Below are 72,089 nucleotides of genomic sequence, written 5' to 3' on the forward strand. Positions count from 1 at the left end.
AGAAGGGGGAGAGAGAGGGAGAGGTGCAGTGAGATGGGTGGAGGCTGGTGGAGAGAGGAGGAGGAAGGGGGAATGGAGAGGGGGAGAGGGGAGAGGGAATGGAGAGAGCAGGGAGAGAGAGGAGGGAGAAGGGGAGAGAGTAGGAGAGAGAGGGGAAAGGGGAAGAAGGGGAGAGGGGGAGGGGGAGTTAGATGCAGGCTGTGAAAGGTACTGAGAATAGGAAAGTGAAAGGAGAATCTTGTCAAGAGGTACCCTCTGTGTCACCAGTTAATGGGGTGACAGGTTTCTTGACCTGGTTAAAATACACAAAAAACACCTCCAAACAGTTCCAATTGTTCGATTATTTACTGAAGTTCATCCCAAGAAAAGAGATTTTGTAAATTAAATAATGAACATATGGTTTACACAACAGAACACAAGATAAGACTTCCAGTAAAAATATTGAAAGACTTTTGCAATAAAATTAAATTTAGCTTTTACCCTGAGAGAGAGGGGCTGAGGGACATCGGTCAGTGTACAGATCTCCTCCTGAGAGAGAGGGACTGAGGGACATCGGTCAGTGTACAGATCTCCTCCTGAGAGAGAGGGACTGAGGGATATCAGTCAGTGTACAGATCTCCTCCTGAGAGAGAGGGACTGACGGACATCAGTCAGTGTACAGATCTCCACCTGAGAGAGAGGGACTGAGGGACATCGGTCAGTGTACAGATCTCCCCGAGAGAGAGGGACTGAGAGACACTGATCAGTGTACAGATCTCCCCCTGAGAGAGAGGGACAGATAGACACTGGTCAGTGTACAGATCTCCTCCTGAGAGAGAGGGACTGGGAGACACTGGTCAGTGTACAGATCTCCCCGAGAGAGAGGGACTGAGGGACATCGGTCAGTGTACAGATCTCCCCGAGAGAGAGGGACTGAGAGACAGCGGTCAGTGTACAGCTCTCCCCGAGAGAGAGGGACTGAGAGACAGCGGTCAGTGTACGGACCTGCCCCTGAGGGAGAGGGTCAGAAAGACTCCATTCGGTGTACAGATCTCCGCCTGAGAGAGAGGGACTGGGAGACACCGGTCAGTGTACAGATCTCCCTCAGAGAGGGGGACTGAGAGACACCAGTCAGTGTACAGATCTCCGCCTGAGAGAGAGGGACTGAGAGACACCGATCAGTGTACAGATCTCCCCGAGAGAGAGGGACTGAGAGACACCGGTCAGTGTACAGATCTCCCCTTGAGAGAGAGGGACAGAGAGACACCGGTCAGTGTACAGATCTCCCCCTGAGAGAGAGGGACTGAGAGACAGCGGTCAGTGTACAGATCTCCCCCTGAGAGAGAGGGACTGAGAGACAGCGGTCAGTGTACAGATCTCCCCGAGAGAGAGGGACTGAGAGACAGCGGTCAGTGTACAGATCTCCCCGAGAGAGAGGGACTGAGAGACAGCGGTCAGTGTACGGACCTGCCCCTGAGGGAGAGGGTCAGAAAGACTCCATTCGGTGTACAGATCTCCGCCTGAGGGAGAGGGTCAGTGTAAAAGTGACATGAGGCGCAGCTTTTTCAACCAGAGTTGGTGCTTACAAGCTGCCAGAGGAAATGGTTGAGGCAGTTTGGTACTTGGATGGGTACATGGAGGGGATGGGCTCAGAACAACTCTCTTTCTCTCCTTCACCAAACCCTCCCTCCATAGCGGCCCCACCGCCACTAGGCCTCAGGCTGTCATGTCCTAGACAGTCCCTCTCTCTCCTACCTCCCTCCCTCCCATACTCCCTGGTGCCACACCTGAAACTAGGCCCCAAGTGCTGGCAGTGTATTTGATAAATCCTGTTCTCTCCCTCCTCCCCACTTTCTCCACTCTCTAACTCTCCTCCCTCCCTCTTTTCTTTCCCCCTCCCTCCAACAACTAGGCCTCTGGCTTGGAGGCCTTGCCCCTGTTGCAGAGGCCGAGGGCAGGCCCCGGAAGGGCAATGATGAGGAACGAGGTGCCAGCCAGTGAGGACAGGATGGAGGCAGCGAGGGTACAGCCAAAAGACCAGAGGTAGCTCAGCTCGAGGCCGGTCCGCTGAAGACCAAGCACAGCCTGGTCAAAGGCCAGCAGCGTTGCCACAGCAGCCAGACCTGCAAGAAGAGGGTGAGAGGAAGATGAGTAAATGGGCGATGATGGAGGGAGAGGTCCAGCTCTTCGAAAATGACGTGGGGAGGGAAACCCTCCAAGGACCCCTCCCTAGATAGCCAACCAATTGCTACCTCACAAGGAGGGGGAGAGGGGAAATGGAGGGGTTGAGGGAGGGGTTTGACCAGGAGGACAGGGAGTGCAGGGGTTACAGAGATAGGGAGGGGTTTGAACAGGAGGACGGGGAGTGTAGGGGTTACAGAGATAGGGAGGGGTTTGAACAGGAGGACGGGGAGTGTAGAGGTTATGGAGATAGGGAGGGGTTTGAACAGGAGGATGGAGAGTGTAGGGGTTACAGAGATAGGGAGGGGTTTGACCAGGAGGACAGGGAGTGTAGGGGTTACAGAGATAGGGAGGGGTTTGAACAGGAGGACGGGGAGTGGGGGTTACAGAGATAGGGAGGGGTTTGAACAGAAGGACGGGGAGTGTCAGAGTTACAGAGATAGGGAGGGTCAACGGAGGGATGGAGGGTCAGAGGGAATTCTGCCACTCACCAGCGGAGATGAAGAAGGAAGCAGAGAGTTTGATGAGGAAGTCCGGGTTGTGCCTCAATGACATACTGATGGAGAGGGAGCCGAGTACCATGAGGCAGAGGCACAGGACGGCCAGCACCGCCACCACAATAAACAGAGCTGAGGACAAAATAACACCGGGGAAGGGGGGGGGGGGGGGAGAGAGAGACAGAGAGAGAGAAATGGAGAGGGGGAAGAGAGAGATGGGAGATCTTTCCATTAGAAAGGGATAGTCAATTGTAGACTATGATATAAGAGCAGAGTTAGGCCATTCAACCCATCAAGTCAATTCTATCCTTCCATCATGGCTGATTTACTATCCCTCTCAACCCCACTGTCCTTTCTTCTCCCAGTAACCTTTGACACCCTGACTAACCAAGAACCTCTGTCTTAAATATGGTGTACATGGAGCTCAGAAAAATAGAGGGCTATGGGTAACCCTAGGTAATTTCTAAGGTAAGGACATGTTCGGCACAGCTTTGTGGGCCGAAGGGCCTGTATTGTGCTGTAGGTTTTCTGTGTTTCTATGTTTTATAAATACACTCAATGACTTGGTCTCTACAGTCGCCTGTGGCAACAAATTCCACAGATTCACCACTCTGGCTAAATAAATTCCTCCTCATCTCCGTTCTAAAAGAATGGCCCTCTGTTCTACGGTGCACGGTTCTACGGTCCTTGACTCTCCCACCATAGAAAACATGACATGATGAAGGGTTTCGGCCGGAAGCGTCGACTGTTTGTTCCTGCCCACTGATGCTGCCTGACCAGCTAAATTCCTCCAGCACATTGTCTATTTTACAGTATTCCCCTTTATTCCCACTTTGCCTCCCGCCAATGCTCTATCCTTGCTAGTATCTTTCCTGTAAAACCATGGGCTCTCATTTTGTTAAGCAGCCTCATGTGCAGCACCTTGTCAAAGGCCTTCTGAAAATCCAAGCCACTGATTCTCCTTTGTCTCTCCTGCCTGTTATTTCCTCAAAGAATTCCACTGGGTTTGTCAGACAGGTTTCCCCTTGAGGATACCGTGCTGACTTTGACCAATTTTATCATGTCGTTCCAGGTATCCTGAAATCTCATCTTTAATAATAGATTCCAACATCTTCCCGACAAACAAAGTCAGGCCAGCTGGCCTATAATTTCCTGTCTTTTGCCTCCCTCTTTTCAAGCTTGGAGTGACATCTGCAATTGTTCAGTCCTCTGGAGCCATTCCAGAATCGAGCGATTTTTGAAAGATCTTTATGAGTGCCTCCACAATCAAACAATGATGTCCTCACCTTTATTTGCTTCTCGACCCATTATTTTTGTATTTTCTCCAGTGGTAAAAAATCGAAAATAACTGCAGTTGGAGCCTAAAAGGGTAATGAGACAGTGAAGTTACAACAGAGGCACCATTCTCCTGTGCAAATCACACCCAACCCCCGCTCCCCTCAGCCAGACCCAGGATACGCCCAGAATCAGCACAAAACCCGAAGTCTCACACCTGACTGCTCCAACCTCCACGTTCTGGTACCTGTCTGCAGACAGGGCACACGTTCAACTGCTCTGAAACATCCTACAAACGGATCTGCACAGCCACCGAATGACACAGGCAGGAAATGTTGAGAACGGACAACCTGGTGGCTACCCACACTGGCGTTGCCATTCACCCACATGCTGCCAGAGACCCAGCAAGATGCCAAATTAAAGATGGAGCAGAATGGAGCACAGAGACACGATTGGAGTGCACGTGGACAGATACAGACTGTAATCAGACAACTCTAGAAACAGAGAGACACGATTGGAGTGCACGTGGACAGATACAGACTGTAATCAGGCAACTCTAGACACAGAGAGACACGATTGGAACGCACGTGGATAGATACAGACTGTAATCAGACAACTCTAGACACAGCGAGACACGAATTGAGTGCATGTGGTCACATATGGACAGTAATCAGACACCCCAGGACACAGCGAGACATCAATTGAGTGCATGTGGTCACATATGGACAGTAATCAGACACGCCAGGACACAGCCAGACAGGAATGAAGTGCATGTGGACACATAATCACAGTAATCAGACACCCCAGGACACAGAGAGACAGGAATGGAGCGCATGTGGACACATATGGACAGTAATCAGACACCCCAGGACACAGTGAGACAGGAATGGAGTGCATGTGGACACATATGGACAGTAATCAGACACCCCAGGACACAGTGAGACAGGAATGGAGTGCATGTGGACACATATGGACAGTATTCAGACACCCCAGGACACAGCCAGACAGGAATGGAGTGCATGTGGACACATATGGACAGTAATCAGACACCCCAGGACACAGCGAGACAGGAATGGAGTGTATGTGGACACATATGGACAGTAATCAGACACCCCAGGACACAGCCAGACAGGAATGGAGTGCATGTGGACACATATGGACAGTAATCAGACACCCCAGGACACAGCCAGACAGGAATGGAGTGCATGTGGTCACATATGGACAGTAATCAGACACCCCAGGACACAGAGAGACAGGAATGGAGTGCATGTGGACACATATGGACAGTAATCAGGCTCCCCAGGACACAGCGTGACAGGAATGGAGTGCATGTGGACACATATGGACAGTATTCAGACACCCCAGGACACAGTGAGACAGGAATGGAGTGCATGTGGACACATATGGACAGTAATCAGACACCTCAGGACACAGTGAGACAGGAATGGAGTGCATGTGTACACATATGGACAGTAATCAGACACCCCAGGACACAGTGAGACAGGAATGGAGTGCTTGTGGACACATATGGACAGTAATCAGACACCCCAGGACACAGCGAGACAGGAATGGAGTGCATGTGGACACATATGGACAGTAATCAGACACCCCAGGACACAGTGAGACAGGAATGGAGTGCATGTGGACACATATGGACAGTAACCAGACACCCCAGGACACAGTGAGACAGGAATGGAGTGCATGTGGACACATATGGACAGTAATCAGACACCCCAGGACACAGCGTGACAGGAATGGAGCGCATGTGGACACATATGGACAGTAATCAGACACCCCAGGACACAGCGTGACAGGAATGGAGTGTATGTGGACACATATGGACAGTATTCAGACACCCCAGGACACAGTGAGACAGGAATGGAGTGCATGTGGACACATATGGACAGTAATCAGACACCCCAGGACACAGCGAGACAGGAATGGAGTGCATGTGGACACATATGGACAGTAATCAGACACCCCAGGACACAGCCAGACAGGAATGGAGTGCATGTGGACACATATGGACAGTAATCAGACACCCCAGGACACAGCCAGACAGGAATGGAGTGCATGTGGACACATATGGACAGTAATCAGACACCCCAGGACATAGAGAGACAGGAATGGAGTGCATGTGGACACATATGGACAGTAATCAGACACCCCAGGACACAGCGAGACAGGAATGGAGTGTATGTGGACACATATGGACAGTAATCAAACGCCCCAGGACACAGCCAGACAGGAATGGAGTGCATGTGGCCACATATGGACAGTAATCAGACACCCCAGGACACAGTGAGACAGGAATGGAGTGCATGTGGACACATATGGACAGTAATCAGACACCCCAGGACACAGTGAGACAGGAATGGAGTGCATGTGGACACATATGGACAGTAATCAGACACCCCAGGACACAGCGAGACAGGAATGGAGTGCATGTGGACACATATGGACAGTAATCAGACACCCCAGGACACAGCGAGACAGGAATGGAGTGCATGTGCACACATATGGACAGTAATCAGACACCCCAGGACACAGCCAGACAGGAATGGAGTGCATGTGGACACATATGGACAGTAATCAGACACCCCAGGACACAGCCAGACAGGAATGGAGTGCATGTGGACACATATGGACAGTAATCAGACACCCCAGGACACAGAGAGACAGGAATGGAGTGCATGTGGACACATATGGACAGTAATCAGACACCCCAGGACACAGCGAGACAGGAATTGAGTGTATGTGGACACATATGGACAGTAATCAGACGCCCCAGGACACAGCCAGACAGGAATGGAGTGCATGTGGCCACATATGGACAGTAATCAGACACCCCAGGACACAGTGAGACAGGAATGGAGTGCATGTGGACACATATGGACAGTAATCAGACACCCCAGGACACAGTGAGACAGGAATGGAGTGCATGTGGACACATATGGACAGTAATCAGACACCCCAGGACACAGAGAGACAGGAATTGAGCGCATGTGGACACATATGGACAGTAATCAGGCTCCCCAGGACACAGCGTGACAGGAATGGAGTGCATGTGGACACATATGGACAGTATTCAGACACCCCAGGACACAGTGAGACAGGAATGGAGTGCATGTGGACACATATGGACAGTAATCAGACACCCCAGGACACAGTGAGACAGGAATGGAGTGCATGTGGACACATATGGACAGTAATCAGACACCCCAGGACACAGCGAGACAGGAATGGAGTGTATGTGGACACATATGGACAGTAATCAGACACCCCAGGACACAGCCAGACAGGAATGGAGTGCATGTGGACACATATGGACAGTAATCAGACACCCCAGGACACAGCCAGACAGGAATGGAGTGCATGTGGACACATATGGACAGTAATCAGACACCTCAGGACACAGCGAGACAGGAATGGATTGCATGTGTACACATATGGACAGTAATCAGACACCCCAGGACACAGTGAGACAGGAATGGAGTGCATGTGGACACATATGGACAGTAACCAGACACCCCAGGACACAGTGAGACAGGAATGGAGTGCATGTGGACACATATGGACAGTAATCAGACACCCCAGGACACAGAGAGACAGGAATGGAGCGCATGTGGACACATATGGACAGTAATCAGGCTCCCCAGGACACAGCGTGACAGGAATGGCGTGCATGTGGACACATATGGACAGTAATAAGACACCCCAGGACACAGTGAGACAGGAATGGAGTGCATGTGGACACATATGGACAGTATTCAGACACCCCAGGACACAGTGAGACAGGAATGGAGTGCATGTGGACACATATGGACAGTAATCAGACACCCCAGGACACAGCGAGAAAGGAATGGAGTGCATGTGGACACATATGGACAGTAATCAGACACCCCAGGACACAGCCAGACAGGAATGGAGTGCATGTGGACACATATGGACAGTAATCAGACACCGCAGGACACAGCCAGACAGGAATGGAGTGCATGTGGACACATATGGACAGTAATCAGACACCCCAGGACACAGAGAGACAGGAATGGAGTGCATGTGGACACTTATGGACAGTAATCAGACACCCCAGGACACAGAGAGACAGGAATTGAGTGCTTGTGGACACATATGGACAGTAATCAGACACCCCAGGACACAGTGAGACAGGAATGGAGTGCATGTGGACACATATGGACAGTAATCAGACACCCCAGGACACAGAGAGACAGGAATGGAGCGCATGTGGACACATATGGACAGTAATCAGGCTCCCCATGACACAGCGTGACAGGAATGGAGTCCATGTGGACACATATGGACAGTACTCAGACACCCTAGGACACAGAGAGACAGGAATGGAGCGCATGTGGACACATATGGACAGTAATCAGGCTCCCCAGGACACAGCGTGACAGGAATGGCGTGCATGTGGACACATATGGACAGTAATCAGACACCCCAGGACACAGTGAGACAGGAATGGAGTGCATGTGGACACATATGGACAGTATTCAGACACCCCAGGACACAGTGAGACAGGAATGGAGTGCATGTGGACACATATGGACAGTAATCAGACACCCCAGGACACAGCGAGACAGGAATGGAGTGTATGTGGACACATATGGACAGTAATCAGACACCCCAGGACACAGCCAGACAGGAATGGAGTGCATGTGGACACATATGGACAGTAATCAGACACCCCAGGACACAGCCAGACAGGAATGGAGTGCATGTGGACACATATGGACAGTAATCAGACACCCCAGGGCACAGAGAGACAGGAATGGAGTGTATGTGGACACATATGGACAGTAATCAGGCTCCCCAGGGCACAGAGAGACAGGAATGGAGTGCATGTGGACACATATGGACAGTAATCAGGCTCCCCAGGACACAGCGTGACAGGAATGGAGTGCATGTGGACACATATGGACAGTAATCAGACACCCCAGGACACAGAGAGACAGGAATTGAGTGCTTGTGGACACATATGGACAGTAATCAGACACCCCAGGACACAGTGAGACAGGAATGGAGTGCATGTGGACACATATGGACAGTAATCAGACACCCCAGGGCACAGAGAGACAGGAATGGAGTGCATGTGGACACATATGGACAGTAATCAGACACCCCAGGACACAGAGAGACAGGAATTGAGTGCTTGTGGACACATATGGACAGTAATCAGACACCCCAGGACACAGTGAGACAGGAATGGAGTGCATGTGTACACATATGGACAGTAATCAGACACCCCAGGACACAGTGAGACAGGAATGGAGTGCTTGTGGACACATATGGACAGTAATCAGACACCCCAGGACACAGCGAGACAGGAATGGAGTGCATGTGGACACATATGGACAGTAATCAGACACCCCAGGACACAGTGAGACAGGAATGGAGTGCATGTGGACACATATGGACAGTAACCAGACACCCCAGGACACAGTGAGACAGGAATGGAGTGCATGTGGACACATATGGACAGTAATCAGACACCCCAGGACACAGCGTGACAGGAATGGAGCGCATGTGGACACATATGGACAGTAATCAGACACCCCAGGACACAGCGTGACAGGAATGGAGTGTATGTGGACACATATGGACAGTATTCAGACACCCCAGGACACAGTGAGACAGGAATGGAGTGCATGTGGACACATATGGACAGTAATCAGACACCCCAGGACACAGCGAGACAGGAATGGAGTGCATGTGGACACATATGGACAGTAATCAGACACCCCAGGACACAGCCAGACAGGAATGGAGTGCATGTGGACACATATGGACAGTAATCAGACACCCCAGGACACAGCCAGACAGGAATGGAGTGCATGTGGACACATATGGACAGTAATCAGACACCCCAGGACATAGAGAGACAGGAATGGAGTGCATGTGGACACATATGGACAGTAATCAGACACCCCAGGACACAGCGAGACAGGAATGGAGTGTATGTGGACACATATGGACAGTAATCAAACGCCCCAGGACACAGCCAGACAGGAATGGAGTGCATGTGGCCACATATGGACAGTAATCAGACACCCCAGGACACAGTGAGACAGGAATGGAGTGCATGTGGACACATATGGACAGTAATCAGACACCCCAGGACACAGTGAGACAGGAATGGAGTGCATGTGGACACATATGGACAGTAATCAGACACCCCAGGACACAGCGAGACAGGAATGGAGTGCATGTGGACACATATGGACAGTAATCAGACACCCCAGGACACAGCCAGACAGGAATGGAGTGCATGTGCACACATATGGACAGTAATCAGACACCCCAGGACACAGCCAGACAGGAATGGAGTGCATGTGGACACATATGGACAGTAATCAGACACCCCAGGACACAGCCAGACAGGAATGGAGTGCATGTGGACACATATGGACAGTAATCAGACACCCCAGGACACAGAGAGACAGGAATGGAGTGCATGTGGACACATATGGACAGTAATCAGACACCCCAGGACACAGCGAGACAGGAATTGAGTGTATGTGGACACATATGGACAGTAATCAGACGCCCCAGGACACAGCCAGACAGGAATGGAGTGCATGTGGCCACATATGGACAGTAATCAGACACCCCAGGACACAGTGAGACAGGAATGGAGTGCATGTGGACACATATGGACAGTAATCAGACACCCCAGGACACAGTGAGACAGGAATGGAGTGCATGTGGACACATATGGACAGTAATCAGACACCCCAGGACACAGCGAGACAGGAATGGAGTGTATGTGGACACATATGGACAGTAATCAGACACCCCAGGACACAGCCAGACAGGAATGGAGTGCATGTGGACACATATGGACAGTAATCAGACACCCCAGGACACAGCCAGACAGGAATGGAGTGCATGTGGACACATATGGACAGTAATCAGACACCTCAGGACAGAGCGAGACAGGAATGGATTGCATGTGTACACATATGGACAGTAATCAGACACCCCAGGACACAGTGAGACAGGAATGGAGTGCATGTGGACACATATGGACAGTAACCAGACACCCCAGGACACAGTGAGACAGGAATGGAGTGCATGTGGACACATATGGACAGTAATCAGACACCCCAGGACACAGAGAGACAGGAATGGAGCGCATGTGGACACATATGGACAGTAATCAGGCTCCCCAGGACACAGCGTGACAGGAATGGCGTGCATGTGGACACATATGGACAGTAATAAGACACCCCAGGACACAGTGAGACAGGAATGGAGTGCATGTGGACACATATGGACAGTATTCAGACACCCCAGGACACAGTGAGACAGGAATGGAGTGCATGTGGACACATATGGACAGTAATCAGACACCCCAGGACACAGCGAGAAAGGAATGGAGTGCATGTGGACACATATGGACAGTAATCAGACACCCCAGGACACAGCCAGACAGGAATGGAGTGCATGTGGACACATATGGACAGTAATCAGACACCGCAGGACACAGCCAGACAGGAATGGAGTGCATGTGGACACATATGGACAGTAATCAGACACCCCAGGACACAGAGAGACAGGAATGGAGTGCATGTGGACACTTATGGACAGTAATCAGACACCCCAGGACACAGCGAGACAGGAATGGAGTGTATGTGGACACATATGGACAGTAATCAAACACCCCAGGACACAGCCAGACAGGAATGGAGTGCATGTGGCCACATATGGACAGTAATCAGACACCCCAGGACACAGTGAGACAGGAATGGAGTGCATGTGGACACATATGGACAGTAATCAGACACCCCAGGACACAGTGAGACAGGAATGGAGTGCATGTGGACACATATGGACAGTAATCAGACACCCCAGGACACAGCGAGACAGGAATGGAGTGCATGTGGACACATATGGACAGTAATCAGACACCCCAGGACACAGCGAGACAGGAATGGAGTGCATGTGCACACATATGGACAGTAATCAGACACCCCAGGACACAGCCAGACAGGAATGGAGTGCATGTGGACACATATGGACAGTAATCAGACACCCCAGGACACAGCCAGACAGGAATGGAGTGCATGTGGACACATATGGACAGTAATCAGACACCCCAGGACACAGCGAGACAGGAATTGAGTGTATGTGGACACATATGGACAGTAATCAGACGCCCCAGGACACAGCCAGACAGGAATGGAGTGCATGTGGCCACATATGGACAGTAATCAGACACCCCAGGACACAGTGAGACAGGAATGGAGTGCATGTGGACACATATGGACAGTAATCAGACACCCCAGGACACAGTGAGACAGGAATGGAGTGCATGTGGACACATATGGACAGTAATCAGACACCCCAGGACACAGAGAGACAGGAATTGAGCGCATGTGGACACATATGGACAGTAATCAGGCTCCCCAGGACACAGCGTGACAGGAATGGAGTGCATGTGGACACATATGGACAGTATTCAGACACCCCAGGACACAGTGAGACAGGAATGGAGTGCATGTGGACACATATGGACAGTAATCAGACACCCCAGGACACAGTGAGACAGGAATGGAGTGCATGTGGACACATATGGACAGTAATCAGACACCCCAGGACACAGCGAGACAGGAATGGAGTGTATGTGGACACATATGGACAGTAATCAGACACCCCAGGACACAGCCAGACAGGAATGGAGTGCATGTGGACACATATGGACAGTAATCAGACACCCCAGGACACAGCCAGACAGAAATGGAGTGCATGTGGACACATATGGACAGTAATCAGACACCTCAGGACACAGCGAGACAGGAATGGATTGCATGTGTACACATATGGACAGTAATCAGACACCCCAGGACACAGTGAGACAGGAATGGAGTGCATGTGGACACATATGGACAGTAACCAGACACCCCAGGACACAGTGAGACAGGAATGGAGTGCATGTGGACACATATGGACAGTAATCAGACACCCCAGGACACAGAGAGACAGGAATGGAGCGCATGTGGACACATATGGACAGTAATCAGGCTCCCCAGGACACAGCGTGACAGGAATGGCGTGCATGTGGACACATATGGACAGTAATAAGACACCCCAGGACACAGTGAGACAGGAATGGAGTGCATGTGGACACATATGGACAGTATTCAGACACCCCAGGACACAGTGAGACAGGAATGGAGTGCATGTGGACACATATGGACAGTAATCAGACACCCCAGGACACAGCGAGAAAGGAATGGAGTGCATGTGGACACATATGGACAGTAATCAGACACCCCAGGACACAGCCAGACAGGAATGGAGTGCATGTGGACACATATGGACAGTAATCAGACACCGCAGGACACAGCCAGACAGGAATGGAGTGCATGTGGACACATATGGACAGTAATCAGACACCCCAGGACACAGAGAGACAGGAATGGAGTGCATGTGGACACTTATGGACAGTAATCAGACACCCCAGGACACAGAGAGACAGGAATTGAGTGCTTGTGGACACATATGGACAGTAATCAGACACCCCAGGACACAGTGAGACAGGAATGGAGTGCATGTGGACACATATGGACAGTAATCAGACACCCCAGGACACAGAGAGACAGGAATGGAGCGCATGTGGACACATATGGACAGTAATCAGGCTCCCCATGACACAGCGTGACAGGAATGGAGTGCATGTGGACACATATGGACAGTACTCAGACACCCTAGGACACAGAGAGACAGGAATGGAGCGCATGTGGACACATATGGACAGTAATCAGGCTCCCCAGGACACAGCGTGACAGGAATGGCGTGCATGTGGACACATATGGACAGTAATCAGACACCCCAGGACACAGTGAGACAGGAATGGAGTGCATGTGGACACATATGGACAGTATTCAGACACCCCAGGACACAGTGAGACAGGAATGGAGTGCATGTGGACACATATGGACAGTAATCAGACACCCCAGGACACAGCGAGACAGGAATGGAGTGTATGTGGACACATATGGACAGTAATCAGACACCCCAGGACACAGCCAGACAGGAATGGAGTGCATGTGGACACATATGGACAGTAATCAGACACCCCAGGACACAGCCAGACAGGAATGGAGTGCATGTGGACACATATGGACAGTAATCAGACACCCCAGGGCACAGAGAGACAGGAATGGAGTGTATGTGGACACATATGGACAGTAATCAGGCTCCCCAGGGCACAGAGAGACAGGAATGGAGTGCATGTGGACACATATGGACAGTAATCAGGCTCCCCAGGACACAGCGTGACAGGAATGGAGTGCATGTGGACACATATGGACAGTATTCAGACACCCCAGGACACAGTGAGACAGGAATGGAGTGCATGTGGACACATATGGACAGTAATCAGACACCCCAGGACACAGCGAGAAAGGAATGGAGTGCATGTGGACACATATGGACAGTAATCAGACACCCCAGGACACAGCCAGACAGGAATGGAGTGCATGTGGACACATATGGACAGTAATCAGACACCGCAGGACACAGCCAGACAGGAATGGAGTGCATGTGGACACATATGGACAGTAATCAGACACCCCAGGACACAGAGAGACAGGAATGGAGTGCATGTGGACACTTATGGACAGTAATCAGACACCCCAGGACACAGCGAGACAGGAATGGAGTGTATGTGGACACATATGGACAGTAATCAAACACCCCAGGACACAGCCAGACAGGAATGGAGTGCATGTGGCCACATATGGACAGTAATCAGACACCCCAGGACACAGTGAGACAGGAATGGAGTGCATGTGGACACATATGGACAGTAATCAGACACCCCAGGACACAGTGAGACAGGAATGGAGTGCATGTGGACACATATGGACAGTAATCAGACACCCCAGGACACAGCGAGACAGGAATGGAGTGCATGTGGACACATATGGACAGTAATCAGACACCCCAGGACACAGCGAGACAGGAATGGAGTGCATGTGCACACATATGGACAGTAATCAGACACCCCAGGACACAGCCAGACAGGAATGGAGTGCATGTGGACACATATGGACAGTAATCAGACACCCCAGGACACAGCCAGACAGGAATGGAGTGCATGTGGACACATATGGACAGTAATCAGACACCCCAGGACACAGAGAGACAGGAATGGAGTGCATGTGGACACATATGGACAGTAATCAGACACCCCAGGACACAGCGAGACAGGAATTGAGTGTATGTGGACACATATGGACAGTAATCAGACGCCCCAGGACACAGCCAGACAGGAATGGAGTGCATGTGGCCACATATGGACAGTAATCAGACACCCCAGGACACAGTGAGACAGGAATGGAGTGCATGTGGACACATATGGACAGTAATCAGACACCCCAGGACACAGTGAGACAGGAATGGAGTGCATGTGGACACATATGGACAGTAATCAGACACCCCAGGACACAGAGAGACAGGAATTGAGCGCATGTGGACACATATGGACAGTAATCAGGCTCCCCAGGACACAGCGTGACAGGAATGGAGTGCATGTGGACACATATGGACAGTATTCAGACACCCCAGGACACAGTGAGACAGGAATGGAGTGCATGTGGACACATATGGACAGTAATCAGACACCCCAGGACACAGTGAGACAGGAATGGAGTGCATGTGGACACATATGGACAGTAATCAGACACCCCAGGACACAGCGAGACAGGAATGGAGTGTATGTGGACACATATGGACAGTAATCAGACACCCCAGGACACAGCCAGACAGGAATGGAGTGCATGTGGACACATATGGACAGTAATCAGACACCCCAGGACACAGCCAGACAGGAATGGAGTGCATGTGGACACATATGGACAGTAATCAGACACCTCAGGACACAGCGAGACAGGAATGGATTGCATGTGTACACATATGGACAGTAATCAGACACCCCAGGACACAGTGAGACAGGAATGGAGTGCATGTGGACACATATGGACAGTAACCAGACACCCCAGGACACAGTGAGACAGGAATGGAGTGCATGTGGACACATATGGACAGTAATCAGACACCCCAGGACACAGAGAGACAGGAATGGAGCGCATGTGGACACATATGGACAGTAATCAGGCTCCCCAGGACACAGCGTGACAGGAATGGCGTGCATGTGGACACATATGGACAGTAATAAGACACCCCAGGACACAGTGAGACAGGAATGGAGTGCATGTGGACACATATGGACAGTATTCAGACACCCCAGGACACAGTGAGACAGGAATGGAGTGCATGTGGACACATATGGACAGTAATCAGACACCCCAGGACACAGCGAGAAAGGAATGGAGTGCATGTGGACACATATGGACAGTAATCAGACACCCCAGGACACAGCCAGACAGGAATGGAGTGCATGTGGACACATATGGACAGTAATCAGACACCGCAGGACACAGCCAGACAGGAATGGAGTGCATGTGGACACATATGGACAGTAATCAGACACCCCAGGACACAGAGAGACAGGAATGGAGTGCATGTGGACACTTATGGACAGTAATCAGACACCCCAGGACACAGAGAGACAGGAATTGAGTGCTTGTGGACACATATGGACAGTAATCAGACACCCCAGGACACAGTGAGACAGGAATGGAGTGCATGTGGACACATATGGACAGTAATCAGACACCCCAGGACACAGAGAGACAGGAATGGAGCGCATGTGGACACATATGGACAGTAATCAGGCTCCCCATGACACAGCGTGACAGGAATGGAGTGCATGTGGACACATATGGACAGTACTCAGACACCCTAGGACACAGAGAGACAGGAATGGAGCGCATGTGGACACATATGGACAGTAATCAGGCTCCCCAGGACACAGCGTGACAGGAATGGCGTGCATGTGGACACATATGGACAGTAATCAGACACCCCAGGACACAGTGAGACAGGAATGGAGTGCATGTGGACACATATGGACAGTATTCAGACACCCCAGGACACAGTGAGACAGGAATGGAGTGCATGTGGACACATATGGACAGTAATCAGACACCCCAGGACACAGCGAGACAGGAATGGAGTGTATGTGGACACATATGGACAGTAATCAGACACCCCAGGACACAGCCAGACAGGAATGGAGTGCATGTGGACACATATGGACAGTAATCAGACACCCCAGGACACAGCCAGACAGGAATGGAGTGCATGTGGACACATATGGACAGTAATCAGACACCCCAGGGCACAGAGAGACAGGAATGGAGTGTATGTGGACACATATGGACAGTAATCAGGCTCCCCAGGGCACAGAGAGACAGGAATGGAGTGCATGTGGACACATATGGACAGTAATCAGGCTCCCCAGGACACAGCGTGACAGGAATGGAGTGCATGTGGACACATATGGACAGTAATCAGACACCCCAGGACACAGAGAGACAGGAATTGAGTGCTTGTGGACACATATGGACAGTAATCAGACACCCCAGGACACAGTGAGACAGGAATGGAGTGCATGTGGACACATATGGACAGTAATCAGACACCCCAGGGCACAGAGAGACAGGAATGGAGTGCATGTGGACACATATGGACAGTAATCAGACACCCCAGGACACAGAGAGACAGGAATTGAGTGCTTGTGGACACATATGGACAGTAATCAGACACCCCAGGACACAGTGAGACAGGAATGGAGTGCATGTGTACACATATGGACAGTAATCAGACACCCCAGGACACAGTGAGACAGGAATGGAGTGCTTGTGGACACATATGGACAGTAATCAGACACCCCAGGACACAGCGAGACAGGAATGGAGTGCATGTGGACACATATGGACAGTAATCAGACACCCCAGGACACAGTGAGACAGGAATGGAGTGCATGTGGACACATATGGACAGTAACCAGACACCCCAGGACACAGTGAGACAGGAATGGAGTGCATGTGGACACATATGGACAGTAATCAGACACCCCAGGACACAGCGTGACAGGAATGGAGCGCATGTGGACACATATGGACAGTAATCAGACACCCCAGGACACAGCGTGACAGGAATGGAGTGTATGTGGACACATATGGACAGTATTCAGACACCCCAGGACACAGTGAGACAGGAATGGAGTGCATGTGGACACATATGGACAGTAATCAGACACCCCAGGACACAGCGAGACAGGAATGGAGTGCATGTGGACACATATGGACAGTAATCAGACACCCCAGGACACAGCCAGACAGGAATGGAGTGCATGTGGACACATATGGACAGTAATCAGACACCCCAGGACACAGCCAGACAGGAATGGAGTGCATGTGGACACATATGGACAGTAATCAGACACCCCAGGACATAGAGAGACAGGAATGGAGTGCATGTGGACACATATGGACAGTAATCAGACACCCCAGGACACAGCGAGACAGGAATGGAGTGTATGTGGACACATATGGACAGTAATCAAACGCCCCAGGACACAGCCAGACAGGAATGGAGTGCATGTGGCCACATATGGACAGTAATCAGACACCCCAGGACACAGTGAGACAGGAATGGAGTGCATGTGGACACATATGGACAGTAATCAGACACCCCAGGACACAGTGAGACAGGAATGGAGTGCATGTGGACACATATGGACAGTAATCAGACACCCCAGGACACAGCGAGACAGGAATGGAGTGCATGTGGACACATATGGACAGTAATCAGACACCCCAGGACACAGCCAGACAGGAATGGAGTGCATGTGCACACATATGGACAGTAATCAGACACCCCAGGACACAGCCAGACAGGAATGGAGTGCATGTGGACACATATGGACAGTAATCAGACACCCCAGGACACAGCCAGACAGGAATGGAGTGCATGTGGACACATATGGACAGTAATCAGACACCCCAGGACACAGAGAGACAGGAATGGAGTGCATGTGGACACATATGGACAGTAATCAGACACCCCAGGACACAGCGAGACAGGAATTGAGTGTATGTGGACACATATGGACAGTAATCAGACGCCCCAGGACACAGCCAGACAGGAATGGAGTGCATGTGGCCACATATGGACAGTAATCAGACACCCCAGGACACAGTGAGACAGGAATGGAGTGCATGTGGACACATATGGACAGTAATCAGACACCCCAGGACACAGTGAGACAGGAATGGAGTGCATGTGGACACATATGGACAGTAATCAGACACCCCAGGACACAGCGAGACAGGAATGGAGTGTATGTGGACACATATGGACAGTAATCAGACACCCCAGGACACAGCCAGACAGGAATGGAGTGCATGTGGACACATATGGACAGTAATCAGACAACCCAGGACACAGCCAGACAGGAATGGAGTGCATGTGGACACATATGGACAGTAATCAGACACCTCAGGACAGAGCGAGACAGGAATGGATTGCATGTGTACACATATGGACAGTAATCAGACACCCCAGGACACAGTGAGACAGGAATGGAGTGCATGTGGACACATATGGACAGTAACCAGACACCCCAGGACACAGTGAGACAGGAATGGAGTGCATGTGGACACATATGGACAGTAATCAGACACCCCAGGACACAGAGAGACAGGAATGGAGCGCATGTGGACACATATGGACAGTAATCAGGCTCCCCAGGACACAGCGTGACAGGAATGGCGTGCATGTGGACACATATGGACAGTAATAAGACACCCCAGGACACAGTGAGACAGGAATGGAGTGCATGTGGACACATATGGACAGTATTCAGACACCCCAGGACACAGTGAGACAGGAATGGAGTGCATGTGGACACATATGGACAGTAATCAGACACCCCAGGACACAGCGAGAAAGGAATGGAGTGCATGTGGACACATATGGACAGTAATCAGACACCCCAGGACACAGCCAGACAGGAATGGAGTGCATGTGGACACATATGGACAGTAATCAGACACCGCAGGACACAGCCAGACAGGAATGGAGTGCATGTGGACACATATGGACAGTAATCAGACACCCCAGGACACAGAGAGACAGGAATGGAGTGCATGTGGACACTTATGGACAGTAATCAGACACCCCAGGACACAGAGAGACAGGAATTGAGTGCTTGTGGACACATATGGACAGTAATCAGACACCCCAGGACACAGTGAGACAGGAATGGAGTGCATGTGGACACATATGGACAGTAATCAGACACCCCAGGACACAGAGAGACAGGAATGGAGCGCATGTGGACACATATGGACAGTAATCAGGCTCCCCATGACACAGCGTGACAGGAATGGAGTGCATGTGGACACATATGGACAGTACTCAGACACCCTAGGACACAGAGAGACAGGAATGGAGCGCATGTGGACACATATGGACAGTAATCAGGCTCCCCAGGACACAGCGTGACAGGAATGGCGTGCATGTGGACACATATGGACAGTAATCAGACACCCCAGGACACAGTGAGACAGGAATGGAGTGCATGTGGACACATATGGACAGTATTCAGACACCCCAGGACACAGTGAGACAGGAATGGAGTGCATGTGGACACATATGGACAGTAATCAGACACCCCAGGACACAGCGAGACAGGAATGGAGTGTATGTGGACACATATGGACAGTAATCAGACACCCCAGGACACAGCCAGACAGGAATGGAGTGCATGTGGACACATATGGACAGTAATCAGACACCCCAGGACACAGCCAGACAGGAATGGAGTGCATGTGGACACATATGGACAGTAATCAGACACCCCAGGGCACAGAGAGACAGGAATGGAGTGTATGTGGACACATATGGACAGTAATCAGGCTCCCCAGGGCACAGAGAGACAGGAATGGAGTGCATGTGGACACATATGGACAGTAATCAGGCTCCCCAGGACACAGCGTGACAGGAATGGAGTGCATGTGGACACATATGGACAGTAATCAGACACCCCAGGACACAGAGAGACAGGAATTGAGTGCTTGTGGACACATATGGACAGTAATCAGACACCCCAGGACACAGTGAGACAGGAATGGAGTGCATGTGGACACATATGGACAGTAATCAGACACCCCAGGGCACAGAGAGACAGGAATGGAGTGCATGTGGACACATATGGACAGTAATCAGGCTCCCCAGGACACAGCGTGACAGGAATGGAGTGCATGTGGACACATATGGACAGTAATCAGACACCCCAGGACACAGAGAGACAGGAATGGAGTGCATGTGGACACATATGGACAGTAATCAGGCTCCCCAGGACACAGCGTGACAGGAATGGAGTGCATGTGGACACATATGGACAGTAATCAGACACCCCAGGACACAGAGAGACAGGAATTGAGTGCTTGTGGACACATATGGACAGTAATCAGACACCCCAGGACACAGTGAGACAGGAATGGAGTGCATGTGGACACATATGGACAGTAATCAGACACCCCAGGGCACAGAGAGACAGGAATGGAGTGCATGTGGACACATATGGACAGTAATCAGGCTCCCCAGGACACAGCGTGACAGGAATGGAGTGCATGTGGACACATATGGACAGTAATCAGACACCCCAGGACACAGAGAGACAGGAATTGAGTGCTTGTGGACACATATGGACAGTAATCAGACACCCCAGGACACAGTGAGACAGGAATGGAGTGCATGTGGACACATATGGACAGTAATCAGACACCCCAGGACACAGAGAGACAGGAATGGAGCGCATGTGGACACATATGGACAGTAATCAGGCTCCCCATGACACAGCGTGACAGGAATGGAGTGCATGTGGACACATATGGACAGTATTCAGACACCCCAGGACACAGTGAGACAGGAATGGAGTGCATGTGGACACATATGGACAGTAATCAGACACCCCAGGACACAGCGAGACAGGAATGGAGTGTATGTGGACACATATGGACAGTAATCAGACACCCCAGGACACAGCCAGACAGGAATGGAGTGTATGTGGACACATATGGACAGTAATCAGACACCCCAGGACACAGCCAGACAGGAATGGAGTGCATGTGGACACATATGGACAGTAATCAGACACCCCAGGACACAGCCAGACAGGAATGGAGTGCATGTGGACACATATGGACAGTAATCAGACACCTCAGGACACAGCGAGACAGCAATGGAGTGCATGTGTACAGATATGGACAGTAATCAGACACCCCAGGACACAGTGAGACAGGAATGGAGTGCATGTGGACACATATGGACAGTAACCAGACACCCCAGGACACAGTGAGACAGGAATGGAGTGCATGTGGACACATATGGACAGTAATCAGACACCCCAGGACACAGAGAGACAGGAATGGAGCGCATGTGGACACATATGGACAGTAATCAGGCTCCCCAGGACACAGCGTGACAGGAATGGCGTGCATGTGGACACATATGGACAGTAATAAGACACCCCAGGACACAGTGAGACAGGAATGGAGTGCATGTGGACACATATGGACAGTATTCAGACACCCCAGGACACAGTGAGACAGGAATGGAGTGCATGTGGACACATATGGACAGTAATCAGACACCCCAGGACACAGCGAGACAGGAATGGAGTGTATGTGGACACATATGGACAGTAATCAGACACCCCAGGACACAGCCAGACAGGAATGGAGTGCATGTGGACACATATGGACAGTAATCAGACACCCCAGGACACAGCCAGACAGGAATGGAGTGCATGTGGACACATATGGACAGTAATCAGACACCCCAGGACACAGCGAGACAGGAATGGAGTGTATGTGGACACATATGGACAGTAATCAGACACCCCAGGACACAGCCAGACAGGAATGGAGTGCATGTGGACACATATGGATAGTAATCAGACACCCCAGGACACAGCCAGACAGGAATGGAGTGCATGTGGACACATATGGACAGTAATCAGACACCCCAGGGCACAGAGAGACAGGAATGGAGTGCATGTGGACACATATGGACAGTAATCAGACACCCCAGGACACAGAGAGACAGGAATTGAGTGCTTGTGGACACATATGGACAGTAATCAGACACCCCAGGACACAGTGAGACAGGAATGGAGTGCATGTGGACACATATGGACAGTAATCAGACACCCCAGGACACAGAGAGACAGGAATGGAGCGCATGTGGACACATATGGACAGTAATCAGGCTCCCCATGACACAGCGTGACAGGAATGGAGTGCATGTGGACACATATGGACAGTATTCAGACACCCCAGGACACAGTGAGACAGGAATGGAGTGCATGTGGACACATATGGACAGTAATCAGACACCCCAGGACACAGCGAGACAGGAATGGAGTGTATGTGGACACATATGGACAGTAATCAGACACCCCAGGACACAGCCAGACAGGAATGGAGTGCATGTGGACACATATGGACAGTAATCAGACACCCCAGGACACAGAGAGACAGGAATGGAGCGCATGTGGACACATATGGACAGTAATCAGGCTCCCCAGGACACAGCGTGACAGGAATGGCGTGCATGTGGACACATATGGACAGTAATCAGACACCCCAGGACACAGTGAGACAGGAATGGAGTGCATGTGGACACATATGGACAGTAATCAGACACCCCAGGACACAGAGAGACAGGAATGGAGCGCATGTGGACACATATGGACAGTAATCAGCCTCCCCATGACACAGCGTGACAGGAATGGAGTGCATGTGGACACATATGGACAGTATTCAGACACCCCAGGACACAGCCAGACAGGAATGGAGTGTATGTGGACACATATGGACAGTAATCAGACACCCCAGGACACAGCCAGACAGGAATGGAGTGCATGTGGACACATATGGGCAGTAATCAGACACCCCAGGACACAGCGAGACAGGAATGGAGTGCATGTGGACACATATGGACAGTAATCAGACACCCCAGGACACAGCGAGACAGGAATGGAGTGTATGTGGACACATATGGACAGTAATCAGACACCCCAGGACACAGCCAGACAGGAATGGAGTGCATGTGGACACATATGGGCAGTTATCAGACACCCCAGGACACAGCCAGACAGGAATGGAGTGCATGTGGACACATATGGACAGTAATCAGACACCCCAGGACACAGCCAGACAGGAATGGAGTGCATGTGGACACATATGGACAGTAATCAGACACCCCAGGACACAGAGAGACAGGAATGGAGTGCATGTGGACACATATGGACAGTAATCAGACACCCCAGGACACAGCGAGACAGGAATGGAGTGTATGTGGACACATATGGACAGTAATCAGACACCCCAGGACACAGCCAGACAGGAATGGAGTGCATGTGGACACATATGGACAGTTATCAGACACCCCAGGACACAGCCAGACAGGAATGGAGTGCATGTGGACACATATGGACAGTAATCAGACACCCCAGGACACAGCCAGACTGGAATGGAGTGCATGTGGACACATATGGACAGTAATCAGACACCCCAGGACACAGAGAGACAGGAATGGAGTGCATGTGGACACATATGGACAGTATTCAGACACCCCAGGACACAGTGAGACAGGAATGGAGTGCATGTGGACACATATGGACAGTAATCAGACACCCCAGGACACAGCGAGACAGGAATGGAGTGTATGTGTACACATATGGACAGTAATCAGACACCCCAGGACACAGCCAGACAGGAATGGAGTGCATGTGGACACATATGGACAGTAATCAGACACCCCAGGACACAGCGAGACAGGAATGGAGTGTATGTGGACACATATGGACAGTAATCAGACACCCCAGGACACAGCCAGACAGGAATGGAGTGCATGTGGACACATATGGACAGTATTCAGACACCCCAGGACACAGAGAGACAGGAATGGAGTGCATGTGGACACATATGGACAGTAATCAGACACCCCAGGACACAGTGAGACAGGAATGGTGTGCATGTTTACACATATGGACAGTAATCAGACACCCCAGGACACAGCCAGACAGGAATGGAATGCATGTGGACACATATGGACAGTAATCAGACACCCCAGGACACAGCCAGACAGGAATGGAGTGCATGTGGACACATATGGACAGTAATCAGACACCCCAGGACACAGTGAGACAGGAATGGAGTGCATGTGTACACATATGGACAGTAATCAGACACCCCAGGACACAGTGAGACAGGAATGGAGTGCATGTGGACACATATGGACAGTAATCAGACACCCCAGGACACAGCCAGACAGGAATGGAGTGCATGTGGTCACATATGGACAGTAATCAGACACCCCAGGACACAGAGAGACAGGAATGGAGTGCATGTGGACACATATGGACAGTAATCAGACACCCCTGGAGACAGACAGAGAGGAATGGAAAGCACGTGACAAATAGACGGTGATCAGACACCCTGGACATAGACACACACGAATGGAGTGCACGTGGACAGATACAGACTGTAATCAGTCAACTCTGGACACAGACAGACACGATTGGCATACCCGTGGTCATTTACAGATTGTAATAGACACCGCTGGGCATGGGCAGACACGAATGGCGTGGACGTGGTCATATCCAACTGTAATGAGACACCCCTGGACACAGACAGACACGAATGGCATACCTGTGGACATTTACAGACTGTAATAGACACAGCTAGGCACAGACAGACACAAATGGATTGCACAAAACAATATACAGACTGTAATCAGACTCCCCTGGCTACAGAGAGACACGAATGGAGAGCACAAGGACGCATACAGACTGTAATCAGACATCCCAGGACAGAGAGAGACTCAAATAGAGTGTACATGGATATATACAGATTTATTCTCTCCCTATTACCCCGTTACAGTGGGGATCTCTACCCCATTACTCATGTTACAGAAAGTCTCTCCCCCATTACCCCTGTTACAGAGGGAGTCTCTCACCCCATTGCCCCTGATTCAGAAAGTCTTTCCCCATCACCCCTATCACAGTCTCTCCCATTACCCCTGTTACAGAGAGAATCTCACCCCCATTCTTCCTGTTACTGAGTTTATATTTCCCATTACTCCCGTTATAGAGGGAGTCTCTCCCCCATTACTCCTGTTACAAGGGGAATCTTTCTTCTCCATTATCCATGTTACACAGGGTGTCTCTACACTATTACATCTGTTATAGAGGGTTTCTCTCCCCATCACCCCTATCACAGAGGGAGTCTCTCTATCAACCCTATTACTCCTGTTACTGAGTTTGTCTTTCCCTTTACCCGTGTTACAGAGGGGTTCTCTCCCTCTCACTTCTGTCAGTGGGTGTCTCTCGCCTTCTTTCGGTTACAAAGGGACTCTCCCCAGTACCCATGTTAGAGAGTGAGTCTTTCCCTTCACCCCTGTTACAGAGGAGGTCCTGACCCTTTACCTTGTTACAGTGGGACTCTCTCCCCATTACTGCTGTTACTGAGGGAGCGTCTCCCCCATTACCCCTGTTACAGAGGAGGTCCCGACCCTTTACCTTGTTACAGTGGGACTCTCTCCCCATTACTGCTGTTACTGAGGGAGCGTCTCCCCCATTACCCCTGTTACAGAGGGAGTCTAACCCCATTACCCTTGTTTCAGTGGAGTCTCTACCCTATTTCACTATTACAGAGGGGGATCTCTACTCCTTTACCTCTGTTACAGAGGGAATCTCACTCCCATTATCCCTGTTACTGAGTTTATATTTCCATCTACCCCTGTTATGGAGGGGTCTCTCCCCATTACCCATGTTACAGTGGGTGTCCCCCATTTCTCCTGTTACAGAGAGTCTCTCCCCCCCCCCATTATCCCTGTTACAGAGGGAGTCTCTCTCCCCATTAATCCTGTTACAGAGGGAGTCTCTCTCCCATTATCCCTGCTACAGAGGGTCTCTCTCCCCATTATCCCTGTTACAGAGGGAGTCTCTCTCCCCATTACCCCTGTTACAGAGGGAGTCTCTCTCCCCCATTATCTCTGTTACAGAGGGAGTCTCTCTCCCCCATTATCCCTGCTACAGAGGGTCTCTCTCCCCATTATCCCTGTTACAGAGGGAGTCTCTCTCCCCCATTATCTTTGTTACAGAGGGAGTCTCTCTCCCATTATCCCTGTTACAGAGGGAGTCTCTCTCCCCCATTATCTCTGTTACAGAGGGAGTCTCTCTCCCATTATCCCTGTTACAGAGGGGGTCTCTCTCCCCATTACCCCTGTTACAGAGGGGGTCTCTCCCCTTCACTCCTGTTAGAGGGAGCCTCTATTGCCTCCCATTACTGAGGGGATATCACCCACTATCCCTGTTACAGAGTGATTCTCTTCCCTAGTACCCTCGATTCTCTACCCCATTACACAGAGAGTCTCTAACCCATTACACCTATTACAGAGTTAGTCTCTCTCTCATTTCTCCTGTTACCACGTGGTGTCTACCCCAGTATCCCTGTTACAGAGTAATTCTCTCCACCATTACCCCGTTAGAGAGTGATTCTCTCCACCATTACCCCTGTTACAGAGTGATTCTCTCCACCATTACCCCTGTTATAGGGGATTCTCTACCCCATTACTCCATTAGAGAGTCTCCAACCCATCACACCTATTACAGAAGGAGCCTCTCTCCCATTCTCCTTGTTACAGATGATCTCTCCCCCAGGATCTCTGTTACAGAGGGTGTACCTACCCCATTATCCCTGTTATACAGGGAGTCTCTACCCCATTATCCCATTACAGAGGTAGTCTCTCTCTCATTTCTCCTGTTACCACGTGGTGTCTACCCCATTACCTCTGTTACATATAACCATATAACAATTACAGCACGGAAACAGGCCATCTCGACCCTTCTAGTCCGTGTTGAACGCTTACTCTCACCGACCTGCACTCAGCCCATAACTCTCCATTGCTTTCCTGTCCATATACCTATCCAATTTTACTTTAAATGACAATACTGAATCTGCCTCCCCCACTTCTACTGGAAGCTCATTCCACACAGCTACCACTCTCTGAGTAAAGAAGTTCCCCCTTGTGTTACCCTTAAACTTTTGCCCCCTAAGTATCAACTCATGTCCTCTTGTTTGAATCTCCCCTACTCTCAATGGAAAAAGCCTATCAAAGTCAACTCTATCTATCCCCCTCATAATTTTAAATACCTCTATCAAGTCCCCCCTCAACCTTCTATGCTCCAAAGAATAAAGACCTAACTTGTTCAACCTTACAAACAAGCTGGATGAACTCAGCAGGTCGGGCAGCATCTGTTGAAACGTTTCGGGCCGAGACCCTTCGTCAGGTCTGGAGGGGGCAGGGGCCCTATAAGGAAGGTGGGGGGAGGGGGAACAGGCCCGAAACTTTGACTGCTCTTTTCAACGGATGCTGCCCGACCTGCTGAGTTCATCCAGCTTGTTTGTAATGTGTTGATTTGACCACAGCATCTGCAGTGTACTTTATGTTTATTGTTCAACCTTTCTCTGTAACTTAGGTGCTGAAACCCAGGTAACATTCTAATAAATCTTTTCTGTACTCTCTCTATTTTGTTGATATCTTTCCTATAATTCAGTGACCAGAACTGTACATAATACTCCAAATTCGGCCTTACCAATGCCTTGTACAATTTTAACATTACATCCCAACTCCTATACTCAATGCTCTGATTTATAAAGGCCAACATACCAAAAGCTTTCTTCACCACCCTATCCACATGAGATTCCACCTTCAGGGAACTATGCACCATTATTCCTAGATCACTCTGTTCTACTGCATTCTTCAATGCCCTACCATTTACCATGTATGTCCTATTTGGATTATTTCTACCAAAATGTAGCACCTCACACTTATCAGCATTAAACTCCATCTGCCATCGTACAGCCCACTCTTCTAACTGGCCTAAATCTCTCTGCAAGCTTTGAAAACCCACTTCATTATCCACAATGCCACCTATCTTAGTATCATCTGCATACTTACTAATCCAATTTACCACCCCATCATCCAGATCATTAACGCAGATGACAAACAACATTGGACCCAGTACAGATCCCTGAGGCACACCACTAGTCACCGGCCTCCAACCTGACAAACAGTTATCCACCACTACTCTCTGGCATCTCCCATCCAGCCACTGTTGAATCCATTTTACTACTTCAATATTAACCTAATGATTGAACCTTCCTAACTAGCCTTCTGTGTGGAACTTTGTCAAAGGCCTTACTGAAGTCCATATAGACAACATCCACTGCTTTACCCTCGTCAACTTTCCTAATAACCTCTTCAAAAAATTCAATAAGATTTGCCAAACATGACCTTGCACGCACAAATCCATGTTGACTGTTCCTAATCAGACCCCGTCTATCCAGATAATTATATATACCATCTCTAAGAATACTTTCCATTAACTTACCAGCACTGTCATCAAACTTACAGGCTATAATTGCTAGGTTTACTCTTAGAACCCTTTTTAAACAATGGAATAACATGAACAATATGCCAATCCTCTGGCACCATCCCCGTTTCTAATGACATTTGAAATATTTCTGTCAGAGCCCCTGCTATTTCTACACTAACTTCCCTCAAGGTCCTAGGGAATATCCTGTCAGGATCCGGAGATTTATCTACTTATATATTCCTTAAAAGCACCAGTACTTCTTCCTTTTTAATCATAGTTTCCATAACTTCCCTACTTGTTTCCCTTACCTTACACAATTCAATATCCTTCACCTTAGTGAATACCAAAGAAAAGAAATTGTTCAAAATCTCCCCCATCTCTTTTGGCCCCACACATAGCTATCCACTCTGATTCTCTAAGGGACCAATTTTATCCCTCACTATCCTTTTGCTATTAATATAACTGTAGAAACCCTTTGGATTTATTTTCACTTTACTTGCCAAAGCAACCTCGTATCTTCTTTTAGCTTTTCTAATTTCTTTCTTAAGATTCTTGTTACATTCTTTATATTCCTCGAGCACCTCATTTACTCCATGCTGCCTATATTTATTGTAGATATCTCTCTTTTGCCTAACCAACTTTCCAATATCCCTTGAAAACCACGGCTCTCTCAAACTTTTAACCTTTCCTTTCAACCTAACAGGAACATAAAGATTCTGTACCCTCAAAATTTCACCTTTAAATGACCTCCATTTCTCTATTACATCCTTCCCAGAAAACAAATTGTCCCAATCCACTCCTTCTAAATCCTTTCGCATCTCCTCAAAGTTAGCCTTTCTCCAATCAAAAATCTCAATCCTGGGTCCAGTCCTATCCTTCTCCATAATTATATTGAAACTAATGGTATTGTGATCACTGGACCCGAAGTGCTCCCCAACACATACCTCCGTCACCTGACCTATCTCATTCCCTAACTGGAGATCCAATACTGCCCCTTCTCGAGTTGGTACCTCTATGTATTGCTGCAAAAAACTATCCTGCACACATTTTACAAACTCCAAACCATCCAGCCCTTTTACAGAATGGGCTTCCCAGTCTTTGTGTGGAAAATTAAAATCTCCCACAATCACAACCCTGTGCTTACTACAAATATCTGCTATCTCCTTACAAGTTTGCTCCTCCAATTCTCACTCCCCATTAGGTGGTCTATAATATGCCCCTATAAGTGTTACTACACCTTTCCCATTCCTCAATTCCACCCAAATAGTCTCCCTAGACGAGCTCTCTAATCTATCCTGCCAGAGCACCGCTGTAACATTTTCTCTGACAAGCAACGCAACACCTTCCCCTCTTGTCCCTCCGATTCTATCACACCTGAAGCAACGAAATCCGAGAATATTTAGTTGCCAATCACACCCTTCCTGCAACCATGTTTCAGTAATAGTTCCAACATCATATTTCCAGGTATCAATCCATGCTCTTAGCTCATCCACCTTTCTTACAATGCTTCTAGCATTAAAATAAATGCATTTAAGAAATTGTCCACTTCTTACTCTCTGTTTATCACTAACAACTTTACTATCTTCTTTTTTTTCCTTCTCCCATACATCTGTTCCTACACTCTGGTTCCCCTCCCCCCTTGTATCTAGTTTAAATCCACTGGAGTCTCTCTAGCAAACCTACCTGCAAGAATATTTGTCCGCCTCCAGTTTAGATGTAAACCATCCCGCCTTCCCTGGAAAACTGCCCCATGATCTATAAATCTGAAGCCCTCCCTCCTGCACCATGTCTTCAGCCACGTATTGATCTGCACTATCTTGCTATTTCTAAACCCACCTGCATGTGGCACTGGTAGCAATCCTGAGATTGCTACCCTGGAGGACCTGTCCTTTAACTTGGTGCCTAACTCCTTAAACTCACCTTTCAGAACCTCCTCACTCTTCCTACCCACGTCAATGGTCCACGACATCCGGCTGCTCACCCTCCCTCTTCAGAATACTGAGAACTTGATCCGAGTTACAGGAGGAGTCTACCCCTATTACCCCTGTTACAGAGTGATTCTCTACTCTATTACAGAGAGTCTCTAACCCATTACACCTGTTAGATAGTCTCTCTCATTTCTCCTGTTACCACGTGGTGTCTACCCCAGTATCCCTGTTACAGAGTGATTCTCTCCCCATTACAGCTGTTACAGAGGGAGTCTCTCTCCCCATTACCCCTGTTACAGAGTGATTCTCTCCACCATTACAGCTGTTACAGAGGGAGTCTCTCTCCCCATTACCCCTGTTACAGTGATTCTCTCCACCATTACAGCTGTTACAGAGTGATTCTCTCCACCATTACAGCTGTTACAGAGGGAGTCTCTCTCCCCATTACCCCTGTTACAGAGTGATTCTCTCCACCATTACAGCTGTTACAGAGGGAGTCTCTTTCCCCATTACCCCTGTTACAGAGGGAGTCTCTCTCCCCGGTATCCCTGTTACAGAGTGATTCTCTCCACCATTACAGCTGTTACAGAGGGAGTCTCTCTCCACCATTACAGCTGTTACAGAGGGAGTCTCTCTCCACCATTACAGCTGTTACAGAGGGAGTCTCTCTCCCGATTACCCCTTTTACAGAGTGATTCTCTCCACCATTACAGCTGTTACAGAGGGAGTCTCTCTCCCCATTACCCCTTTTACAGAGGGAGTCTCTCCACCATTACAGCTGTTACAGAGTGAGTCTCTCCACCATTACAGCTGTTACAGAGGGAGTCTCTCTCCCCATTACCCCTTTTACAGAGGAGTCTCTCCACCATTACAGCTGTTACAGAGTGATTCTCTCCACCATTACAGCTGTTACAGAGGGAGTCTCTCCATCATTACAGCTGTTACAGAGGGAGTCTCTTCACCATTACAGCTGTTACAGAGGGAGTCCCTCTCCCCATTACCTCTGTTACAGAGGGAGTCTCTCCCCCATTATCCCTGTTACAGAGTGATTCTCTCCACCATTACAACTGTTACAGTGATTCTCTCCACCATTACAGCTGTTACAGAGGGAGTCTCTCTCCCCATTACCCCTGTTACAGAGGGAGTCTCTCCCCCATTACCCCTGTTACAGAGGGACTCTCTCACCCATTATCCCTGTTACAGAGGGAGTCTCTCTCCCCATTACCCCTGTTACAGAGGGAGTCTCTCCCCCATTACAAAGATAGTCTCTCTCCCCTTTCTCCTGTTACCATGTGGTCTCTACCCCATTACTTGTCCGATCACCAGCAGGTTGCAAAAGTGGGCTCACTGACCTTAAACCCTCTGACTCTCAATACAGGAGCCCCTCAGGGCTGTGTACTGAGTCCCCTCCTTTACTCCCTGTATACCCATTACTGTATCACCACCCGCAGCTCCAATCTACTAATTAAATTTGCCGACGACACTACATTGATTGGCCTTATCTCAAACAATAACGAGGTGACCCACAGGGAAGACGTCATCTCTCTGACACAGTGGTGTCAAGCAAACAACCTCTCCCTCAATGTTGCAAAAACAAAGTGGCTGGTTGTGGATTACATTAATGGAGACGGGCTAACCCCTATTGACATCAATGGATCTGGGGTTGAGAGGGTAAACAGCTTTAAATTCCTCAGCATAAACATCACCGAGGGCCTCATGTGGTCCGTACACACCAGCTGTGTGACGAAAAAGGCACAACAGCGCCTCTTTCACCTCAGACGGTTGAGGAAGTTTGGTATGGGCCCCCAAATCCTAAGAACCTTCTGCAGGGGCACAATTGAGAGCATCCTGACTGGCAGCATCAATAAAGAGGTCTCAATGCGTTTAAACGAACGCTTAAAACCGATAGAAACGACACCGATTGTGGTCGGAAGTGCTCACGGAGGACACCTCCAGGGAAGCGCGGGTGTAGATTTGCGTTACAAGTGCGTTTAAGAAAACGGGATTTTAAACTCCCTATACCGACTATTTTGCTGGTGAATAAAATCGCTGATCTCAGAGCTAGGATGCTGAAATCAGAGGGATATTAGGACCGCGTGTGTCCTTTATTTCACCGAATCCTGGTTAACCCCTTCCGTATCGGATGCAGCGTGACGATTTTACTATACACCGTCAGGATTGATCCATAGTCTCTCTCAAAAGCAGAGTATGCCTGATGATCAACTCTTCTTGGTGCACAAATATATCAGTCCTGTCCCAATTCTGCTTACCAGACCTGGAATATCTAGCAGTAAAGTGCCGACCTTTTTACCTACTATGGGAGTTCTCTGGGATCATTCTGGTAGCAGTTTACATTCCACCTCAATCAGGCTTTAGATGATCTGAGCAATGAGACAAACATGCACGAAACAGTGCACCCTGAAGCCTTCACCATCGTTTTGGGAGATTTTAACCAGGCCAGTCTGAAAATATCACTAATTACCATCAACAGATCACTTGCCACAGATCACCAGAGGAAACAACACACTGGACCATTGCTACACCACCATTAAAAGTGCCTACCGTGCTATTCCTCACCCTCACTTCGGGCAGTCTGATCTCCCGGCTGTACTTCTACTCCCGGAGTACAGGCAGAGACTGAAGACTGCAGCACCAGCAGTGAGGACCAAGACGGTTTGGACAAGGGAAGCACAGGAACACCTACAGGACTGCTTTGAATCGGTGGACTGGACTGTATTCAGGGATTCATCTTCGAACCTGGATGAGTATGCTGCAGTTGTTACCGACTTCATTAAAACCCGTGTGGATGAGTGTGTGCCTACAAAGACTTACTGTACATTCACAAACCAAAAGCCGTGGATGAACCAGGAGGTACGTTGTCTGCTGAAGGCTAGATCTGTGGCATTTAAGTCCGGCAACCCAGGTCTGTACCAGAAAACCAGGTATGATTTGCAGAGGGCTATTTCAAGGGGAAAGAGACAATGTTGAATGAGGTTGGGGGCGACATCAGATGCACGACAACTCTGGCAGGGTCTGCAATACATTACTTCCTACAAAGCGAAACCCAATAGCATGAATGGCAGTGATGCTTCACTACCAGATGAACTCAACACTTTCCATGCACGCTTTGAAAGGGAGAATACATCTACAGCTGTGAAGATCCCTGCTGCACCTGGTGACTCTGTGATCTCTGTCTCAGAGGCCGATGTTAGGCTGTCTTTAAAGAGAGTGAACCCTCACAAGGCAGAAGATCCCGATAAAGTACCTGGTAAGGCTCTGAAAACCTGTGCCAACCAACTAGCGGGAGTATTCAAGGACATTTTCAACTTCTCACTGAGGCAGGTTCCCACTTGCTTCAAAAAGGCAACAATTATACCAGTGCCTAAGAAGAATAATGTGATCTGCCTTAATGACTATCGCCCGGTAGCACTCACGTCTACAGTGATGAAATGCTTTGAGAGGTTGGTCATAACTAGACTGAACTCCTGCCTCAGCAAGGACCTGGACCCACTGCAATTTGCCTGTCGCCACAATAGGTCAACGGCAGATGCAATCTCAGTGGCTCTCCACACGGCTTTAGATCACCTAGGCAACAGAAGCACCTATGTAAGCCTGATGCTGTTCATCGACTATAGCTCAGCATTTAATACCATCATTCCCACAATCCGAATTGGGAAGTTGCAGAACCTGGGCCTCTGTACCTCCTTCTGCAATTGGATCCTCGACTTCCTAACCGGAAGACCACAGTCTGTGCGGATTGGTGATACCATATCCTCCTTGCTGACGATCAACACTGGCGCACCTCAGGGGTGTGTGCTTAGCCCACTGCTCTACTCTCTATATATATTCACATGACTGTGTGGCTAGGCATAGCTCAAACACCATCCATAAATTTTCTGACAATACAACCACTGTTGGTAGAATCTGAGGTGGTGATGAGGGGGCGTACAGGAGTGAGATATGCCAACTAGTAGAATGGTGCTGCAGCAACAACCTGGCACTCAACGTCAGTAAGACGAAAGAGCTGATTGTGGACTTCAGGAAGGGTAGACGAAGGAACACATACCCATCCTTATAGAGGGATCAGAAGTGGAGAGAGTGAGCAGCTTCAAGTTCCTGGGTGTCAAGATCTCTGAGGATCTAACCTGGTCCCAACATATTGATGTAATTATAAAGAAGGCAAGACAGCAGCTATACTTTATTAGGAGTTTGAAGAGATTTGGCATGTCAGCAATTACACTCAAAAACATCTATATTTGTACCGTGGAGAGCATTCTGACAGACTGCATCACTGTCTGGTATGGAGGGGCTACTGCACAGGACCGAAAGAAACTGCAGAGGGTTGTAAATTTAGTCAGCTGCATCTTGGGTACTAGCCTACAAAGTGCCCAGGACATCTTCAAGGAGCGGTGTCTCAGAAAGACAGCGTCCATTATTAAGGACCTCCAGCACCCAGGGCAGGCCCTTTCATCACTGTTACCATCAGGTAGGAGATACAGAAGCCTGAAGGCACACACTCAGCGATTCAGGAACAGCTTCTTCCTTGCTGCCATCTGATTCCTTTTTTAAAATGTACAATATTTCTGTTTTTGCACATTATGTATTGCATTGAACTGCTGCTGCTAAGTTAACAAATTTCACATCACATGCTGGTGATAATAAACCTGATTCCTGCCTGGTATGGGAACTGTACCTCCCTTAATCGCAATACTCTGCAGAGAGTGGTGCAGACAGCCCAGCGCATTTGTAGTTGTGAACTTCCCACAATTCAGGACATTTACAAGGACAAGTGTGCAAAAAGGGCCAGTGGGATCATTGTGGACCCGAGCCATCCCAACCTCAAACTATTCTAGCTGTTACCATCCGGGAACTGGTACTGCAGCATAAAAGCCAGGCCCAACAGGCTCTGGGACAGCTTCTTCCACCAGGCCGTCGGACTGATGAACTGACACTGACTTGAGTGGACTCTATATTACATTGACTGTACTATTTATTATAAATTATTATAAATGACTATGATTGCACATTCAGATGGAGTCATAATGTAAAGATTTTTACTCCTCATGTATGTAAAGGATGTAAGACATAAAGTCAATTCAACTCGGTTCAATTCCCCCGTTACATTGGGAGTCTCTCCCCCACTATCCCTGTTACAGAGGGAGTCTCTCCCCCACTATCCCTGTTACAGAGTCTCTCCCCCACTACCCCTGTTACAGAGGGAGTCTCCCCCTTAAGCCCTGTTACAGAGTCTCTCTTTCTCCATTACCCCTGTTGCAGTCTCTCCTCTATTAACTCTGTTACAAAGGGGTCTCTACTCCATTATCCCATTACAGATGGAGTCTACCCCATTCCCCTTGTTACAAAGGAGTATCTTCACATTACCCCTATTACATACGAAGTCTCTCCACCATTACTATTACACTTGTTTCAGAGGGGTCTCTAACCCAATACCCCATTACAGGGGAGTCTCTAACCCATTATGCGTGTTTCAGAGGGAGCCTCTCTCCCATTCCCCCTGTTGCAGGAGGTCTCTCCCCCATTATCCCTGTTACAGAGGGAGTCTCTCTCCCATTATCCCTGTTACAGGGGGAGTCTCTCTCCCATTATCCCTGTTACAGGGGGAGTCTCTCCCCCATTTTCCCTGTTACAGGGGGAGTCTCCCCCCCATTTTCCCTGTTACAGGGGGAGTCTCCCCCCCATTTTCCCTGTTACAGGGGGAGTCTCTCTCCCATTACCCCTGTTACAGATGGGTCTCTCCTACATTATCCCTATCACAGAGGGGTCTCTAATCCATTACCCCATTACAGATGGGTCTCTCTCACATTACCCCTATGACAAAGGGGTCTCTAATCCATTACCCGTTACATAAGGTGTCTCCCCCCCTTTCATTAGAAGAGCTTACAAAAGGTTCAAAAAACTAGGCAATGATAAAGATCTAGAAAATTATAAGGCTAGCAGGAAGGAGCTTAAGAATGAAATTAAGAGAGCCAGAAGGGGCCATGAGAAGGCCTTGGTGAGCAAGATTATGGAAAACCCCAAGGCATTCTACAAGTATGTGAAGAGAAAGAGGATAAGATGTAAGAGAATAGGACCACTCAAGTGTGACAGTGGAAAAGTGTGTATACAACAAAGGAGATAGCAGAGGTACTTAATGAATACTTTGCTTCAGTATTCACTATGGAAAAGAATCTTGGCAATTGTAGGGATGACTTGCGGCAGACTGAAAAGCTTGAGCATGTAGATATTAAGGAAGTGTCAGGTCACTGGAGCAGGGATCCAATCACAGACCCAGTACTGTGCACACAGTGGTATTAATTGAGTAACAAATCCCCAGGTGCAAACAAAGTCAGCATCAAAGTTCAGGCAGAGAACAAAACATCCAGAGAAATCCAAAAACCAGAATCGGAAAATAGGCAGAGTCGATATTCAGACGGACAAAGTACAGATACAAATGCTGAAAAGACTCACCGGCACAATCTGGCAACAAACAGGTGAAAACACCGAGCAGTAAACAGAGAGGCAGATGATAGGTGGAGCACAATGAGTCACAAGTGGCAGCAATACAGGTAATAATGAGAAACAGGTGAGAGACGGAGTACTCAGTGATACAGGGGCCGGAGCAGAGCAGGAGCACATGGCAATACAAACACAGACTGACAGCCAGGGAGAAACACACAAAAAGTTCAACTGGAGATACTGACAGGAAGAAGATGCTTTTCAAAAGCATCATGTTGGATAAGTCACCAGGTCTGGACTGGGTGTACCCCAGGCTTCTGGGGGAAGCGAGGGAGGAGATTGCTGAGCCTCTGGCGATGATCTTTGCATCATCAATAAGGATGGGAGAGGTTCCGGAGGATTGGAGGGTTGCGGATGTTGTTCCCTTATTCAAGAAAGGAATTTGAGATAGCCCAGGAAATTATAGACCAATGAGTCTTACTTCAATGGTTGGTAAGTTGATGGAGAAGGTATGAACATTTGGAGAGGCATAATATGATTAGGAATAGTCAGCAGGGCTTTGTCAAAGGCAGGTTGTGCCTTACAAGCCTGACTGAATTTTTTGAGGATGTGACTAAACACGTTGATGAAGGTAGAGCAGTAGATGTAGTATATATGGATTTCAGCAAGGCATTTGATAAGGTACCCCATGCAAGGCTTATTGAGAAAGTAAGGAGGCATGGGATCCAAGGGGACATTGCTTTGTGGATCCAGAACTGGCTTGCCCACAGAAGGCAATGAGTGGTTGAAGATGGGTCATATTCTGCATGGAGGTCAGTGACCAGTGGAGTGGCTCAGGGATCTGTTCTGGGACCCCTACTCTCATGATTTTTATAAATGACCTGGATGAGGAAGTAGAGTGTTGGGTTAGTAAATTTGCTGCTGACACAAAGATTGGAGGTGTTGTGGATAGTGTGGACGGCTGTCAGAGGTTACAGCGGGACATTGATAGGATGGAAAACTGGGCTGAGAAGTGGCGGATGGAGTTCAACCCAGTTAAGTGTGAGGTGGTTCATTTTGGTAGGTCAAATATGATGGCAGAATATAGTATTAATGGTAAGACTCTTGGCAGTGTAGAGAATCAGAGGGATCTTGGGGTCCGAGTCTATAGGACACTCAAAGCGGCTATGCAGGTTGACTCTGTGGTTAAGAATGCAAATGGTGCATTGGCCTTCATCAACCATGGGACTGAGTTTAAGAGCCGAGAGGTAATGTTGCAGCTATATAGGATCCTGGTCAGACTTGGAATACTGTGCTCAATTCTGGTTGCCTCACTACTGGAAGGACGTGGAAACCATAGAAAGAGTGCAGAGGAGATTTACAAGGATGTTGCCTGGATTGGGGAGCATGCCTTATGAGAATAGGTTAAGTGAACTTGGAGTGATGGAGGATGAGTGGTGACCTGATGGAGGTGTACAAGATGATGAGAGACACTGATCGTGTGGATAGCCAGAGGCTTTTTCCTAGGGCTGAAATAACTAGCGCTAGAGGGCACAGGTTTAAGGTGCTTGGAAGAAGGTACAGAGGAGATGTCAGGGGTAAGTTTTTTACGCAGAGAGTGGTGAGTGCATGGAATGGGCTGCCAGCGGCAGTGGTGGAGGTGGAAACAATATGGTCTTTTAAGAGAGTCCTGGGCAGGTACATGTAGCTTAGAAAAATAGAGGGCTATGGGTAAGCCTAGATAGTTCTAAGGTAAGGACATGTTCGGCACAGCTTTGTAGGCCGAAGGGCCTGTATTGTGCTGTAGGTTTTCTATGTTGTTATTCCCCTGTTACAAATTCCCCATTATCCCTTTACAGAGATACCCCTGTTACAGTGGGTGTCTCTACTACATTACACTTGTGATGGAGCAATTTCTACCCCATTACACCATTACAGATAACACACACAAAATGCTGGTGGAACACAGCAGGCCAGGCAGCATCTATAGGAAGAAGCACAGTCAATGTTTCGGGCTGAGACCCTTCGTCAGGACTAACTGAAAGGAAAGATAGTAAGAGATTTGAAAGTAGTGGGGGGAGGGGGAAATGCGAAACGAGAGGAGAAGACCGGAGGGGGTGGGATGAAGCTAAGAGCTGGAAAGGTGATTGGCGAAAGTGATACAGAGCTGGAGAAGGGAAAGGATCATGGGACGGGAGGCCTAGGGAGAAAGAAAGGGGGAGGGGGGGGGAAGCATCAGAGGGAGATGGAGAACAGGCAAACAACTAAATATGTCAGGGATGGGGTAAGAAGGGGAGGAGAGGCATTAACGGAAGTTAGAGAAGTCAATGTTCATGCCATCAGGTTGGAGGCTACCCAGCCGGTATATAAGGTGTTGTTCCTCCAACCTGAGTTTGGATTCATTTTGACAGTAGAGGAGGCCATGGATAGACATATCAGAATGGGAATGGGATGTGGAATTAAAATGTGTGGCCACTGGGAGATCCTGCTTTCTCTGGCAGACCGAGCGTAGGTGTTCAGCGAAACGGTCTCCCAGTCTGCGTCGGGTCTCACCAATATATAAAAGGCCACACCGGGAGCACCGGACGCAGTATACCACACCAGCCGACTCACAGGTGAAGTGTTGCCTCACCTGGAAGGACTGTCTGGGGCCCTGAATGGTGGTGAGGGAGGAAGTGTAAGGGCAGGTGTAGCACTTGTACTGCTTACGAGGATAAATGCCAGGAGGGAGATCGGTGGGAAGGGATGGGGGGAATGAGCAGACAAGGGAGTCGTGTAGGGAGCGATCCCTGCGGAAAGCAGAAAGAGGGGGGGAGGGAAAGATGTGCTTGGTAGTGGGATCCCGTTGGAGGTGGCGGAAGTTACAGAGAATTATATGTTGGACCCAGAGGCTGGTGGGGTGGTAGGTAAGGACAAGGGGATCCCTATCCCGAGTGGGGTGGCGGACGGATGGAGTGAGGGCAGATGTGTGGGAAATGGGAGAGATGCGTTTGAGAACAGAATTGATGGTGGAAGAAGGGAAGCCCCTTTGTTTAAAAAAAGAAGATATCTCCTTCGTCCGGGAATGAAAAGCCTCATCCTGAGAGCAGATGCGGTGGAGACTGAGGAATTGTGAGAAGGGGATAGTATTTTTGCAAGAGACAGGGTGACCCCCACTACTTTCAAATCTCTTACTATCTTTCCTTTCAGTTAGTCCTGACGAAGGGTCTTGGCCCGAAACATCGACAGTGCTTCTCCTTATAGATGCTGCCTGGCCTGCTGTGTTCCACCAGCATTTTGTGTGTGTTTGAATTTCCAGCATCTGCAGATTTCCTCGTGTTTACACCATTACAGATGTAGTCCCTCTCCAATTTCCCCTGTTACAGAAGGTCTCTCCCCCCAGTATCCCTGTTACAGAGGGGCACTCTCCCCCAATGCCCCTGTTACATCGGGACTCTCCCCATTACACCTGTTACAGAGGGAATCTCTACCCCATTACACTTGCTAGAGGGATCTCTACCCCATTACCCCATTACACTCTCCCCCATTTCCCCTGTTACAGAAGGGCTCTTCTTCCATTGCTCTTATTACAGAGGGGCCTAATCCATATCCTATTATTGAGGGAGTCTCTTCCCCATTATCCCTGTTACAGAGAAATCTCTCCCCTAGTATCCCCGTTAAAGAGGGAGCCTCTTCCCCAATATCCCTGTTATAGAGGGATTCTCTACGCCATTACAGAGTGTCTCTAACCCGTTAACCCTGATACAGAGGGTCTCCCTCCCATTCCCTTGGTTACAGAAGCTCTCTCCTCCATTAACCTGTTACAGAGGAAGTCTCTCCCCCATTATCCCTGTCATAGATAGTCTCTACCCCATTACCGCATTACAGACGTAGTCTCTCTCTCATTTCTCCTGTTACCGCATGGTCCCTACCCATGTAGCCCTGTTACAGAGGGAGGCTACCCCCATTACCCCTGTTACAAAGGGAGGCTAGCCCCATTACCCCTGTTACAGAGGGATTATCTCCCTATTACCTCTGTTACAAAGGGAGGCTACCCCCATTACCCCTGTTACAAAGGGAGGCTAGCCCCATTACCCCTGTTACAGAGGGATTATCTCCCTATTACCCCTGTTATAGAGAGTCTCTCCCCCATTATTTCTGTTACAGAGAGCTTATCTCTGCATTAACCCTGTTACTATATAACAATTACAGCATGGAAACAGGCCATCTCGGCCCTTCTAGTCCATGCCAAACGCTTACTCTCACCTAATCCCACCGACCCGCACTCAGCCCATAACCCTCCATTCCTTTCCTGTCCATATACCTATCCAATTTTATTTTAAATGACAATACCGAACCTGCCTCTACCACTTCTACAGGAAGCTCGTTCCACACAGCTACCACTCTCTGAGTAAAGAAATTCCCCTTCGTATTACCCTTAAACTTTTGCCCCCTAAGTATCAACTCATGTCCTCTTGTTTGAATCTCCCCTACTCTCAATGAAAAAAGCCTACCCACGTCAACTCCATCTATCCCCATCATAATTTTAAAAACCTCTATCAAGTCCCCCCTCAACCCTCTACTCTCCAAAGAATAAAGACCTAACTTGCTCAATCTTTCCCTGTAACTTAGGTGCTGAAACCCAGGTAACATTCTAGTAAATCTTCTCTGTACTCTCTCTATTTTGTTGATATCTTTCCTATAATTCGGTGACCAGAACTGTACATAATACTCCAAATTCGGCCTTACCAATGCCTTGTACAATTTTAACATTACATCCCAACTCCTATACTCAATGCTCTGATTTATAAAGGCCAACATACCAAAAGCTTTCTTCACCACCCTATCCACATGAGATTCCACCTTCAGGGAACTATGCACCATTATTCCTAGATCACTCTGTTCTACTGCATTCTTCAATGCCCTACCATTTACCATGTATGTCCTATTTGGATTATTCCTACCAAAATGCAGCACCTCACACTTATCAGCATTAAACTCCATCTGCCATCGTTCAGCCCACTCTTCTAACTGGCCTAGATCTCTCTGCAAACTTTGAAAACCTACTTCATTATCCACAACGCCACCTATCTTAGTATCATCTGCATACTTACTAATCCAATTTACCACCCCATCATCCAGATCATTAATGTATATGACAAACAACATTGGACCCAGTACAGATCCCTGAGGCACACCACTAGTCACCGGCCTCCAACCTGACAAACAGTTATCCACCACTATTCTCTGGCATCTCCCATCCAGCCACTGTTGAATCCATTTTACTGCTTCAATATTAATACCTAACGATTGAACCTTCCTAACTAACCTTCCGTGTGGAACCTTGTCAAAGGCCTTACTGAAGTCCATATAGACAACATCCACTGCTTTACCCTCATCAACTTTCCTCGTAACCTCTTCAAAAAATTCAATAAGATTTGTCAAACATGACCTTCCACACACAAATCCAGTTTGACTGTTCCTAATCAGACCCCGCCTATCCAGATAATTATATATACCATCTCTAAGAATACTTTCCATTAACTTACCCAGCACTGTCATCAAACTTACAGGCTATAATTGCTAGGTTTACTCTTAGAACCCTTTTTAAACAATGGAATAACATGAACAATATGCCAATCCTCTGGCACCATCCCCGTTTCTAATGACATTTGAAATATTTCTGTCAGAGCCCCTGCTATTTCTACACTAACTTCCCTCAAGGTCCTAGGGAATATCCTGTCTGGAGATTTATCCACTTATATATTCCTTAAAAGTGCCAGTACTTCTTCCTCTTTGATCTTCATAGTTTCCATAACTTCCCTACTTGTTTCCCTTACCTTACACAATTCAATATCCTTCTCCTTAGTGAATACCGAAGAAAATAAATTGTTCAAAATCTCCCCCATCTCTTTGGGCTCCACATATAGCTGTCCACTCTGATTCTCTAAGGGACCAATTTTATCCCTCACTATCCTTTTGCTATTAATATAACTGCAGGAATTATTTATTTTCACCTTACTTGCCAAAGCAACCTCGTATCTTCTTTTAGCTTTTCTAATTTCTTTCTTCAGATTCTTCTTACATTCTTTACATTCCTCGAGCACCTCATTTACTCCATGCTGCCTATATTTATTGTAGATATCTCTCTTTTTACTAACCAACTTTCCAATATCCCTTGAAAACCACGGCTCTCTCAAACTTTTAACCTTTCCTTTCAACCTAATAGGAACAGAAAGATTCTGTACCCTCAAAATTTCACCTTCAAATGACCTCCATTTCTCTATTACATCTTTCCCATAAAACAAATTGTCCCAATCCACTCCTTCTAAGTCCCTTCGCATCTCCTCAAAGTTAGCCTTTCTCCAATCAAAAATCTCAACCCTTGGTCCAGTCCTATCCTTCTCCATAATTATTAGATAATAATAATAATAATAATAATAATAATAATAATAATTATTATTATTATTATTATTATTATTGTTATCTAGTTACAGAGTTGACTCTACCCATTTACCTCCTTACTAAGGGACTCTCTCCCCCATTACCCCTGTGGCAGTGAGTCTCTCCCCCTTTACAGAGGGGTCTCTTCTGCTTCACCCCTGTTTTTGTGGGTGTCTCTACCCCATTACACTTGTTATGGAGGGATTTCTACCCTATTACACCATTGCTGATAGAGACTCCCACATTACCCCTGTTACAGAGAGAGGTCTCTACCCATTACCCCATTACAGAGGGATTCTCTCGCCCATTACCCGTTACAGAGGAATTCTCTCACCCATTACTCCATTACAGATGGACTCTCTCACCCATTACCCCGTTACAGAGGGACTCTCTCGCCCATTACCGCATTACAGAGGGACTCTCTCAGCCATTACCCTGTTACAGAGGGACTCTCTCGGCCGTTACCCCATTACAGAGGGACTCTCTCACCCATTACCCCATTACAGAGGGACTCTCTCAGCCATTACCCCATTACAGAGGGACTCTCTCACCCATTACCCCATTACAGCGGGACTCTCTCGCCCATTACCCCATTACAGAGGGACTCTCTCGCCCATTACCCCATTACAGAGGGACTCTCTCACCCATTACCCCATTACAGAGGGACTCTCTCACATATTACCCCATTACAGAGGGACTCTCTCACCCATTACCCCATTACAGAGGGACTCTCTCACACATTACCCCATTACAGAGACTCTCTCACACATTACCCCATTACAGAGAGACTCTCTCACCCATTACCCCATTACAGAGGGACTCTCTCAGCCATTACCCCATTACAGAGGGACTCTCTCGCCCATTACCCCATTACAGAGGGACTCTCTCACCCATTACCCCATTACAGAGGGACTCTCTCACATATTACCCCATTACAGAGGGACTCTCTCACCCATTACCCCATTACAGAGGGACTCTCTCACACATTACCCCATTACAGAGAGACTCTCTCACACATTACCCCATTACAGAGGGACTCTCTCGCCCATTACCCCATTACAGAGAGACTCTCTCACACATTACCCCATTACAGAGGGACTCTCTCGCCCATTACCGCATTACAGAGGGACTCTCTTAGCCATTACCCTGTTACAGAGGGACTCTCTCGGCCGTTACCCCATTACAGAGGGACTCTCTCGCCCATTACCCCATTACAGAGGGACTCTCTCAGCCATTACCCCATTACAGAGGGACTCTCTCACCCATTACCCCATTACAGAGGGACTCTCTCGCCCATTACCCCGTTACAGAGGGACTCTCTCACCCATTACCCCATTACGGATGGACTCTCACACCCATTACCCCATTACAGAGGGACTCTCTCGCCCATTACCCCATTACAGAGGGACTCTCTCACCCATTACCCCATTACGGATGGACTCTCACACCCATTACCCCATTACAGAGGGACTCTCTCGCCCATTACCCCATTACAGAGGGATTCTCTCACCCATTACCCCATTACAGAGGGGCTCTCTCACCCATTACCCCATTACAGAGGGACTCTCTCGCACATTACCCCATTACGGATGGACTCTCACACCCATTACCCCATTACAGAGGGACTCTCGCCCATTACCCCATTACAGAGGGATTCTCTCACCCATTACCCCATTACGGATGGACTCTCACACCCATTACCCCGTTTCAGATGGACTCTCTCGCCCATTACCCCGTTTCAGAGAAGTACAAATTCACTCAACGGACATGGTGAAGATGTGCCCAGTGATGAGACTCACCCGCCGGTGTCTCCGTCTCCGGGCACTGCCTGTCTGCCGTTGCAGCCTGCGAGATGCTGGTTTCTGTCTGACACTGCCTCCATAGCCCCAGCCGGACAGTACTGCAGGTCTGGTTGCTGTCTGGGGCAGAGTACCTCAGTTCAGCCCAGTGATCTGTCCCTGCAGCCGTGGCCATCAGCAGCAAGGCCACCAGACCCATCGCCAGACTCAGACGCAGGGCGCTCTCCCGCCCACGGTTCCCCAAAGACTTCCCACCCCTCCTCCGCCGAGGCAAGCCTCGGCTCTCTGCATCCTCCGTTCCCGCCAGGAAGTTCGACCACATGGCCCTGGAGGTATCTGCGGATATCTCAGAGAGTCTGAGCACAGAGCACCAAGAATTTCCTTCTCACTCCTTTGCTATCTGTCTCTCGTTTGGTCTCACTGTTACCCTCTCTGCCTCACACTCTCTCTCTCTCTCTCTCTCTCTCTCTCTCTCTCTCTCTCTCTCTCTCTCTCTCTCTCTCTCTCTCTGAAGCCTACCTAGGCCTCTCTCACTCTCCCTCCCTGTCGTCACCTCTCCCTCTCTCACTCTATGTATGTATATCTCTCTATATTTATTTCTGTTCTGACAAAAACCTTTCTCTGCTTTCTCTGGCAACTAAATCCCCTGCTTCTTTCTCTGATCACTGAAATTTTGTCAGGCCCCTTTCTCTCTCTCTCTCTCCCCCCTCTCTCTCTCCCCCCCTCTCTCTCTCCCCTCTCTCCCTCTGCCCCTACTTTCTCCCACACTCACTCTTTCTCTCTCTCTCCCCCACACTCAACCCCTCGTTCCAAAGACACTGAACCCTCCTATAGCACTCTCTGTCTCTCTTGCTCTTCGGCCCACTGGTCTGTCTGCACGGCTGTTTGAAGGCTCCTCGCTCTGTTTTTGGCAGCTTGAGACCCTCCCGGGACATGCGATTCCAAGACTGGATCTCCCGCACCTGTTGCTCCCACACAGAGTCGGCCTGGTCCTATTTAAAGGTCTCCTTAAAGGAACAGGCCACCACACAGCCTGTCGTCCGTCCCTTCGGCAACCTCCAGTGAGCGGAGGGGTGTCAGGGAAACAAGGACCCTAGGAGGAGAACAGCAGTGCAGAACAGAGAGACCGTGATGTCCAAGCGTAGGACAAACGTCATGAACGTGGGGAGTGTCGAGGGACAGAGGGACCGAGGTGTACAAGCGTAGGACAAACGTCATGAACGTGGGGAGTGTCGAGGGACAGAGGGACCGAGGTGTACAAGCGTAGGACAAACGTCATGAACGTGGGGAGTGTCGAGGGACAGAGGGACCGAGGTGTACAAGCGTAGGACAAACGTCATGAACGTGGGGAGTGTCGAGGGACAGAGGGACCGAGGTGTACAAGCGTAGGACAAACGTCATGAACGTGGGGAGTGTCGAGGGACAGAGGGACCGAGGTGTACAAGCGTAGGACAAACGTCATGAACGTGGGGAGTGTCGAGGGACAGAGGGACCGAGGTGTACAAGCGTAGGACAAACGTCATGAACGTGGGGAGTGTCGAGGGACAGAGGGACCGAGGTGTACAAGCGTAGGGCAAACGTCATGAACGTGGGGAGTGTCGAGGGACAGAGGGACCGAGGTGTACAAGCGTAGGACAAACGTCATGAACGTGGGGAGTGTCGAGGGACAGAGGGACCGAGGTGTACAAGCGTAGGACAAACGTCATGAACGTGGGGAGTGTCGAGGGACAGAGGGACCGAGGTGTACAAGCGTAGGACAAACGTCATGAACGTGGGGAGTGTCGAGGGACAGAGGGACCGAGGTGTACAAGCGTAGGACAAACGTCATGAACGTGGGGAATGTCGAGGGTCAGAGGGACCGAGGTGTACAAGCGTAGGACAAACGTCATGAACGTGGGGAGTGTCGAGGGACAGAGGGACCGAGGTGTACAAGCGTAGGACAAACGTCATGAATGTGGGGAGTGTCGAGGGTCAGAGGGACCGAGGTGTACAAGCGTAGGACAAACGTCATGAACGTGGGGAATGTCGAGGGTCAGAGGGACCGAGGTGTACAAGCGTAGGACAAACGTCATGAACGTGGGGAGTGTCGAGGGACAGAGGGACCGAGGTGTACAAGCGTAGGATACAGACTAAATGGTGAGGAGTGGTGAGAGACAGAGGGACCTCAGTGTATGAAGGTAGAACACTCTGTGAACGGTGGGGAGTGTTGAGAGGCTGAGGGACCTCGGTGTTCAAGGGTAGGACACATACTGTGAATGATAGGGAGTGTTGAGGGACTGAGGGAAAATGGTGTACAAGGGTAGGACACATACTGTGAATGATAGGGAGTGTTGAGGGACTGAGGGAAAACGGTGTACAAGGGTAGAACACATACTGTGAATGATAGGGAGTGTTGAGGGACTGAGGGAAAACGGTGTACAAGGGTAGGACACACACTGTGAATGATAGGGAGTGTTGAGGGATTGAAGGACCTTGGTGTACAAGGGTCGGAGACACACCGTGAATGGTAGGGAGTGTCGAGGGACTGAGAGACCTCAGTGTACAAAGGTAGGTGATGGGGAATGCCGAGGGCTGAAGGACTGTGATGTATGAGGGGAGGACACACACCGTGAATGGTAGGGAGTGTCGAGGGACTGAGAGACCTTGGTGTACGAAGGTAGATTACACTATGAATGATGGTGTGTGTCTATGGACTGAGAGGCCTTGATGTACGAGGGTAGGACACACAATGTGTATGATGGGGATTGTCGAGGGCCTGAGGGACCTTGGTGTATAAGGGTGGGACACACACTATGAATGCTGTGAAGTGCTGAGGAATCGAGGGACAACGGTTAACAAGGGTATAATACACCTTGAATGATGGTGAGTGTCGAGGGACAGAGAGCACTCGGTGTACGAGGGTATGATACACCCACGATGGGGAGTGTCGAGGGACCTCGGTGTATGAGGGTAGAACACACACTGCGAATGGTGGGGAGTGTCGAGGAACTGATGGATCTCGGTATATAAAGGTAGGACACACTGTGAATGATGTGTAGTGTTGAAGGATCGAGGGACCTCGGTGCAAGAGGATATGATACACCCATGATGGTGAGCGTTGAGGGATCGAGGGACATCAGTGTATAAGGGTAGGACACGCACTGTGAATGGTGGGGTGTATCGAGGGACCGAGGGACATTGGTGTACAAGGGTAGGACACACACTGTGAATGATTTAGAGTGTTGAGGGATTGAGGGACCTTGGCATACGAGGGCTGGAGACACACTGTGAATGGTGGGGTGTATTGAGGGACCGAGGGACATTGGTGTACAAGGGTAGGACACACACTGTGAATGATTTAGAGTGTTGAGGGATTGAGGGACCTTGGCATACGAGGGCTGGAGACACACTGTGAATGGTGGGGAGTGTTGAGGGACCGAGAGACCTTGGTGTATGAGGGTAGGACTCCAGAATGCCTCTCACGATTCCCCAAACACGTTTTTCCCTGTTGAAGGAATATCAGCAACTCCTGGTGGGCCAGGAATTGGCTTGAACATGAAGTTCAGCCTGAAGAAATCAAGCACTACATCTAAAAAGTGGGAAGGGATTACACTGGAGGAAATCTGCTGACGTGAGAATGACTCCCACTGAGCTGCAGGGACCAAGCAGCAGCTGTGAAAGTAGGGACTCGGAGACTAATCAGAAAGACCACCTACTTCTGTCCAAACTGCAGTGGGTCAGACACTGGGACCCCTTCGGGATGCACACCGTGAATAGTTGGTAACATTGGAACCATAGAACATGGAGCAGAATTAAGCCATTTGACCCATGCAGTTTGCTCTGCTATCCCATTTATTATCCCTCCTACCTTCTCCCTCTAACCATTGACACCCTGACTAATTAAGGTCCCATCAAACTCTGCTTTAAATATACTCAATAACTTGGTCTTCACAGCCACCTGTGGCAATGAATTCCACAGATTCACCGCCCTCTGGCTTAATAAATCCCTCCTCATCTCCATTCTAAATGTACGCCTCTCTATTCTGAGGCTGTGCCCTCTGGTTCGAGACTTCCCCATTATAGGAAACAGCCTCTCCATGCCCACCCTATCTAGGCCTTTCAATTTGACAGATTTCGATAACATCCCACCTCTTTTTTTCTAAACTCCAGCGAGTAAAGGCCCAGAGCTATCAAAGGCCCCTTGACTGGTCGGGGCATGAAGGGATATGGGGAGAAGGGGCTGCGAGGAAAATTGAATCAGCCATGACGAACTGACAGAGCAGACTCGATGGGTGAAATAGCCTAATTCGGCTCCTATATTTTCTTGGCTTATGGCTAACCTTTTCATTCCTGGGATCATTCTCGTGGACCTCCTCTTCAGTGCCAGTACATCCTTCCTGATATAAGGTGCTCACAATTCTCCAACTACAGGCGGACCAATGCCTTCTAAAGCCATAGCATTACATCCTTGCTTTCATAGGTCATAGACTAGTAGAGTATAGGAACAATCCCTTCAGCCCACAACATTGTGTTGGACCAATTAAATTAGTAACCAAGTGGCCAACCAAACTAATCCTTCTGCCTATGCAATGTCCATATCCTTCCATTTTCCTCACTGGCTCACCAGCAGTTGGACCTTCCAGATAGATGTGTATGACTACATTCAATTGAAACACCTTGACTGCACACAGGTTTCCAAAAATAGATCTCCATTTAACTAATTATGTGACTGCTAAAACCAATTGTCTGCACCAGTGATGATTAAAGGGTGGGTGAATATGTATATACATATGCGATCACTTATTTTGTATTTTATATTTGTAATTAATTTAGATCACTTTGTAGAGATTTGTTTTTATTGTGACATGAACCTGTTTCTGCTGATCAGAGTCAAAAAAGTCAAATTAAATCCACTGATTCAATGTTGTCAAACAATAAAATATGAAAATATCTGGTGGGTGGGGGAGTACATTTTATGGAGACTGTGCATAGTACTATGCCTTCCTGAATTTTGGACCCACTCTCTAGTTATCCTCATGATGATAGGAATAGAATCTCTTAGGTCGAGCCTTTGATCCAACTTATGAATGACATTTCATATTCCTCCTGGCTTTCCTGAGTTATTTCCTGGCTGCATTATGTTCTCCCAAGCTTTATGCACTCTTCCCTTATTTCTTGGCTAACTTCATCACCTACTCTTACCTTCTTACAGTTCTCTTATGTTCCCATCCCTCACCACGTTTCTCTCTCCTTCCCATCCCTTCCCACGTTTCTCTCACCTTCCCATCCCCTCCCACGTTTCTCTCACCTTCCCATCCCTTCCCACGTTTCTCTCACCTTCCCATCACTTCCCATGTTTCTCTCACCTTCCCATCCCTTCCCACGTTTCTCTCTCCTTCTCATCCCTTCCCACGTTTCTCTCACCTTCCCATCTCTTCCCACGTTTCTCTCACCTTCCCATCCCTCACCACGTTTCTCTCTCCGTCTCATCCCTTCCCACGTTTCTCTCTCCTTCTCATCCCTTCCCACGTTTCTCTCACCTTCCCATCCCTTCCCACGTTTCTCTCACCTTCTCATCCCTACCCACATATCTCTCACCTTCCCATCACTTCCCACGTTTCTCTCACTTTCTCATCCCTTCCCACGTTTCTCTCACCTTCCCATCCCTTCCCACGTTTCTCTCACCTTCCCATCCCTTCCCACGTTTCTCTCACCTTCTCATCCCTTCCCACGTTTCTCTCACCTTCTCATCCCTCACCACGTTTCTCTCACCATCTCATCCCTTCCCACGTTTCTCTCACCTTCCCATCCCTTCCCACGTTTCTCTCACCTTCTCATCCCTTCCCACGTTTCTCTCACCTTCTCATCCCTCACCACGTTTCTCTCACCTTCTCATCCCTTCCCACGATTCTCTCACCTTCTCATCCCTCACCATGTTTCTCTCACCTTCTCATCCCTTCCCACGTTTCTCTCACCTTCTCATCCCTTCCCGTTTCTCTCACCTTCTCATCCCTTCCCACGTTTCTCTCACCTTCTCATCCCTCACCACGTTTCTCTCAACTTCTCATCCCTTCCCACGTTTCTCTCACCTTCTCATCCCTCACCACGTTTCACTCACCTTCTCATCACTTCCCACGTTTCTCTCACCTTCTCATCCCTCACCACGTTTCTCTCACCTTCTCATCCCTTCCCAAGTTTCTCTCACCTTCTCATCCCTTCCCACGTTTCTCTCACCTTCTCATCTCTCACCACGTTTCTCTCACCTTCCCATACCTTCCCACGTTTCTCTCACCTTCTCATCCCTTCCCTCGTTTCTCTCACCTTCCCATCCCTTCCCACGTTTCTCTCACCTTCCCATCCCTTCCCACGTTTCTCTCACCTTCTCATCCCTCACCACGTTTCTCTCACCTTCCCATCCCTTCCCACGTTTCTCTCACCTTCTCATCCCTTCCCACGTTTCTCTCACCTTCCCATCCCTTCCCACGTTTCTCTCAACTTCTCATCCCTTCCCACGTTTCTCTCACCTTCCCATCCCTTCCCACGTTTCTCTCACCTTCCCATCCCTTCACACGTTTCTCTCACCTTCCCATCCCTTCCCACGTTTCTCTCACCTTCTCATCCCTCACCACGTTTCTCTCACCTTCCCATCCCTTCCCACGTTTCTCTCACCTTCTCATCCCTTCCCACGTTTCTCTCACCTTCCCATCCCTTCCCACGTTTCTCTCAACTTCTCATCCCTTCCCATGTTTCTCTCATCTTCCCATCCCTTCCCCCGTTTCTCTCACCTTCCCATCTGTTGCCACGTTTCTCTCACCTTCCCACGTTTCTCTCACCTTCCCATCCCTTCCCACGTTTCTCTGACCTTCCCACATTTCTCTCACCTTCCCATCCCTTCCCACGTTTCTCTCACCTTCCCATCCCTTCCCACGTTTCTTTCACCCTCCCATCCCTTCCCACGTTTCTCTCACCTTCTCATCCCTTCCCACGTTTCTCTCACCTTCCCACATTTCTCTCACCTTCCCATCCCTTCCCACGTTTCTCTCACCTTCCCATCCGTTCCCACGTTTCTCTCACCTTCTCATCCCTTCCCACGTTTCTCTCACCTTCCCATCCCTTCCCACGTTTCTCTCACCTTCTCATCCCTTCCCACGTTTCTCTCACCTTCTCATCCCTTCGCACGTTTCTCTCACCTTCCCATCCCTTCCCACGTTTCTCTCACCTTCCCACATTTCTCTCACCTTCCCATCCCTTCCCACGTTTCTCTCACCTTCCCATCCCTTCCCACGTTTCTTTCACCTTCCCATCCCTTCCCACGTTTCTCTCACCGTCCCACATTTCTCTCACCTTCCCATCCCTTCCCACGTTTCTCTCACCTTCCCATTCCTTCCCACGTTTCTCTCACCTTCTCATCCCTTCCCATGTTTCTCTCACCTTCCCATCCCTTCCCACGTTTCTCTCACCTTCCCATCCCTTCCCACGTTTCTCTCACCTTCGCATACCTTCCCACGTTTCTCTCACCTTCCCATCCCTTCCCACGTTTCTCTCACCTTCCCACGTTTCTCTCACCTTCCCATCCCTTCCCACGTTTCTCTCACCTTCCCACATTTCTCTCACCTTCCCATACCTTCCCACGTTTCTCTCACCTTCCCATCCCTTCCCACGTTTCTTTCACCTTCCCATCCCTTCCCACGTTTCTCTCACCTTCTCATCCCTTCCCACGTTTCTCTCACATTCCCACATTTCTCTCACCTTCCCATCCCTTCCCACGTTTCTCTCTCCTTCCCATCCCTTCCCACGTTTCTCTCACCTTGTCATCCCTTCCCACGTTTCTCTCACCTTCCCATCGCTTCCCACATTTCTCTCACCTTCCCATCCCTTCCCACGTTTCTCTCACCTTCCCATCCCTTCCCACGTTTCTCTCACATTCCCACGTTTCCCTCACCTTCCCATCCCTTCCCACGTTTCTCTCACCTTCCCATCCCTTCCCACGTTTCTCTCACCTTCTCATCCCTTCCCACATTTCTCTCACCTTCCCATCCCTTCCCACATTTCTCTCACCTTCCCATCCCTTCCCACGTTTCTCTCACCTTCTCATCCCTTCCCACGTTTCTCTCACCTTCCCATCCCTTCCCACGTTTCTCTCACCTTCCCATCCCTTCCCACGTTTCTCTCATCTTCCCATCACTTCCCCCGTTTCTCTCACCTTCCCATCCCTTCCCACGTTTCTCTCACCTTCTCATCCCTTCCCACGTTTCTCTCAACTTCCCATCGCTTCCCACATTTCTCTCACCTTCCCATCCCTTCCCACGTTTCTCTCACCTTCCCATCCCTTCCCACGTTTCTCTCACCTTCCCATCCCTTCCCACGTTTCTCTCACATTCCCACGTTTCCCTCACCTTCCCATCCCTTCTGACGTTTCTCTCACCTTCCCATCCCTTCCCACGTTTCTATCACCTTCTCATCCCTTCCCACATTTCTCTCACCTTCCCATCCCTTCCCACATTTCTCTCACCTTCCCATCCCTTCCCACGTTTCTCTCACCTTCCCATCCCTTCCCACGTTTCTCTCACCTTCCCATCCCTTCCCACGTTTCTTTCACCCTCCCATCCCTTCCCACGTTTCTCTCACCTTCTCATCCCTTCCCACGTTTCTCTCACCTTCCCACATTTCTCTCACCTTCCCATCCCTTCCCACGTTTCTCTCACCTTCCCATCCGTTCCCACGTTTCTCTCACCTTCTCATCCCTTCCCACGTTCCTCTCACCTTCCCATCCCTTCCCACGTTTCTCTCACCTTCTCATCCCTTCCCACGTTTCTCTCACCTTCTCATCCCTTCGCACGTTTCTCTCACCTTCCCATCCCTTCCCACGTTTCTCTCACCTTCCCACATTTCTCTCACCTTCCCATCCCTTCCCACGTTTCTCTCACCTTCCCATCCCTTCCCACGTTTCTTTCACCTTCCCATCCCTTCCCACGTTTCTCTCACCGTCCCACATTTCTCTCACCTTCCCATCCCTTCCCACGTTTCTCTCACCTTCCCATTCCTTCCCACGTTTCTCTCACCTTCTCATCCCTTCCCATGTTTCTCTCACCTTCCCATCCCTTCCCACGTTTCTCTCACCTTCCCATCCCTTCCCACGTTTCTCTCACCTTCGCATACCTTCCCACGTTTCTCTCACCTTCCCATCCCTTCCCACGTTTCTCTCACCTTCCCACGTTTCTCTCACCTTCCCATCCCTTCCCACGTTTCTCTCACCTTCCCACATTTCTCTCACCTTCCCATACCTTCCCACGTTTCTCTCACCTTCCCATCCCTTCCCACGTTTCTTTCACCTTCCCATCCCTTCCCACGATTCTCTCACCTTCTCATCCCTTCCCACGTTTCTCTCACATTCCCACATTTCTCTCACCTTCCCATCCCTTCCCACGTTTCTCTCTCCTTCCCATCCCTTCCCACGTTTCTCTCACCTTCTCATCCCTTCCCACGTTTCTCTCACCTTCCCATCGCTTCCCACATTTCTCTCACCTTCCCATCCCTTCCCACGTTTCTCTCACCTTCCCATCCCTTCCCACGTTTCTCTCACATTCCCACGTTTCCCTCACCTTCCCATCCCTTCCCACGTTTCTCTCACCTTCCCATCCCTTCCCACGTTTCTCTCACCTTCTCATCCCTTCCCACATTTCTCTCACCTTCCCATCCCTTCCCACATTTCTCTCACCTTCCCATCCCTTCCCACGTTTCTCTCACCTTCCCATCCCTTCCCACGTTTCTCTCACCTTCTCATCCCTTCCCACGTTTCTCTCACCTTCCCATCCCTTCCCACCTTTCTCTCACCTTCCCATCCCTTCCCACGTTTCTCTCATCTTCCCATCACTTCCCCCGTTTCTCTCACCTTCCCATCCCTTCCCACGTTTCTCTCACCTTCTCATCCCTTCCCACGTTTCTCTCAACTTCCCATCGCTTCCCACATTTCTCTCACCTTCCCATCCCTTCCCACGTTTCTCTCACCTTCCCATCCCTTCCCACGTTTCTCTCACCTTCCCATCCCTTCCCACGTTTCTCTCACCTTCCCATCCCTTCCCACGTTTCTCTCACATTCCCACGTTTCCCTCACCTTCCCATCCCTTCTGACGTTTCTCTCACCTTCCCATCCCTTCCCACGTTTCTATCACCTTCTCATCCCTTCCCACATTTCTCTCACCTTCCCATCCCTTCCCACATTTCTCTCACCTTCCCATCCCTTCCCACGTTTCTCTCACCTTCCCATCCCTTCCCACGTTTCTCTCACCTTCTCATCCCTTCCCACGTTTCTCTCACCTTCGCATACCTTCCCACGTTTCTCTAACCTTCCCATCCCTTCCCACGTTTCTCTCACCTTCCCATCCCTTCCCACGTTTCTCTCATCTTCCCATCCCTTCCCCCGTTTCTCTCACCGTCCCATCCCTTCCCACGTTTCTCTCACCTTCCCACGTTTCTCTCACCTTCCCATCCCTTCCCACGTTTCTCATCCCTTCCCACATTTCTCTCACCTTCCCATCCCTTCCCACATTTCTCTCACCTTCCCATCCCTTCCCACGTTTCTCTCACCTTCCCATCCCTTCCAACGTTTCTCTCACCTTCTCATCCCTTCGCACGTTTCTCTCACCTTCCCATCCCTTCCCACGTTTCTCTCACCTTCCCATCCCTTCCCACGTTTCTCTCATCTTCCCATCCCTTCCCCCGTTTCTCTCACCTTCTCATCCCTTCCCACGTTTCTCTCACCTTCCCATCTCTTCCCACGTTTCTCTCACCTTCCCATCCCTTCCCACGTTTCTCTCACCTTCCCATCCCTTCCCACGTTTCTCTCACCTTCCCATCCCTTCCCACATTTCTCTCACCTTCCCATCCCTTCCCACGTTTCTCTCACCTTCCCATCCCTTCCCACGTTTCTCTCACCTTCTCATCCCTTCCCACGTTTCTCTCACCTTCCCATCCCTTCCCACGTTTCTCTCACCTTCCCATCCCTTCCCACGTTTCTCTCATCTTCCCATCACTTCCCCCGTTTCTCTCACCTTCCCATCCCTTCCCACGTTTCTCTCACCTTCTCATCCCTTCCCACGTTTCTCTCAACTTCCCATCGCTTCCCACATTTCTCTCACCTTCCCATCCCTTCCCACGTTTCTCTCACCTTCCCATCCCTTCCCACGTTTCTCTCACCTTCCCATCCCTTCCCACGTTTCTCTCACCTTCCCATCCCTTCCCACGTTTCTCTCACATTCCCACGTTTCTCTCACCTTCCCATCCCTTCCCACGTTTCTCTCACCTTCGCATACCTTCCCACGTTTCTCTAACCTTCCCATCCCTTCCCACGTTTCTCTCACCTTCCCATCCCTTCCCACGTTTCTCTCATCTTCCCATCCCTTCCCCCGTTTCTCTCACCGTCCCATCCCTTCCCACGTTTCTCTCACCTTCCCACGTTTCTCTCACCTTCCCATCCCTTCCCACGTTTCTCATCCCTTCCCACATTTCTCTCACCTTCCCATCCCTTCCCACATTTCTCTCACCTTCCCATCCCTTCCCACGTTTCTCTCACCTTCCCATCCCTTCCAACGTTTCTCTCACCTTCCCATCCCTTCCCACGTTTCTCTCACCTTCCCATCCCTTCCCACGTTTCTCTCACCTTCCCATCCCTTCCCACGTTTCTCTCACCTTCACATCCCTTCCCACGTTTCTCACATTCCCACGTTTCCCTCACCTTCCCATCCCTTCTCACGTTTCTCTCACCTTCCCATCCCTTCCCACGTTTCTCTCACCTTCTAATCCCTTCCCACATTTCTCTCACCTTCCCATCCCTTCCCACGTTTCTCTCACCTTCCCATCCCTTCCCACGTTTCTCTCACCTTCCCATCCCTTCCCACGTATCTCTCACCTTCACATCCCTTCCCACGTTTCTCACATTCCCACGTTTCCCTCACCTTCCCATCCCTTCTCACGTTTCTCTCACCTTCCCATCCCTTCCCACGTTTCTCTCACCTTCTAATCCCTTCCCACATTTCTCTCACCTTCCCATCCCTTCCCACATTTCTCTCACCTTCCCATCCCTTCCCACGTTTCTCTCACCTTCCCATCCCTTCCCACGTTTCTCTCACCTTCGCATACCTTCCCACGTTTCTCTCACCTTCCCATCCCTTCCCACGTTTCTCTCACCTTCCCATCCCTTCCCACGTTTCTCTCATCTTCCCATCCCTTCCCCCGTTTCTCTCACCTTCCCATCCCTTCCACCGTTTCTCTCACCTTCCCACGTTTCTCTCACCTTCCCATCCCTTCCCACGTTTCTCTCACCTTCACATCCCTTCCCACGTTTCTCACATTCCCACGTTTCCCTCACCTTCCCATCCCTTCTCACGTTTCTCTCACCTTCCCATCCCTTCCCACGTTTCTCTCACCTTCTAATCCCTTCCCACATTTCTCTCACCTTCCCATCCCTTCCCACGTTTCTCTCACCTTCTCATCCCTTCCCACGTTTCTCTCACCTTCTCATCCCTTCGCACGTTTCTCTCACCTTCCCATCCCTTCCCACGTTTCTCTCACCTTCCCACATTTCTCTCACCTTCCCATCCCTTCCCACGTTTCTCTCACCTTCCCATCCCTTCCCACGTTTCTTTCACCTTCCCATCCCTTCCCACGTTTCTCTCACCGTCCCACATTTCTCTCACCTTCCCATCCCTTCCCACGTTTCTCTCACCTTCCCATTCCTTCCCACGTTTCTCTCACCTTCTCATCCCTTCCCATGTTTCTCTCACCTTCCCATCCCTTCCCACGTTTCTCTCACCTTCCCATCCCTTCCCACGTTTCTCTCACCTTCGCATACCTTCCCACGTTTCTCTCACCTTCCCATCCCTTCCCACGTTTCTCTCACCTTCCCACGTTTCTCTCACCTTCCCATCCCTTCCCACGTTTCTCTCACCTTCCCACATTTCTCTCACCTTCCCATACCTTCCCACGTTTCTCTCACCTTCCCATCCCTTCCCACGTTTCTTTCACCTTCCCATCCCTTCCCACGATTCTCTCACCTTCTCATCCCTTCCCACGTTTCTCTCACATTCCCACATTTCTCTCACCTTCCCATCCCTTCCCACGTTTCTCTCTCCTTCCCATCCCTTCCCACGTTTCTCTCACCTTCTCATCCCTTCCCACGTTTCTCTCACCTTCCCATCGCTTCCCACATTTCTCTCACCTTCCCATCCCTTCCCACGTTTCTCTCACCTTCCCATCCCTTCCCACGTTTCTCTCACCTTCCCATCCCTTCCCACGTTTCTCTCACATTCCCACGTTTCCCTCACCTTCCCATCCCTTCCCACGTTTCTCTCACCTTCCCATCCCTTCCCACGTTTCTCTCACCTTCTCATCCCTTCCCACATTTCTCTCACCTTCCCATCCCTTCCCACATTTCTCTCACCTTCCCATCCCTTCCCACGTTTCTCTCACCTTCCCATCCCTTCCCACGTTTCTCTCACCTTCTCATCCCTTCCCACGTTTCTCTCACCTTCCCATCCCTTCCCACCTTTCTCTCACCTTCCCATCCCTTCCCACGTTTCTCTCATCTTCCCATCACTTCCCCCGTTTCTCTCACCTTCCCATCCCTTCCCACGTTTCTCTCACCTTCTCATCCCTTCCCACGTTTCTCTCAACTTCCCATCGCTTCCCACATTTCTCTCACCTTCCCATCCCTTCCCACGTTTCTCTCACCTTCCCATCCCTTCCCACGTTTCACTCACCTTCCCATCCCTTCCCACGTTTCTCTCACATTCCCACGTTTCCCTCACCTTCCCATCCCTTCTGACGTTTCTCTCACCTTCCCATCCCTTCCCACGTTTCTATCACCTTCTCATCCCTTCCCACATTTCTCTCACCTTCCCATCCCTTCCCACATTTCTCTCACCTTCCCATCCCTTCCCACGTTTCTCTCACCTTCCCATCCCTTCCCACGTTTCTCTCACCTTCGCATACCTTCCCACGTTTCTCTAACCTTCCCATCCCTTCCCACGTTTCTCTCACCTTCCCATCCCTTCCCACGTTTCTCTCATCTTCCCATCCCTTCCCCCGTTTCTCTCACCGTCCCATCCCTTCCCACGTTTCTCTCACCTTCCCACGTTTCTCTCACCTTCCCATCCCTTCCCACGTTTCTCATCCCTTCCCACATTTCTCTCACCTTCCCATCCCTTCCCACATTTCTCTCACCTTCCCATCCCTTCCCACGTTTCTCTCACCTTCCCATCCCTTCCAACGTTTCTCTCACCTTCTCATCCCTTCGCACGTTTCTCTCACCTTCCCATCCCTTCCCACGTTTCTCTCACCTTCCCATCCCTTCCCACGTTTCTCTCATCTTCCCATCCCTTCCCCCGTTTCTCTCACCTTCCCATCCCTTCCCACGTTTCTCTCACCTTCTCATCCCTTCCCACGTTTCTCTCACCTTCCCATCTCTTCCCACATTTCTCTCACCTTCCCATCCCTTCCCACGTTTCTCTCACCTTCCCATCCCTTCCCACGTTTCTCTCACCTTCCCATCCCTTCCCACATTTCTCTCACCTTCCCATCCCTTCCCACGTTTCTCTCACCTTCCCATCCCTTCCCACGTTTCTCTCACCTTCTCATCCCTTCCCACGTTTCTCTCACCTTCCCATCCCTTCCCACGTTTCTCTCACCTTCCCATCCCTTCCCACGTTTCTCTCATCTTCCCATCACTTCCCCCGTTTCTCTCACCTTCCCATCCCTTCCCACGTTTCTCTCACCTTCTCATCCCTTCCCACGTTTCTCTCAACTTCCCATCGCTTCCCACATTTCTCTCACCTTCCCATCCCTTCCCACGTTTCTCTCACCTTCCCATCCCTTCCCACGTTTCTCTCACCTTCCCATCCCTTCCCACGTTTCTCTCACCTTCCCATCCCTTCCCACGTTTCTCTCACATTCCCACGTTTCTCTCACCTTCCCATCCCTTCCCACGTTTCTCTCACCTTCGCATACCTTCCCACGTTTCTCTAACCTTCCCATCCCTTCCCACGTTTCTCTCACCTTCCCATCCCTTCCCACGTTTCTCTCATCTTCCCATCCCTTCCCCCGTTTCTCTCACCGTCCCATCCCTTCCCACGTTTCTCTCACCTTCCCACGTTTCTCTCACCTTCCCATCCCTTCCCACGTTTCTCATCCCTTCCCACATTTCTCTCACCTTCCCATCCCTTCCCACATTTCTCTCACCTTCCCATCCCTTCCCACGTTTCTCTCACCTTCCCATCCCTTCCAACGTTTCTCTCACCTTCCCATCCCTTCCCACGTTTCTCTCACCTTCCCATCCCTTCCCACGTTTCTCTCACCTTCCCATCCCTTCCCACGTTTCTCTCACCTTCACATCCCTTCCCACGTTTCTCACATTCCCACGTTTCCCTCACCTTCCCATCCCTTCTCACGTTTCTCTCACCTTCCCATCCCTTCCCACGTTTCTCTCACCTTCTAATCCCTTCCCACATTTCTCTCACCTTCCCATCCCTTCCCACGTTTCTCTCACCTTCCCATCCCTTCCCACGTTTCTCTCACCTTCCCATCCCTTCCCACGTTTCTCTCACCTTCACATCCCTTCCCACGTTTCTCACATTCCCACGTTTCCCTCACCTTCCCATCCCTTCTCACGTTTCTCTCACCTTCCCATCCCTTCCCACGTTTCTCTCACCTTCTAATCCCTTCCCACATTTCTCTCACCTTCCCATCCCTTCCCACATTTCTCTCACCTTCCCATCCCTTCCCACGTTTCTCTCACCTTCCCATCCCTTCCAACGTTTCTCTCACCTTCGCATACCTTCCCACGTTTCTCTCACCTTCCCATCCCTTCCCACGTTTCTCTCACCTTCCCATCCCTTCCCACGTTTCTCTCATCTTCCCATCCCTTCCCCCGTTTCTCTCACCTTCCCATCCCTTCCACCGTTTCTCTCACCTTCCCACGTTTCTCTCACCTTCCCATCCCTTCCCACGTTTCTCTCACCTTCACATCCCTTCCCACGTTTCTCACATTCCCACGTTTCCCTCACCTTCCCATCCCTTCTCACGTTTCTCTCACCTTCCCATCCCTTCCCACGTTTCTCTCACCTTCTAATCCCTTCCCACATTTCTCTCACCTTCCCATCCCTTCCCACATTTCTCTCACCTTCCCATCCCTTCCCACGTTTCTCTCACCTTCTCATCCCTTCCCACGTTTCTCTCACCTTCCCATCCCTTCCCACGTTTCTCTCACCTTCCCATCCCTTCCCACGTTTCTCATCCCTTCACCCGTTTCTCTCACCTTCCCATCCCTTCCACCGTTTCTCTCACCTTCCCACGTTTCTCTCACCTTCCCATCCCTTCCCACGTTTCTCTCACCTTCACATCCCTTCCCACGTTTCTCACATTCCCACGTTTCCCTCACCTTCCCATCCCTTCTCACGTTTCTCTCACCTTCCCATCCCTTCCCACGTTTCTCTCACCTTCTAATCCCTTCCCACATTTCTCTCACCTTCCCATCCCTTCCCACATTTCTCTCACCTTCCCATCCCTTCCCACGTTTCTCTCACCTTCTCATCCCTTCCCACGTTTCTCTCACCTTCCCATCCCTTCCCACATTTCTCTCACCTTCTAATCCCTTCCCACATTTCTCTCACCTTCCCATCCCTTCCCACATTTCTCTCACCTTCCCATCCCTTCCCACGTTTCTCTCACCTTCCCATCCCTTCCCACGTTTCTCTCACCTTCGCATACCTTCCCACGTTTCTCTCACCTTCACATCCCTTCCCACGTTTCTCTCACCTTCTAATCCCTTCCCACATTTCTCTCACCTTCCCATCCCTTCCCACATTTCTCTCACCTTCCCATCCCTTCCCACGTTTCTCTCACCTTCTCATCCCTTCCCACGTTTCTCTCACCTTCCCATCTCTTCCCACATTTCTCTCACCTTCCCATCCCTTCCCACATTTCTCTCACCTTCCCATCCCTTCCCACGTTTCTCTCACCTTCCCATCCCTTCCCACGTTTCTCTCACCTTCGCATACCTTCCCACGTTTCTCTCACCTTCCCATCCCTTCCCACGTTTCTCTCACCTTCCCATCCCTTCCCACGTTTCTCTCATCTTCCCATCCCTTCCCCCGTTTCTCTCACCTTCCCATCCCTTCCACCGTTTCTCTCACCTTCTAATCCCTTCCCACATTTCTCTCACCTTCCCATCCCTTCCCACATTTCTCTCACCTTCCCATCCCTTCCCACGTTTCTCTCACCTTCGCATCCCTTCCCACGTTTCTCTCACCTTCCCATCCCTTCCCACGTTTCTCTCACCTTCTAATCCCTTCCCACATTTCTCTCACCTTCCCATCCCTTCCCACATTTCTCTCACCTTCCCATCCCTTCCCACGTTTCTCTCACCTTCTCATCCCTTCCCACGTTTCTCTCACCTTCCCATCTCTTCCCACATTTCTCTCACCTTCCCATCCCTTCCCACGTTTCTCTCACCTTCCCATCCCTTCCCACTTTTCTCTCACCTTCCCATCCCTTCCCACATTTCTCTCACCTTCCCATCCCTTCCCACGATTCTCTCACCTTCCCATCCCTTCCCACGTTTCTCTCACCTTCTCATCCCTTCCCACGTTTCTCTCACCTTCCCATCCCTTCCCACGTTTCTCTCACCTTCCCATCCCTTCCCACGTTTCTCTCATCTTCCCATCACTTCCCCCGTTTCTCTCACCTTCCCATCCCTTCCCACGTTTCTCTCACCTTCTCATCCCTTCCCACGTTTCTCTCAACTTCCCATCGCTTCCCACATTTCTCTCACCTTCCCATCCCTTCCCACGTTTCTCTCACCTTCCCATCCCTTCCCACGTTTCTCTCACCTTCTAATCCCTTCCCACATTTCTCTCACCTTCCCATCCCTTCCCACATTTCTCTCACCTTCCCATCCCTTCCCACGTTTCTCTCACCTTCTCATCCCTTCCCACGTTTCTCTCACCTTCCCATCTCTTCCCACATTTCTCTCACCTTCCCATCCCTTCCCACGTTTCTCTCATCTTCCCATCCCTTCCCCCGTTTCTCTCACCTTCCCACGTTTCTCTCACCTTCCCATCCCTTCCCACGTTTCTCATCCCTTCCCCCGTTTCTCTCACCTTCCCATCCCTTCCACCGTTTCTCTCACCTTCCCACGTTTCTCTCACCTTCCCATCCCTTCCCACGTTTCTCTCACCTTCACATCCCTTCCCACGTTTCTCACATTCCCACGTTTCCCTCACCTTCCCATCCCTTCTCACGTTTCTCTCACCTTCCCATCCCTTCCCACGTTTCTCTCACCTTCTAATCCCTTCCCACATTTCTCTCACCTTCCCATCCCTTCCCACATTTCTCTCACCTTCCCATCCCTTCCCACGTTTCTCTCACCTTCTCATCCCTTCCCACGTTTCTCTCACCTTCCCATCCCTTCCCACATTTCTCTCACCTTCTAATCCCTTCCCACATTTCTCTCACCTTCCCATCCCTTCCCACATTTCTCTCACCCTCCCATCCCTTCCCACGTTTCTCTCACCTTCCCATCCCTTCCCACGTTTCTCTCACCTTCGCATACCTTCCCACGTTTCTCTCACCTTCACATCCCTTCCCACGTTTCTCTCACCTTCTAATCCCTTCCCACATTTCTCTCACCTTCCCATCCCTTCCCACATTTCTCTCACCTTCCCATCCCTTCCCACGTTTCTCTCACCTTCTCATCCCTTCCCACGTTTCTCTCACCTTCCCATCTCTTCCCACATTTCTCTCACCTTCCCATCCCTTCCCACGTTTCTCTCACCTTCCCATCCCTTCCCACGTTTCTCTCACCTTCCCATCCCTTCCCACATTTCTCTCACCTTCCCATCCCTTCCCACGTTTCTCTCACCTTCCCATCCCTTCCCACGTTTCTCTCACCTTCTCATCCCTTCCCACGTTTCTCTCACCTTCCCATCCCTTCCCACGTTTCTCTCACCTTCCCATCCCTTCCCACGTTTCTCTCACCTTCCCATCCCTTCCCACGTTTCTCTCACCTTCCCATCCCTTCCCACGTTTCTCTCACCTTCCCATCCCTTCCCACGTTTCTCTCACCTTCTCATCCCTTCCCACGTTTCTCTCACCTTCCCATCCCTTCCCACGTTTCTCTCACCTTCCCATCCCTTCCCACGTTTCTCTCACCTTCCCATCCCTTCCCACGTTTCTCTCACCTTCCCATCCCTTCCCACGTTTCTCTCACCTTCACATCCCTTCCCACGTTTCTCACATTCCCACGTTTCCCTCACCTTCCCATCCCTTCTCACGTTTCTCTCACCTTCCCATCCCTTCCCACGTTTCTCTCACCTTCTAATCCCTTCCCACATTTCTCTCACCTTCCCATCCCTTCCCACATTTCTCTCACCTTCCCATCCCTTCCCACGTTTCTCTCACCTTCCCATCCCTTCCCACGTTTCTCTCACCTTCGCATACCTTCCCACGTTTCTCTCACCTTCCCATCCCTTCCCACGTTTCTCTCACCTTCCCATCCCTTCCCACGTTTCTCTCATCTTCCCATCCCTTCCCCCGTTTCTCTCACCTTCCCATCCCTTCCACCGTTTCTCTCACCTTCTAATCCCTTCCCACATTTCTCTCACCTTCCCATCCCTTCCCACATTTCTCTCACCTTCCCATCACTTCCCACGTTTCTCTCACCTTCGCATCCCTTCCCACGTTTCTCTCACCTTCCCATCCCTTCCCACGTTTCTCTCACCTTCTAATCCCTTCCCACATTTCTCTCACCTTCCCATCCCTTCCCACATTTCTCTCACCTTCCCATCCCTTCCCACGTTTCTCTCACCTTCTCATCCCTTCCCACGTTTCTCTCACCTTCCCATCTCTTCCCACATTTCTCTCACCTTCCCATCCCTTCCCACGTTTCTCTCACCTTCCCATCCCTTCCCACGTTTCTCTCACCTTCCCATCCCTTCCCACATTTCTCTCACCTTCCCATCCCTTCCCACGTTTCTCTCACCTTCCCATCCCTTCCCACGTTTCTCTCACCTTCTCATCCCTTCCCACGTTTCTCTCACCTTCCCATCCCTTCCCACGTTTCTCTCACCTTCCCATCCCTTCCCACGTTTCTCTCACCTTCCCATCCCTTCCCACGTTTCTCTCACCTTCCCATCCCTTCCCACGTTTCTCTCACCTTCACATCCCTTCCCACGTTTCTCACATTCCCACGTTTCCCTCACCTTCCCATCCCTTCTCACGTTTCTCTCACCTTCCCATCCCTTCCCACGTTTCTCTCACCTTCTAATCCCTTCCCACATTTCTCTCACCTTCCCATCCCTTCCCACATTTCTCTCACCTTCCCATCCCTTCCCACGTTTCTCTCACCTTCCCATCCCTTCCCACGTTTCTCTCACCTTCGCATACCTTCCCACGTTTCTCTCACCTTCCCATCCCTTCCCACGTTTCTCTCACCTTCCCATCCCTTCCCACGTTTCTCTCATCTTCCCATCCCTTCCCCCGTTTCTCTCACCTTCCCATCCCTTCCACCGTTTCTCTCACCTTCCCACGTTTCTCTCACCTTCCCATCCCTTCCCACGTTTCTCTCACCTTCCCATCCCTTCCCACGTTTCTCTCACCTTCTAATCCCTTCCCACATTTCTCTCACCTTCCCATCCCTTCCCACATTTCTCTCACCTTCCCATCCCTTCCCACGTTTCTCTCACCTTCTCATCCCTACCCACGTTTCTCTCACCTTCCCATCTCTTCCCACATTTCTCTCACCTTCCCATCCCTTCCCACGTTTCCCTCACCTTCCCATCCCTTCTCACGTTTCTCTCACCTTCCCATCCCTTCCCACGTTTCTCTCACCTTCTAATCCCTTCCCACATTTCTCTCACCTTCCCATCCCTTCCCACATTTCTCTCACCTTCCCATCCCTTCCCACGTTTCTCTCACCTTCCCATCCCTTCCCACGTTTCTCTCACCTTCGCATACCTTCCCACGTTTCTCTCACCTTCCCATCCCTTCCCACGTTTCTCTCACCTTCCCATCCCTTCCCACGTTTCTCTCATCTTCCCATCCCTTCCCCCGTTTCTCTCACCTTCCCATCTCTTCCACCGTTTCTCTCACCTTCCCACGTTTCCCTCACCTTCCCATCCCTTCTCACGTTTCTCTCACCTTCCCATCCCTTCCCACGTTTCTCTCACCTTCTAATCCCTTCCCACATTTCTCTCACCTTCCCATCCCTTCCCACATTTCTCTCACCTTCCCATCCCTTCCCACGTTTCTCTCACCTTCTCATCCCTTCCCACGTTTCTCTCACCTTCCCATCCCTTCCCACATTTCTCTCACCTTCTAATCCCTTCCCACATTTCTCTCACCTTCCCATCCCTTCCCACATTTCTCTCACCTTCCCATCCCTTCCCACGTTTCTCTCACCTTCCCATCCCTTCCCACGTTTCTCTCACCTTCGCATACCTTCCCACGTTTCTCTCACCTTCACATCCCTTCCCACGTTTCTCACATTCCCACGTTTCCCTCACCTTCCCATCCCTTCTCACGTTTCTCTCACCTTCCCATCCCTTCCCACGTTTCTCTCACCTTCCCATCCCTTCCCACGTTTCTCTCACCTTCCCATCCCTTCCCACGTTTCTCTCACCTTCACATCCCTTCCCACGTTTCTCACATTCCCACGTTTCCCTCACCTTCCCATCCCTTCTCACGTTTCTCTCACCTTCCCATCCCTTCCCACGTTTCTCTCACCTTCTAATCCCTTCCCACATTTCTCTCACCTTCCCATCCCTTCCCACATTTCTCTCACCTTCCCATCCCTTCCCACGTTTCTCTCACCTTCCCATCCCTTCCCACGTTTCTCTCACCTTCGCATACCTTCCCACGTTTCTCTCACCTTCCCATCCCTTCCCACGTTTCTCTCACCTTCCCATCCCTTCCCACGTTTCTCTCATCTTCCCATCCCTTCCCCCGTTTCTCTCACCTTCCCATCCCTTCCACCGTTTCTCTCACCTTCCCACGTTTCTCTCACCTTCCCATCCCTTCCCACGTTTCTCTCACCTTCCCATCCCTTCCCACGTTTCTCTCACCTTCTAATCCCTTCCCACATTTCTCTCACCTTCCCATCCCTTCCCACATTTCTCTCACCTTCCCATCCCTTCCCACGTTTCTCTCACCTTCTCATCCCTTCCCACGTTTCTCTCACCTTCCCATCTCTTCCCACATTTCTCTCACCTTCCCATCCCTTCCCACGTTTCCCTCACCTTCCCATCCCTTCTCACGTTTCTCTCACCTTCCCATCCCTTCCCACGTTTCTCTCACCTTCTAATCCCTTCCCACATTTCTCTCACCTTCCCATCCCTTCCCACATTTCTCTCACCTTCCCATCCCTTCCCACGTTTCTCTCACCTTCCCATCCCTTCCCACGTTTCTCTCACCTTCGCATACCTTCCCACGTTTCTCTCACCTTCCCATCCCTTCCCACGTTTCTCTCACCTTCCCATCCCTTCCCACGTTTCTCTCATCTTCCCATCCCTTCCCCCGTTTCTCTCACCTTCCCATCCCTTCCACCGTTTCTCTCACCTTCCCACGTTTCCCTCACCTTCCCATCCCTTCTCACGTTTCTCTCACCTTCCCATCTCTTCCCACATTTCTCTCACCTTCCCATCCCTTCCCACGTTTCTCTCATCTTCCCATCCCTTCCCCCGTTTCTCTCACCTTCCCATCCCTTCCACCGTTTCTCTCACCTTCTAATCCCTTCCCACATTTCTCTCACCTTCCCATCCCTTCCCACATTTCTCTCACCTTCCCATCCCTTCCCACGTTTCTCTCACCTTCGCATCCCTTCCCACGTTTCTCTCACCTTCCCATCCCTTCCCACGTTTCTCTCACCTTCTAATCCCTTCCCACATTTCTCTCACCTTCCCATCCCTTCCCACATTTCTCTCACCTTCCCATCCCTTCCCACGTTTCTCTCACCTTCTCATCCCTTCCCACGTTTCTCTCACCTTCCCATCTCTTCGCACATTTCTCTCACCTTCCCATCCCTTCCCACGTTTCTCTCACCTTCCCATCCCTTCCCACGTTTCTCTCACCTTCCCATCCCTTCCCACATTTCTCTCACCTTCCCATCCCTTCCCACGTTTCTCTCACCTTCGCATACCTTCCCACGTTTCTCTCACCTTCCCATCCCTTCCCACGTTTCTCTCACCTTCCCATCCCTTCCCACGTTTCTCTCATCTTCCCATCCCTTCCCCCGTTTCTCTCACCTTCCCATCCCTTCCACCGTTTCTCTCACCTTCCCACGTTTCTCTCACCTTCCCAGCCCTTCCCACGTTTCTCTCACCTTCACATCCCTTCCCACGTTTCTCACATTCCCACGTTTCCCTCACCTTCCCATCCCTTCTCACGTTTCTCTCACCTTCCCATCCCTTCCCACGTTTCTCTCACCTTCTAATCCCTTCCCACATTTCTCTCACCTTCCCATCCCTTCCCACATTTCTCTCACCTTCCCATCCCTTCCCACGTTTCTCTCACCTTCTCATCCCTTCCCACGTTTCTCTCACCTTCCCATCTCTTCCCACATTTCTCTCACCTTCCCATCCCTTCCCACGTTTCTCTCACCTTCCCATCCCTTCCCACGTTTCTCTCACCTTCCCATCCCTTCCCACATTTCTCTCACCTTCCCATCCCTTCCCACGTTTCTCTCACCTTCCCATCCCTTCCCACGTTTCTCTCACCTTCTCATCCCTTCCCACGTTTCTCTCACCTTCCCATCCCTTCCCACGTTTCTCTCACCTTCCCATCCCTTCCCACGTTTCTCTCATCTTCCCATCACTTCCCCCGTTTCTCTCACCTTCCCATCCCTTCCCACGTTTCTCTCACCTTCTCATTCCTTCCCACGTTTCTCTCAACTTCCCATCGCTTCCCACATTTCTCTCACCTTCCCATCCCTTCCCACGTTTCTCTCACCTTCCCATCCCTTCCCACGTTTCTCTCACCTTCTAATCCCTTCCCACATTTCTCTCACCTTCCCATCCCTTCCCACATTTCTCTCGCCTTCCCATCCCTTCCCACGTTTCTCTCACCTTCTCATCCCTTCCCACGTTTCTCTCACCTTCCCATCTCTTCCCACATTTCTCTCACCTTCCCATCCCTTCCCACGTTTCTCTCACCTTCCCATCCCTTCCCACGTTTCTCTCACCTTCCCATCCCTTCCCACATTTCTCTCACCTTCCCATCCCTTCCCACGTTTCTCTCACCTTCCCATCCCTTCCCACGTTTCTCTCACCTTCTCATCCCTTCCCACGTTTCTCTCACCTTCCCATCCCTTCCCACGTTTCTCTCATCTTCCCATCACTTCCCCCGTTTCTCTCACCTTCCCAACCCTTCCCCCGTTTCTCTCACCTTCCCATCCCTTCCCACGTTTCTCTCACCTTCACATCCCTTCCCACGTTTCTCACATTCCCACGTTTCCCTCACCTTCCCATCCCTTCTCACGTTTCTCTCACCTTCCCATCCCTTCCCACGTTTCTCTCACCTTCTAATCCCTTCCCACATTTCTCTCACCTTCCCATCCCTTCCCACGTTTCTCTCACCTTCACATCCCTTCCCACGTTTCTCACATTCCCACGTTTCCCTCACCTTCCCATCCCTTCTCACGTTTCTCTCACCTTCCCATCCCTTCCCACGTTTCTCTCACCTTCTAATCCCTTCCCACATTTCTCTCACCTTCCCATCCCTTCCCACATTTCTCTCACCTTCCCATCCCTTCCCACGTTTCTCTCACCTTCCCATCCCTTCCCACGTTTCTCTCACCTTCGCATACCTTCCCACGTTTCTCTCACCTTCACATCCCTTCCCACGTTTCTCACATTCCCACGTTTCCCTCACCTTCCCATCCCTTCTCACGTTTCTCTCACCTTCCCATCCCTTCCCACGTTTCTCTCACCTTCTAATCCCTTCCCACATTTCTCTCACCTTCCCATCCCTTCCCACATTTCTCTCACCTTCCCATCCCTTCCCACGTTTCTCTCACCTTCCCATCCCTTCCCACGTTTCTCTCACCTTCGCATACCTTCCCACGTTTCTCTCACCTTCACATCCCTTCCCACGTTTCTCACATTCCCACGTTTCCCTCACCTTCCCATCCCTTCTCACGTTTCTCTCACCTTCCCATCCCTTCCCACGTTTCTCTCACCTTCCCATCCCTTCCCACGTTTCTCTCACCTTCCCATCCCTTCCCACGTTTCTCTCACCTTCACATCCCTTCCCACGTTTCTCACATTCCCACGTTTCCCTCACCTTCCCATCCCTTCTCACGTTTCTCTCACCTTCCCATCCCTTCCCACGTTTCTCTCACCTTCTAATCCCTTCCCACATTTCTCTCACCTTCCCATCCCTTCCCACATTTCTCTCACCTTCCCATCCCTTCCCACGTTTCTCTCACCTTCCCATCCCTTCCCACGTTTCTCTCACCTTCGCATACCTTCCCACGTTTCTCTCACCTTCCCATCCCTTCCCACGTTTCTCTCACCTTCCCATCCCTTCCCACGTTTCTCTCATCTTCCCATCCCTTCCCCCGTTTCTCTCACCTTCCCATCCCTTCCACCGTTTCTCTCACCTTCCCACGTTTCTCTCACCTTCCCATCCCTTCCCACGTTTCTCTCACCTTCACATCCCTTCCCACGTTTCTCACATTCCCACGTTTCCCTCACCTTCCCATCCCTTCTCACGTTTCTCTCACCTTCCCATCCCTTCCCACGTTTCTCTCACCTTCTAATCCCTTCCCACATTTCTCTCACCTTCCCATCCCTTCCCACATTTCTCTCACCTTCCCATCCCTTCCCACGTTTCTCTCACCTTCTCATCCCTTCCCACGTTTCTCTCACCTTCCCATCTCTTCCCACATTTCTCTCACCTTCCCATCCCTTCCCACGTTTCTCTCACCTTCCCATCCCTTCCCACGTTTCTCTCACCTTCCCATCCCTTCCCACATTTCTCTCACCTTCCCATCCCTTCCCACGTTTCTCTCACCTTCCCATCCCTTCCCACGTTTCTCTCACCTTCTCATCCCTTCCCACGTTTCTCTCACCTTCCCATCCCTTCCCACGTTTCTCTCACCTTCCCATCCCTTCCCACGTTTCTCTCATCTTCCCATCACTTCCCCCGTTTCTCTCAC

The 72,089-nt window shown here is 50.1% G+C and overlaps 1 protein-coding gene across 1 annotated transcript; it reads right to left on the reverse strand.

Annotated features, from left to right (window-relative positions):
* Positions 1 to 326: 326 nt before the first annotated feature.
* On the reverse strand, positions 327 to 46,859 carry LOC140715606 (voltage-dependent calcium channel gamma-6 subunit-like). Its single transcript, XM_073027977.1, has 4 exons — positions 45,908 to 46,859; positions 3,944 to 4,018; positions 2,652 to 2,789; positions 327 to 2,102 (listed from the first exon to the last, which is right to left on the reverse strand). The coding sequence occupies exons 1-4, from the start codon at positions 46,227 to 46,229 to the stop codon at positions 1,888 to 1,890; spliced, it is 750 nt and encodes a 249-aa protein (XP_072884078.1). The 5' UTR covers positions 46,230 to 46,859; the 3' UTR covers positions 327 to 1,887.
* Positions 46,860 to 72,089: the final 25,230 nt, after the last annotated feature.

This window comes from Hemitrygon akajei, chromosome 24, assembly GCF_048418815.1.
Source record: "Hemitrygon akajei chromosome 24, sHemAka1.3, whole genome shotgun sequence".
NCBI lineage: Eukaryota > Metazoa > Chordata > Chondrichthyes > Myliobatiformes > Dasyatidae > Hemitrygon > Hemitrygon akajei.

Coding starts and splice junctions, on each gene's coding strand:
- LOC140715606 (XM_073027977.1), bottom strand. CDS start 46,229: ATGTGGTCGAACTTCCTGGCGGGAACGGAGGATGCAGAGAGCCGAGGC. Junction 4,019..45,907: donor GGAGACGGAGACACCGGCGG/GTGAGTCTCATC, acceptor TTACCCTTTTAG/GCTCCAACTGCAGTTATTTT. Junction 2,790..3,943: donor GGGTCGAGAAGCAAATAAAG/GTGAGGACATCA, acceptor TTTTGTCCTCAG/CTCTGTTTATTGTGGTGGCG.